At 37.7% G+C, this 72,089-nt stretch overlaps 1 long non-coding RNA gene across 1 annotated transcript; it reads right to left on the bottom strand.

The window, feature by feature from the left end:
• Window positions 1–49,372: 49,372 nt before the first annotated feature.
• LOC105881750 (uncharacterized) lies at window positions 49,373–54,363 on the bottom strand. The gene is made up of 3 exons (XR_001158908.2): window positions 54,313–54,363; window positions 52,923–53,021; window positions 49,373–50,019 (listed from the first exon to the last, which is right to left on the bottom strand). It is a non-coding gene; the product is annotated as an uncharacterized LOC105881750 (long non-coding RNA).
• Window positions 54,364–72,089: the final 17,726 nt, after the last annotated feature.

Below are 72,089 nucleotides of genomic sequence, written 5' to 3'. Positions count from 1 at the left end.
CTTCCCAGGTGTACATTCTCTCTATCTTTGCCTTCCTTCCTGCTTATCCAGTGATTCCTGTTTCCATTTCCCCAGTGATTTCTTACCCTGTTCCTGCATCGCACTTTGGCTTCTTTTTGTTCCATGTTTGCTAGGTTATACAGTCTGCAGCTGAAGATGTGGCCATCACATCCAGTGAAGCTTTTTGTCAGTAGGATGGGTAAGCCCAGCCTCCTTCCCCCCACCCTCTGGCCCACCACCATTTTAGCTCCTCTTTGACAACAGCAGCAGAAAGCTCTGGAAAACTGAACAGCTCTTCCACTGCCAAAGACAGGTCACACATCTATACCAGGGAAAAATTTTCAATGAAGCCAATTGTCACCACAAAGACTATGGACACTTCACTCTTGGAGATGGCCCCTGCCTTCTCTTAATTGGAATAGGGGGCAGTATTAACCCCAGATAGAGTGATCAATATCTCACCCAAGGGGTGATATATTCCAATCTTTGTCCAACCCCAGTTGGCATCTCCTAACTATCCAGTTTTTGCTAATCTGATTCTGCCTCAGTTTTCTTCCACGTGGCACTGACGAACATGGCAAAAAATTAAGTAAAAATTCTAAGTTGCACTTCAAACAAATATTTGGTTTAAATAAATAATGTAACTATTTACAAGGAATGAAAGAAAAGTATTCAAAGTCATTGATGTTTTCTGCCAGGAGTAAGTGCTACTACCCTTCTGAGAGAGAGAAGACCTCAGATGTTCACATGCGGAGGAAAGAGTGGGGAAGAAATTGCAATCTGAAGTGAGTCCTGGAGAGGGCTCAAGGAAACAGTGACATGAAAGTGTGAAAAGAACATTGTTCAATTTGTCTGAAAGGTGGGATACAATGAAAAGAAAATCCAAGTAAAAACGTGTGCAGGGCTCTGTTCAAAGGAGGCAGGAGATCTGTTCTTGCCCATGATCAGTAGTGATGGATGCGGAAGGGCCAGAGGATGAAGAACATCTGGGAACTTGGAGAGAGTTTGGAGTAGGATTTGGTATCAAGTTCAATGCTTTAGCACCTCTGGGCAAAAGGCCTGGAGAGTATTCTGAGTTAGTCATGAGGCAATTCTTTTTAGGCAACTGTTATCTGAAGCCAACCTAATATGAGGTTTCCATGTACAATGGGCTGAACTTGTTCCATAGTACAGCCATCAGTGATGAATGTGCTGTCATGATAAGATTTACTGCCTTCTTTGGAGTTTCCTCTATCAGCCCTTTAAATCACTCCTCTTAAGGTAGTTGATAATGTTTTTGAGTACACAGAAAAAAATACAGAAGGCAAGCATTGATTACATTTTTCAATAAAGAGAATTCAGTCTATTTGAAGTTGATGGAGTTACTTTTAAAAATAAAATTAAAGTTCTTTTAAGTGTAAAAGAAAAAGATATAGAGTAAAAATGAAAAACAAGATGAAATAATATGTCTTAGAAAATAAAGGCTTATGGTCATAAGTTAATTGTGTGTTACAGAGAAATAAATCTAATTGTAAACCATCAGAAAGAGCAAGGAGCGAAGGATGTTATAGAAGTAAAAAGAATTTTAGAAAATTAGCGGTCTAATAAAGCCATTTAGATTCTCCTTGATGCATAACTTTTCTTTCTCTGTCAACTGAAATGAACCTGACTTATTTCACTGTCAAACTAGCCTCTTCCTATTATCTTACATTTGTTGTTTTTTAGGCCTAGATAGCTGAATGTTAAAGCCTATTCCTAAAGAATTGGCGTATCTGCTTTGTAACATGCACAGCAGCAAATTAACTGGGCTAGGGCAAGAGACCGAAGGACCTGGTGCAAGTTAAAACCTAAAATAAACAGAATAGAGTCACTGGTGGATACTTAAAAAAGGAATTTATGGCCCGTTTCCTCATTTCCCTGAGGATTTCGCCTGTGAAAATAAATTCCATATATCCAGCATTAGAAAAATAGATTTTTCAAAAGGAAAACAGGCCAAAGTTTCACATGTCTAATTTACCATTCCAGCAAGACACCAAAATTGTGATAGCTTCAGTAGGTCCTTCCCATAGGGGCACTGGCTCTGAAGTCACCAGTCTGTGCAGCCACCCACACCTGAACACACTCTGACACTGCCCTGGACACACCTGGCCTGTTCGCTGGTATCAAATCACATTTTGAGACACCTTCTCCCTTGAGCAATAGAAAAAAAAAATACCAGCAATTTACATTAGGCTAATAGTCTTCCCCTTATTGTTAGGAATTTATTTCTTCTCAACATTTGTTTCCTCTTGGGGAATAGAAATGGTGATGTTAAGCAAGATAAATAATTGGTGTCATAAAATATATCTCATTTATTTAATAGTTTTCTATCCTAAAAAATGTTACAGACTTTAAAATTCTGTATAAGTGATATGCTTAGTATTTCTAAAATGATTTAAAAGCCCATCCAACTCACCCCAGCTGTTGAGAACAGGAAGTAAAGTAAATAAGTCTTTTTCTTGCTAATCCTCCTAGTAGAAATCAAGGGAGCCAGCAGAGCCATTTTAAAATTTTGTTGGGAAACAAGGATTAGGATTCCTGTGTGCCTAAGGGGCATCACCATATCGTTTCATTAGAATAGTGTTGCATAGCTATTAATAGATGGGATCCCAATACTAGCAGCTTGATGCTGTATTGTTCAGCTGAAAACTTGTGTCCAAGAAGCTATCCAATGCTAGTTGACCATTTCTCTTCCATCTATTCCCAAAGCCACTGGAAAAGGATTTGAGATTTAGAGTGCCATTACTCCATAAAAGGTATTTTTCTCAGTCTGTCAACCTTTACAAGCAGATTTTTTAATTTTCTGGGACTCCTTTAATACAACAGCAAGAAGATATAAATAGAAAATGCTAAATCCCTCAGAAGTTGGAGAAATTCTAGCTGGAGAAGATGAGGACAGTAAGTAAACTCACTGAGGACATATACAACTGTCTATTCAACTTAGTGCTTTGTGCATCTAGTATAATATGTGCACATCAAAGATGTTTAGGAAATAGACAAATGAATGCATTAATGGCACTTTAAGACATTTGTCTATTAGAAACTAAGAATGCATTGTGAGCATATATCATTGTTAATCCACAGGTTGCTAAAGTTAGGAGTTCCTCTTTACCTACCATTCATTGATTTTCTGATTTCTTTATGGAAGTTTATTGAATAATATTCCACACCATGGTTAAAATTAAGTGCTAGAAAATACTTTCCCATATAAAAAATATCATATGTCATATACATGGATTTCTAAAAACATGATTGAAAAATTATAGCTAACTTTAATTGCTTTAACTATTAATATATTCTAGAAGTTTTACTAAGTATAAAGTCAATATGATCATTAAATGGAAAATATAGGCATTTAAAGTTAAAAAAACTCTTTTCATATATAATGACTCTCCACTCATTTGCTGTGGTTTGTTTTCAATTACCTTTTGAACCTATCAGTTATCAATAAAATGCAATGATTCATCTACTTTTGTTAAGAGCACTTGAAACTTTTCCACTTCAGGATGCAAACTGCCATTTAATAGAAAACTATCTTCTTAATTTATGGTGTAACCCAATCCTTGGGGTGGATTTTTTAAATTTTCTTTCAGTCCAATCCATAATGCTTTGGGGAATCACAGTTCTTCTGGAAAACACTGGAATTGCAAATTGGATTTACATAGTATGACAGTGCTGTAAAACACCCCAGCACGTGCCAAACACAAGGAAGTCACGTGCTACACCTCAGTTCTCTAAACAGCCCTCCTACCTGACTCCATCACAACTGAGCCTTTAGAGATTCAAGAGGCTATTCCTTGCAGTGTTCTCCTGCCCCCCTTTCATTTCGTGACATTTTTTTCTCTGCATTTTTCTGTAGAGGTATTGGGGTGAAGGAAAAGGAGTGCGTGCTATTTGGTGGAGTCTTTGAGCAGGGAGACAGCCTACTGAAGATTGCAATCCCTGCTGAGAATATCTCTTTCTCCATTTTTTCTTTTTTCCTAAAGTACTTAGATAATTGTATCAGCTCTTCATTTCACTTCTGCTGACAGCCTGAAAGTGCAATGTGATTATCCCAGCTGGAATTCCTTAGTAATTTCTTGAACCAGCTTGCAACAGAAAAAAAATGGTGATCTTCACTCTGGATCAGGAACCGTGGTGGTGAATTCACAACCCCGGCCATTGGGCACAGCTGTACCGACTGGCTTCACAAGCTTTCCAAGACATCTAACAAACCAGAGATCATCCCAGCTAGTTCCCACTCTCTCTTTATCAGTAATAATCGAGAAAACAGAATTTTCCACTATGAAGCAGGTATTTTGGAAAGTTCTATAAGTGTTTGTTTGCACAGGATTGACATTTACACAATCATGAACAACACTTTATGTGGTACTTAGGATTTCTTTAGAGAGCCTTTCTCCAAGTGCTGACCTGGCTTAACCCTACTTAACTTGTAAAAGATGAAGGGATTATAGGAGAAGGTATATGGCCATGGGCCACTAATGGATTAGATTTTTCCTTGGTTGTGTTTCCTTAGCGCCTTTGAAGTGTGGATTGAGTGCAATCTTCCTTAATGTTCTCTCTTACGGATCTCATTGTGTTACAGTAGCTGATCTTCTGGTGTTAGGTAAGTGAAAAAAAAGTATGCATTGTGCTTATTTGCTTATAAATCTATGCAATGGTTGGGGAGGAGTTTCAAAACTCAGTTCTGGCTGCCTCCTCCCTGCAACTACTACATAAAGTATCTGGAGTCTTATTTTAACTGTAAAATGCAATGCTGCTGAAGGGAGGGGGAAATGGGCTCTCTCAAACATCAATTCCTGGTGGGAACTGTAAAAATGCACTTATTCTTTGACTTGTCACTTCCAATCCTAGAAATGAATCCCGAGGAAATAATGCGAGTGTGTGCAAGAATTTAGTCACTAGCATAGCCATTGAGGCGTTGTTTGTGGTATAGCAAACTTGAAAACACTAAAGGAAATACAGTCCTATGCCTGTAAAATGGAAAAGCAGTCAGCCATGGAAGTGTACATATCGTAGAAGTGTCTGTAATACCGACTTTGACAGATTTTTCTCAATATTGTAGGTGAATTTTTTTTTAAAAATAGTACCATTCTATACCAAATGATCTCATATTTTTACATAGAAAAAAAGTTAAAACTTCTTTAAATGTATGGTATCACACAATCAAAAAAGCAGCATAGTTTCCCAAATACGGGCAGTTTCTATGTGGTGAGATTATGGGTGATATCTTGATATCCATTCTCTTTTTTTTTCTTATTTGTATTTTCTAGCATTTTCTACTGAGAATATTTTACCTATCTGAAAAAAGAAAACTTTAAATGTAAAGGTTTCTTTTTCTTTCGTTCTTTTTTTTTTTTTGATGGGGATGTTTCTCTTTGGTTTCTGAAGTAGAGTCACTTGAAGCTTGGAGATGAGTGGCTGAGTAAGGCCTGCATGTGTAAGGGAGACGCATGGTAGAGAGAATTCTGGACTTGCTTCCAGGCCTGGAGTCCAGGCTCAGCTCTGCCCACACAGTCTCCCTCAGTGGGACTCAGCAAGTACTTTCACTTCTCTAGGTCTCAGTTTCCCCACCTTTTTAAATGAGGACGTCATTACTACACTATATATCTCATATTATTAGGGATATCAGGGAAGACTACATATTTAAAAGCTTGGAAAAGTTAAGCGTTTAGTGAATATAAAACCCAGGAATCAGCAGGCGATGTGAACAGCAAGTCATAGGCTAATCAAATGTGTCGAGGCACCATCCTAATCATACCCGTCCTTTACCTGCTTCCAGCTCTCTTCTTCTGTGCTAACCAGGAATTCTGCGTGTCAGTTTCGGAATGCAGCCGGCTTCTGTTTCCATCCATGAACTCAGCACTAGCAGACGTGCAAGGAGCCAAAACACCAGCTCTGTGTTTCACTCAACTCTTTTCCAGTAACCCAGTTAGCCTGCTGCTAACGACACACCTGCAGGGTGTATTGCCTCAGACAATCCCACTGCACTTTGAAGCCCTTACTTGTCAATGTTAAATATGCCGTGGTATACACAGCGTGCCATGTTTTCATTTTTCTGCAAGAATGTCACAATATCCACATGAAGGAGAGGTCTTACTTCACAAATCCACAATATTCCTAGTCGTCACTCAAGAAAATGACCTCCCACAGCCTCTACTTGGGAGAGTTTCTTTATCTCTGCGTTTTCCCCTGCTTATCTAGCTCCTGTCCCCAGACTGATAAAAAACGAAAGTCTAGTACAGAATTTGTTATGTCTGAAGATTTAGTTGCCCAAGCTGTGGGGGCCCACACTGTTAGTTTTTGAGTCCCGTTTCTTTAGCTTTCGAGCCTGCAGAAAAGAACTTGGACTCCTATGAGGGAAACGAGTTTTCTTAGGGAGCTCTGGGGCAGGACAGCCTCGTCTGATTGCCCAAAAAGAACCACTCCTTAGGGCGTGGGTGAACTCACAACTAATGGATGCAGAGTGCAGTGTATGGAGGAAGGGCATGCTTGTAGTCCTGGCTTGGGTGAGGCAAAGGCATTATATGTAACCAAAATGTTTGCATCTCCATAATATTCTGAAGTGAAGAAAAAAAAAGAAGAAGAAAAAGAAAACGACAAACTAAGCTACCAAGTGAGACATCTGCTTTATTGGAACATTCCATACTTCCTGCCTTCTGAATTAAGAATGATGAGGACAATGTCTCAGAATTTTTGCTTTATATTTGATATTTTCAAAAATATTCTAAAAGCACCTTTATAAAGTGCTTGAGTTCCAGGCTTTACTTATATGGGTACAGCCACTTCAATAAAACAGGCTCTTGCCCATGCCAAATGCCAAGCATTTACTGGGTTAGGTAAGAATACGGGATGTTGTTGGCAAGAGGAATAAAAGTGGTTTTAGGGTAACATATATATGTTCTCAACCCTTCTGGCGAGCATTAGGCCTCAATTCTGATAACCAGAAAGCTCTTTGTTTCTGGATGCCCATCTTGGTGCCCCACTGCATAACATTTTAAGTCATTTCAACCATGGTAAATGACAGCCAAAAGAACAGCTTCAGCCCAGAAGAGACAAAGGGACAGTGTTAGAGAAATTAAAGCAGTGGTATTCTTGCTTCATTTTAAAATTAATAGAGCTGGTTATAGTTTCTAAGTACACTTAGCATTCCAGCTGCCAGAGAATGGGTTTGAACACTGAAAGCCCTCTTTAATCCACAGACCCAGGACAGGTAGTGGTGTTCTCCAGCAAGCAGGCACAGGTAGTGGCACTGCAAAGCCAGCAAAGAGAGCCTGCCAGGAGGCTTCAACACTGTCCTCAGGGAGCTGCCTCCACACAGCGGACCAGCTTTGATCTCCGCTGAGACTGCCATGAGGATGCCAATCGTGTGGTAGGTGTCCACGAGTTCATTTTACAGAGATCATCAAAGCAGCTTTCAGATGGTAAAGACTAACAACCTGGCTTCTATTTGAACAGCTAGCAGCTCTTCAAACTGTCTAATTTTTAGAGCTTATTAAACACAGAGAGAGAGAGAGAGAGAGAGTGCGCTAAGAAATAGAGAGTATGGCAAGTGCTGGACAGAAGTGCAAGAGAAGAGATCTGGCCTGTGGGGGCTTCTGCCACTGACCAGCACACTCACACATCAGTTCTCCTACCTTTTAAGTAAACCATTTCTCAATACTAAACCACTAGAGTATGCAATTTCAGCAAATTACCATTTGGCCAATGATGCATATTAAGGTTGAAAAGCATCACCAGAGTATCAAGCAGAGATTTGTCAGAAGGTAGGGAGAAAGGATACCCCCTAAGAAAAATTTAAACAAAATAACACAAGCAAATAGGTTTGTAAATCAAATTTAAATCCACTTGAAATGAGCTCAAAGAAAGATAGCTTAGCAAATAGCCAGTCTTAATCTTTGTAATCCTGTTCTTCTGATTTAAGAAATCAATGATGTATTTTTAAAATATCATTTTTCATTAGAAACAAAAAAATTGGAAAATAAATAAAAACATTTGTCAATGTCTCTCCTACCCCCTTCCCACCTAAATTGTTTTATATAAAAATCATAATGTTTTTCATTAAGGCATTCAAACAATTAAGACAATAATGAGATGGGAATTGTTCAAAAGACTGATTCTATAATGGATCAGTAATTACCTTTGAGGAACAAAGGTAATGAATGATATGTCCTTCTTTGCACTGATATCTAAAGACTAAACATCAGTAAATGTCATTAGCCAGTAATTAATCTTTAAGTGGAAGATAAAATGCATCATCAAACAATACAAAAGAATAAAATAAATTATACTAGCACTTCACAGAAGAAATATACATAAGCAATAAGCATATGAAAAGATGCTCACCAATTGCCAGGGAAATACAAATTAAAACAACGAGATAGCATTTTTCTCTTATTAAATTAGCAAAAAAAAAAAATCTAAAAGATAGCATCTAATGTTGGCCAGAATCCAAGAAATAGGTACTCTGGTAGATTATTGGTGAGAGTATAAATTGGAATAACTTTTTCTGGGAAGAAAAAAAATTGCAGAAGCTATAAAACATTTTAAATGCACAAATCCTATGGAATAAGTAATAATCTCAGTACCCAATCTCAGATATTTTGCTGAATCACAAAAACTCAATCTCAATCAAGTCAGGGTTTCCCCTTTCCCCTGGAATATTTTCTAAGGCTGATGTTGTGTCAAGATTTTGGGGAAGAGGGGGAGGTACATGATCCTCAAAGTAGTCATCAGTCTACATGAGCAACTGGCTCACCCTGTCTTCAGTTGTTGTCCTAGGTGGGTTACTGATGAGATGTCCCTTGTTCCTGGTGACATGGCTCCTTTATGTCCAGCAACTTTCTCTGCTCCTTTCATGCCATTTTTGAGGGCCTGGGAATGATTATGCCACTTCCCCGCCAAGCTGGGACCTTGGAATCTTGGCCAGGCTGCCTGTGGGCAGATTTGACTCTATAAGACACACAGCATTTCTTCTCTGGCACCTGGCCAACTACCCAGGGCTTCCTCTCTGAGATTATAACCTGGGAAACACAGGGTATGGCCAGCTACTAGGATCTTACAAATGCCTTCATTGTTCTTGCTTCCCCTGAATCTCCCCATGCCAGAGAAACTTTTTCTAACCTAAAACAGAAGTTCTGCAGCCTTTTATGATATGTCTCCCACACATTTGGTCCTTGCCAGGAGTTTTCTGCATTCCCCTAAGGATTTAAGCTTTTGGGAACCAAAGCCCCGAAGACAAGTTATTTTTTTCCCTCTCCGATTTCAGAATTGGAACATTCTTCCTCAGTGCCAATGAATGTAGAAGATCCAACCTGCTTAAATCTGGCAGAGGCAGGAGGGAGACAGAAAAGACATTGGCAATATTTCCCAAATATCCAACGTATGACCCAGCCACCTGCTACTAAAAATGTATATACGGAAACAATCATATAAATGTGTAAAGAGATAGGTACAGAGATGATTATTGTAGCATTGTAGCATGGTAAAAAATTAGAGATAACTTAAATGTCCACCAAAGGAGGGGAAGATTAAATAAATCACAGTAAACCTATACAATGGAATTCTATGTAAACATTGAAAAGAATGTGTACATCTTTATGTGCTAACTTGGAAACATCCTATAAAGATTGTGAAATGAAAAAGGACAAATTGCAGAATGATAATAAATATGATATGATTTCATTTATTTAAAAAAAACCACCCTATTTCTGTGTATGTATATTAATATGAGCACAGAAAGGGAGGGAAAACTTTAATAGTAATAATTTCAGATGATCAAAATTAGAATGAGGAAGAACTCTTCCTTTTTTACTGATAACCTTTTTAAATATTTGATTTGATTTATTAATAGCAAACACTTACTACATTTAAAGAATTTTTAAAGATAAAAAAGATAAAATACATCGCAGCACATGCTAATTTAGCTGTAGATAGGACCTTACTATTTTCAAAGCATATATAATTTTCAGAGAAATCAGGAACTAACACACAAAATGAAGATAATTCATTTATTGAGGTTTACAGTTCTGTTGTGGAGATTAATCATTAATATCTGATGATAATTATAAAAATCATTTTGTAAAACTCTTGACTGGAAAGAAGATTCCTGCTGTGAAATATAAAAGGCCAAAATTTAAATATAATTGTAGAAATTTAAACATCTTATCTCTCACTCTGCCAGGCTCTATGACTCTAATAAATGCAGGAGACCTTATTTCAAACAAATGATGACAGTTGACAACAAAGTATAAACATGGTCCAAGCTAATATATGTGCTAATTGTTCTTTGTTTTAATCTCCAATACACATCTCCATTATCTGCAAAATTAACTGTTTTGTCCTGAGTCAAATCTTGGAACAACATCTCCTGCCAGAGATACTACTTCAGTATAAAAGTAGTCTGATTAGTTTGAAACCCAGGTTCAAATTGAACACATTTGGCCTGACTAGAGGTGTTACAATGATGTAGCAAGGATAAAATTATGAGTTCAGTGGATATGCTTGGCACAGTATTATAGAATGGATGGCAACTGATACCATAGTTCCTGAACAGGGTCTAATATACTGTATTTATAGATAATGCAACAACAAAAAAAAGACCATGCAGGAGAGCATCCTTTTTTTATGTATAAATACAGTGATTCACACAACCAAATAAGAAAATATGAATAGCTATAGTTTCAAACCAACTTCAAATGAACCTTCTCATTCCTATAAGCACTTGCCAGTGTAAAAACTTCCTATCACCTCAACAGTAAGAGATGCTTTTCCAAACATTTCTAATAATTATTCATTCAACCAAGATTTGTTGAATGAATGCTATGTGCCAGGAACAGCTAGCATTTAACATTTACTACATCCCAGGAACTATTCTAATTATGTAAATTAGCTCATTTAATCCTCATAATAACACTATGAGGTAGGTATATTGTCTTTTAAATTTTACAGAAGAGGAAACCGAGGTACAGAGATGAGTAACTCACCCAAGTTCACACAGGCTGCCATTGAAGAAGCTAAGATTTGAACCCAGGTAGTCTGGCTTCAGAGCCTTGCTTTTAACTCAACAAACTAGGCTAAAGAGATAAAGGACACATTCTAGCGGGGGAAACAGAAATGTTAAAAAAAAAAAAAAAAAGAAAATGGAAATTCAATGTAATGCTATGAGAGCTAAGTGTAGGGATGGATTGAGGGAAACCACAGGTATCAGGGTTGAGTTCATAAATATTATGGGATGCATGTGGAGTGGAGCTGGTTAGCAATTTCTCTGCTTCTAGAACCCCATACTGGCATGTATATGACTACATGGAAAACCTTCTTCATCAATCCAAATTAAAGATGTATTCTGATCATTAGAATGATGTATTCTAATTAGAAACTGATAAATACTAATCTCCCAAACCAGGTGGTACCTAATTTCAGGAGACTAACGTATCATTTGACTTCTTACTTCTGTAAGAAACACTCTGTGATTCTGGGAAAAAATATTGCAGCATTTTATTTGATGGAATGAGTTTTTACACTGGAACAAGATCTTTACTTTTAACCCCTAACATATGTAGTTCTGGAAGATTGATCAATTGATCTTTTAATCAGCCATTCCCTCTTTAGAAATCCTGCCAATAAATGGAATTTTCACTTTCTCCTAACAACCTGAGACACAAATACTTGCAAAGATGTTGATGTGTCATTGGCAAAATTCATTTGGTTGTGCTATTTCTATTTATTTGCGTTATACCAGACTTCATCCTAAAATAGTCATGCATGAGATGCCACATGTGTCCTCTAGCACTTCAGGAATTAAAAGCATATGACCAATAAAAATGGAATCCCCATGACTTCAGACTAAGTTACCCAGGGAAGATGTCCATCCTAAAGTGGTTATGAGTTCTTTCTCAGTGTCAGCTTTTGTTCTAACTTTGATTAGACATATCAAGGTAAAACTCAGCTTTGCAACCTAGAACATTAAAAGGCTCAGTACACAAACCCCATTCCAGAATGTCTAAAGAATGGTGACCCTCCAAAACAGTCAAAAGTTACAGAGACAGGTGAAACAATAAGCATTTCAATTGAAGTCAAAATATGATGAGTTTGAGCCAGCCAAAATACCTCAGGTGGGAGAGGGTTAGACCAAAAACACGATGAGTTTGTATAATATTATGGGCCAGGTACTGGGAGCACAGAGATGAATATGACATTAGCCCTGCCCACATCACAAAACCAAAGTTTAGAGAAGGCCAGTAGGTCTATTCATGTTTATTACTTTTTTGAATATATTTTTGAAGTATCTCTTTAATTCAAAAGTAAAAATCTTTGTCAAATAAAGACATCATTAGCATCTTCCCCAAGACTTAAGACCAAGGGCCAGATTCCTTCCCCTAGAATCCCCAGGGGACTTTTTTCATACTACTAGATTAAATGTGTTTAGCCAATATGTGGGTTTCAGCCAAGGTGGGATAAAAAGAAGAGTCCATTAAAGTAACATCAAATTAGTCACTTTTAAAGTAGTAGAATAATCATCTGCCAGACAATGACACTTTGGGGGGAACAACCATCTGCTAAAAAAAAAAAGAAAAGAAAGAAAGAAAATCTAAAGGTCATTTCACTTCCACTGAAAAGCTGAATTATAAAAATTATGGTTGGCAAAGTGATATCTCCTCAATCAAAATAAAACATAAAATGATCCCTACGAGGCCAACAGCAGCTGTCCAATCATAATAAACAAAATTCCTCAATTGATGTCTTTTTCTGGACCCATGTTTTCTTCACCTTTTATTTTTTTCCACAAAAAAATTAAAGGGAAAGACCCAGGGATGGGGTGAAGGAAAAAAGACACTTGAGGCCAGTTCTTATGCATGTGCTGGATTATCTGAGACACACAGATAAAACTGGGTGTAAGCCTTAAAATAGAGCAGAGTGTCAATTTCAAAATAAATAATGATAATGGTATTTTCAAGATCAGCTTTTTATGCATGTTCTGTGCCAAAGCATTTAAATACCCTGTGCTACTCATAACATAATGTGGGTGGTAAAAGAAAAAAAAAAGCCATCCCTACTTCAACATGTTATTCCTAAAGAGTCTATTCGTGTCAGTGCTGCAAAGATACAATTAATTTATATAACCCCAATATCCCAACACTTAAATACAAAGCACACGAAGCAAAACATTCTCTTATTTTGAAAAGAGAAGAATGAACATAAACTCCGCTTCATGTAATTGCCCACAGCTATCTTAGATAAATAATAAAATAATTTTAATTAACAAATGATTCTAGTAAACCGTTTTTATCAGACACTTAACTCTTTTTTTAAGTCCAAAGTTTCAGCCCACACATACTTTTTCCCCATGGGACTTAACAATTGCTGTGCTGGCAGTTTTGTAGAATTTGAGATGATCCAGGCTTGGCACTCCTTAATTCAGTCTAGATGATATTTATAATCATATAGTTAAATTATTAGTTTCAGATATATTTTTAGGCCACACCTCTCACCTATGTAGTTGTACGTTGCTTTGGGGATACTTTTTAAGGTAAAATTTTTACCTTTGGTTCATTTAAATCTAGCTACACACATCAAACACAAACTTTTTATCCAATCTGGTTGATATACAACTCCATATTTCTCTTGAAGAACCCTAAATAATAACGACCAAATTATTTATTTTCAAGAGCTCTTTTCAAAACAAAACTCTTTGAACAACAACAAAAAAAATTTCCCAAACTATTTCAACATCTAACTCTTCAGACAAAGAACACATTTGAAGTTGGGTCAGGAACATTTTAAAAATCAAGTTATATTTTCATTATACCTATAAGTAACAAGAAAAGATTTGAGTCTTAGAACTGGGTTACATTTTTAATTTTAGCGTTGACTCAATAATTTGAGTATACTGATTCAAAACTGAATCTTATCAACAATTTGCAAGATAGTCTTTAAGAAAAATTGTAAGGTTTTTCCAGAAAACAGATATTCTTTGTTATTTGTTTTTGAAAGAAGCCTTATGAATTTAAGAAGCACATGTGTTTATATGTGTGTGTGTCTATACTTGACAGAGAGAGAGAGAGAGAGAACACCCATGAGTGTCCAAAACATATATTTAAATATCACCAATTACAGAGGCATTCCCTACACTTAACATTCATGCATAACCTTGGCGTACATATTCAGGTGGGGCCTGCAGGGTATTTATGGAACACAGGGCAGTACTGCTGGGAACTGCTTCCCCCTGTGACAGGGTGGTCATGCTACTTGGGTGGACCATATCCAAGAGAAATAAGATAGGGACTATATGGGAGGCAGCATCATAAAGAAGTCAGAGCTGTAATTTCCTTAAGGCTCCAACCTATGGGGGTTAAGGAGTGAAAAACAGCTTTAATTCTACAAGCTACTACTATGAGTAAAGAGGTTTTATTTCTTGTAAATGTTTATTTTATTCTGAAGTTAATCCTTCTTTCTTGTTTCTGACAAAGTATACCTTGCCACTGCCACCAACTTAAGCAGAAGCACTTAAGTCACACCAAGTACTTACAACGGAGAAGTTGGCGTTGAAAGCAGCATGTGGGGCTGGTTTAGTTGCCACTTTTTTTTTTTTTTTTTTTGGTGAAACAGGGTCTCTCTTGCCTAGGCTAGAGTGCAGTAGCATCATCATAGCTCACTACAACCTCAAACTCCTTGGCCCAAGCAATCCCCCTACCTTAGCCTCCTAAGTAGCTGGGATTAAAGGAGCGTGTCACCACATCTGGCTAATTCTTTTTTTTTTTTTTTTTTTTTTTAGAGACAGGGTCTCCCTGTGTTGCCCAGGCTGGTCTCCAACTCCTGGACTCAAGCAGTTCTCCCACCTCGGCTTCCCAAAGTGCTGGGTTCACCAGTGCGAGATTCACTGTGCCCAGCCTTTGCCACCTGTCTTGATGATTAAAACAGAAAGAATTGGGGGAACGCTTCTAGTGCAAGCTCTAAGTAGCAGGATTATTTTCTTTCATGTATCCCACTCATTAAGCAGGTGTGTAGGGGGAGAAATTGTGGAGGTGGAGGTTGTACACACACTGAGCTGTCTGGCTAGAGAATGCTAAATGTTTCCTATCAATGAAATACCAGGAGAATAAATCCTAAAGACCAAGACTTGGACAAAGGGGACAGCAGTGGAGAAGGCAGGCATACTCAGGTTTGACTTTTACCACTCAATATCATGTTTCCCCCAAAATAAGACAGGGTCTTATATTTATTTTTCTCAAGAAGACACCCTAGGGCTTATTTTCAGGGGATGTGTTATTTTCCCCTCAAAGCCTCAGCTTGCAGCACGCACAGGATGGCCGGGACCTGACAGGGGGAGCCGACCTTGTTGGTGGGGCTGCCCACACCTTTCTGGTCACCTCTGGGATAGTCGCTGTCACGAGGGGGCAGATGAGAAGGGCTGCTCGTCTTCTCTACCACTCCACGACGAAATGCATGGGTTGTGCAGATATACTGCGTAGCCACGCCTATCACTAGGTCTTATTTTGGGGGTAGGGCTTATATTGCGCAAATGCTTAGAAATCCTGCTGGGACTTATTTTATAGGTAGGTCTTATTTTCGGTGAAACATGGTAGGTGTGGACTTGGGCAAGTCATTTCGTTGCACTTAGCCGGTATTTCTTCCTCCCCAATATAGAGAAGATGGTACCTGCTTCCTGGGGTCATTGTAGGGACTGAGTAGGGGTAGTGGCACTTAGTAGGCACTCAATTGATGTTGCCCTCCCCTCTTCTGCTTACTAAACAAAACTTACTAAGAAATCTAAAAATGATCACATCCTACCATGAGGCTGCTTTGTTCAATAGCCTTCCTAGGTATCTCTCACAGCAAATTTATCACTTCCATAAACGAATCTTCTAACTCCATAAGAATTTAGTTTATTATAACTTTACTAAGTTTGGTGGCTTCATATGAGTATGTTTGGTCATTCCCAAGTTTGTTGTACCAAAGCAGGAACAACGTCCCTCCTGTCCAATTTACATCCCAGCTCCAAGCTCAGAGCTTGGCACATAATAGGCTTTTATAAAATATTAGAGTGAATAAAATAAGTGAAATGAACGTATAAGCTACACTCACTCCAAACATGGAGAAGAGCCAACAGCAAGGCCTTCAAAAATTATGTTCATCCCTATTCCCTACTCTTCTTAATTCAAAAACAAAAGACTGAGCCAAACCTAAGCTACAATAAAGAAAGGAAACCGTGTCTCTGCCACATTTCTCAAAAGCACTGTTCCCAGTGCCCAGCGACTCTCTTGCAGGCAGATACCTGTGTAACCATGAATCCTCTACTTGTCAACCTTGTCTTAAAAATAAAGGTATGGTAGAAAGAGCATTGGAGCTAGAAATTTGAAGACGCAGTGTTAGTTCTAGTTCTAGGAACACTTGGGTAAATCACATTATCTCTGTCAATATCATTTCTCCCCATTTGTGAAATGGGGAGAAATCTTCCCTGCATTAAGCACATATCTTACTGGTTCACTGTGGGAGAGAATGAGACGAGATATGCAAAAGAGCTAGAACACTGTAAAGCTCTATACAAAGATAGTGAACTGTTAAGATTATCATGTGCTTAAGTGAGGGTGAGGGTGCTGCTACCAGAGCCAGCATGAACAGGATGTGAGGCACCATCATTAATCCGGCACTTACAATCTGCTAGAACCAGCCAACGTGAACATACTCTTATTTGCTGACTCTGTGCCCTGTCTGCAATTCCTCTTCAGTAAAACCTCAGGCCCAAATCATCCCAAGAAGCCAGCTAGAGTTAAGAACATGTTCTAAGTCTTCCAGGTTAGTGCATTCTAGTTGGATATGAAAAATAATACTTCTAACCTACATGAGGATTCTTGATGTTACTTTAAAAACAGATTGTTTTTAAAAGTATTTTTAGATATCCGCCCTCAAAAATCTTGTTTAGATTGTTGTTTTAGACTTTCTATGAAGAAAGGGAGTGCTAAGGGAACTTTTAAGCCTAACACTTGTCTCAAGAGAGAAAAAATTCTAAACCTGAAGTATGAATTACCAAAGTCTTGATTCTATTCATTTATTCTTCAACAGTACAGTTTTGTGGCATGCTTGATCCAGCTAGCACTGACTCACACATGCCAATTGTGTGCATATCTTCCCAATTCCACTTTCCTCGATGTTGGTGTGGGAGAATTTACACCATAGAAATTGGCAAGTTAAAAAATCAGGGTTTGTTTTTTTCCCTTCCCAAAGCCAGTCATTAAACATTTACCAGCACAACATTGTTTTGTGATTCTCCTCATGTCAAGTTGTTTAATTTCTCTAAATCACATTATCTCTGTCAATATCATTTCTCCCCATTTGTGAAATGGGGAGAAATCTTCCCTGCATTAAGCACATATCTTACTGGTTCACTGTGGGAGAGAATGAGACGAGATATGCAAAAGAGCTAGAACACTGTAAAGCTCTATACAAAGATAGTGAACTGTTAAGATTATCATGTGCTTAAGTGAGGGTGAGGGTGCTGCTACCAGAGCCAGTTGTTCCTCAATGTCTGAAATTCCTTCTTCCACAATCACATTTCCAAGTCTTGGCCTAATTAATTTAAGATTTCTATTTTCTAAATTGGTTAAGTTCAAAAAATTGGTCTAGAAAACAGATGGAACCATTTTTGGTTTCCATAAATTTTCTTTGTTCTTGCTTCTCCTCTTGTATTTTCCATTCTTGCTGAACTGTCATAATTATCTACCCGTCTTCATCCTATACATCATCCTTCACCCAGGTTTTTCTTCCTGAGCCTTTCCCCTCAAACTAGCACAGCAAAACTAAATACCCAAAATAGAAATAGATTTCAGATCCTTTTGTTTGTCATGCACATAGCCAGTGCTTATAAATTATTTGAGGAATTGCAAGTGAATGAAAGGATGCATTTTTATCTGCTTTATATTTTATATGCACTCATATTTTGCCATCTTTCTCATCTAGGAAATTTCTTGGAGGGAAGAGACCATCTTGTGGATTGCCTATAACATAGTAATAAACCTAATTGGTCACTTGCATCCAAGCCCTCCTCATTAACAATGATAGAGGTATTTGTGAAATTGATATCAGTTGAAGTCGCCTCATTGTAAGTATGATCTGGCCTTTTTACCAATTGGCAAATTTGATTCATATTCCCTAGCTATTACTTGGATAAGTCATATAGACTCCTTTGGCCTCAGTTTTCTATAAAATGGGGAGAATAACACGAGTAATATTCATTTTGCAGAACTATTCTGAAGGTTAGTGATAATAGTCATAGAGCCCCTGGTATAGTACCATAATAATAATAATTATTATTATTATTATTCATATGGAAAATGTTGTTACATTGACACTATGTTATCTTGTAGTCTAGTGAAGAATACATATACTTTCTTGATAAATTTTTCTCTTTCTTTGTTTATCACTACAACATACTTGGAAATAATCAAAAGTTGAGTTTATTTTACTTTATATTATTATAATTTTTTATCCCATAAAATGTGAATTAAAAATAGTTTTTAAAATAGTGTCCAAAAAAAGGCAAAACTAAGCCTATTTCCCAAAGATATTCCATGGTTATAATGTTAAATATGACTTCAGGCTTTTTTATGTACACACAGGGAATCCCAAAAGTCTCCATACAAAGGAAAAATTTTGCAAAATTTTGTAATGAATATTTTATGAATAAAGGTACATTTAGCTACAATTTCCCATTTTCCCTATGTATAGCAATGTTTGGGACACCCTGTATAGTTATAAAAATGCAATCAAGTTATATATTCTGTTTTGTAACCTACCTTTTCCACTTCACATAGCATGAAACTCTGTTACATCGATAAATGTAATCATACAGCAAGATGTTAATGTCTACAATGCACTCTGACTTATGGATTTCACACCACCTATCAGAGAGATAGTCCAAACATGGCTATGATAACCTATTACAGTTTTTAGGAAAATGTCAGGGATGTTTTTCCCAGGTGCCTGAGGGATAAAGGGGTGGCCAGACAGTGCTATAACTTCTGAAAAGTTAAGCAGAGACTGATGAGTGTTGGATACTTGTGAAATCTTACTTAGTAAGGCAAAGAATGAGGGTAACAAGGCAGAAGGGAGTAAGATGAACTAATAGCTTGTAGCTAGCTGGCTGGAACACAGGGTAGAAATTTCCTTAAGAGACTCCTGGAGAAGAGAACCAAATGGGACGCTTAGTTCCCCCTTCCTGTACCCCCGCCCCTATAATGTGTATAAGGGAGAATAAAGTGTTTAATAGCTCTGCCCTAAAACTAAGAGCATTGGCCATCTCCAGCAGATTAACAAAGGCTATTGTTATTGCCATCTGGCCTGTTCATCGTCTTTGTTTCTTTTGGGTTTCTGAAAAGAATGAGGAAGACTTCAGGTGATTACATTTTTAGTGTAAACTAAAATGGGGCTGGTTCAGGACAGGGATGAAATAGCACAAGGTAGCAAGAAATACAGCTGAGCTCTATCCACCCAATTCTTTAAACCATTTTCCCCTATGCTTTATTTCAAGCCATAAAGAAACCATTTGAAATCTTCAGTGCTGTTGAGAAGTAGGTAAAATACTTATTAATTTGAAAATTAGCATTAGAATGATCAAATGTTTCAAAACTGCTGTGGTTGAGCCTGTGTGTTTGAGTTTTAATGGATTTGATCTTTTATTCAATTCATTGCTGCCAGCAGCAAAACATGAGTTATAAGAACGAATTTTTTTTTTAAATCAGCACATCAAAAGATAGAAAGCTATTATTACTCAGAAAAGGAAAGGAAATGGGGCAACTGGCTTATTTCGTAGTTGTTTTTCACATCCTTTTGGATGCAAGCACAAAATAGCCAATGATGTCTCTTAGCAAAATTGAGTTGAGGCACTTAGTTGGAAAAACTAGCCATAATATTACCCTTTCTTAAATTCCCCCAAATCACTCATTGGCACCATCTTGGACAACTGCCTTGACTCCCGTTCCATGCCTTTGCTTACTAGTTCCCTTCTGCTATTTGGCTCAAGCGCACCCTCGGAATAAAGCAGAGAAAATACTTGTTACTCTGAGCATGATTCATTTCCACAGCAGAGTCCCGTTTTGAATTGCTCTTCCTCCTCCTGTGTGGTCATCCCTCCCCTCTGGGCTTTGCAGAACTGAGATCTACAGCAGAATAACTGCTTTAGGCCCAAAGGAGTTTCTATTCTTTCTTAAGAGTTACCATTTCCTCCCATCAAGAGTGGTTAATTAAAAAAACCTCTGATTGGTTGTATTTGTTGTGCTTCCATGTTGAGCTGCTATTTAAAGGGTTTAAAATGAGGTTGGTTTCTGTTGCTGCCTTTCCTGTAGCCAGTTAATCACAGGATTCTTTGCCACATTGAGGCCAGAATGGGGATGGCACATGCAACAAGTAAGGAAACCACTGATTATAGGCCAACGGGCTAATGTGCTTACACAACATGAATTGTTTAAAACACTTTGAACATTGTTTTATTTGTTTTCAACCATCCTTTACTCAAGAGTTGTTTCTCTAGGACCTAGCACTGGGCCTGGCGTATTTATTAATGAATGAATAGGTTTCTAGCTTTCCCTTGAAAGGCTGACCAAAGTAATAACAAGCTTTTGCTCCGAAAAATCAAAACTGGAGTTTGGTTTGGGGAAGTTCTATACTGATCACTCAAAATGTGAGACCTTTCTGTCTTCCTTCCTGGCTGGGCTACTGTGACCTATTGATGATAATATCAAAATTCAGAGGAAACGTCATGCACATTTAAAAAATCAATGAAACGTCTCAAAATCATGTTTTAAGGAAACATTTATAGATTGCATTTGCCTTAAAGTATAGTCAGATTTAAAATTCAAGTGTAAATATGCAATTTAGGTTTTGTTGAACCCCAAATGTAGACAGGATGGAAAAAAATTATTAATGTCTACCTCAACTTCAGTTCTGTTGATCTCTTCCCTTTATGTTTGTACATTATAGACACATCACCACCACCAGCCACTGCTGCCCACTCAAATCCAACTTACTTTCCTGACTATCATCTCTACCTGCTCTCAACTTTCTGGCATTGCTCTGGTGTTGCATTAGTAAGAAATTCCTTTTGTTTCAGGATCTTAAAATGCATATAAAATATTTAGTGTCAGACATGGAACTAAGAACTTATGAGTTCTGACTTGCTCATCTGTTCTGGCTTGCTGTATACCTTTAGACATGTCTCTAAATCTCAGAGTTTCAGTTTGCATGTCTATAAAGTGGAGATAATTCAGCTGACCTATTTCATAGGGGTGCTGTGTTGAATAGTTAATTAGTGATTATAAGGTACACTGAAAGCACAGTGTACTAATGTACTAGATAAATGCTCATAAATAATGACATGTTACAGAGTAGAAGGGCTCCATTAAACCAGTTTTATGTATAAAGAAATTAAAATGCAGTGAAGTTTTCATATCTTATCCAGTGTTAAAGATGACAAGAAGCATATTCTAGATTACTTCCTTAATGTTTTCATCATTCTGCCTTATTGACAACCAAAGGGGTAAAAAGCATAATATGACACTAAATAATTTGAAAGAATTATCCTAGATGGTGTCAACTTGAAATCATGAGATCTATAAATTTGGGGAGGAGAGCTTCATTTCTTATAAAGGGTTGCAGCCTACAGGTTGGCCATCTCACAGGCTGGGATGGCCTCTGGCAGAAACTGAAAGCAAATATTTCAAAGAAGGAAGGGTGAGATGGGGATTTATGCTGAATGGGTATACATATTTAATAGATTATAGGAAGAGCTATGAATATTCACAAAGAGGAGATGTGCGCACCCATAGTGAGCAACAATTACATAGTCCTCCATTCACTTTGTGGTGGAGACTTAACATTGAAATGCATTAAAACTAGGCTCTATTCATCAAAAGGTGAAACAGAGACCACAGAGTCATCCTGTGTGCAGCCTCTGTAAACCAGCCAGAATCAGTCCATGGTCGGTGGTCTCTTAACAGGAAGGAACGCTGGTCAGTTGTATCAAAACCACAAAAAGGGAGGGGAGTCTGGGTGCAGTGTCAAGCAGTCAGTTGAAATCAGTGGTGAAGCAAATCTTTTGAAAGGGCTAGTTTCTGTTTAACCCTTAGGAAAGAGAGTCTAATGGTGGTTAGTAAGGGAGGGGTATAATGAGGCATGTCCTACCTCCTGTCCCATCATGGTCAGGACTTTAGTTTTTAAGGTTTCTCTGGGACCCCTTGGCCAAGAAGGGGTCCATTCAGTTGGTTGAGGGGCTTAGGATTTTATTTTTATTTCTCAATAGTTAATTTCTGTTTGAATCTGCCTGCAGCTTCTATATGCTACTGAATACTACCTGATAGTATAGCAACAAAACCAACTGAGAGCAGGAATAATATTAATCATTGAACTCTGTTTTGTTTTGTGTTTTGTGGTTGAAGGAAAAAGAGTCAATAAAGGCATCAGGCCCATCAAGAACCTTCTATGACCATGGCAAACCAGTCACAAAACCAAAAGATAATTTACATAGTTAGTACACCAAGAAGATGCTAATACCGTGTAAATAATGGCATTGGGTTCTGTTCTCTTGAATTCTAGGTTTCATCATGTCCCATAAGACAAGAGCGTGGCCCACTCCTATTCCCACAAACTGTGTCCAGTGCTGCAGTCATTTCAATGTGTATGAAGAATGTTTACCCCTGAAAAATGAATAGAACCAGACATACCTGATTCTTTCATTTGCCAATTTTGCTGAGGATTACCAGGCAGAAAACAATGTCATAACAACTGTGACACATGACCCACCATTTGGGGTGGGGACTACATCATGGCAGATACAATCCTAACACTATAGTAAGAAACAAAAAAAGAAAAGAGAACATTTAAGGGAGCAAGACAGTTTCAAATTATGCAAAAGTTAAGCAAGGGTACAAAAGTGACCCATAAAAATATGAGATATAAGCAGAATTAGATGTTCTTATCTAACAAAGATTAACAAAAATTAGGACCAATAGACCAGAAAGTTGAATACTATACGCCAGTTACAATGATAACTAGCATAAATTAAATATATTGATAAATGTTATGCTACATAAATTACATAATAGCATTTCATTCTCACAACCACCTTTGGAGAAATTTATCCATTCATTTAAACACATATGTGTTAGTCTTCTGTTTCCAAGTAGGAAAAAGTAGATGATGAGGACCACTATTTCTGCTTCAATGACTGTAAAAGCCCAAGTGCATTGGAAAAAAATGTATTTTAAAAGACCTTGTGGAGGGGAAGGGCATACCTCTAATCCTTCTTAGGGAGAGGCAAAGATATAAAATGTAACCAAAATGTCCAAAAAACCCCACAAACTTTTATCAGGTGGCGGGTAGGTGGGAGGCGGGAGGAGGGGATGGGAGTATACCTACATAATGAATGCGATGTGCACCACCTGGAGGATGGACAGGCTTGAAGCTGTGACTCAGCAGGGTGGGGGTGGGGGTGAGGGGGTGGCAAGGGCCATATATGTAACCTTAACAATATTTGCAACCCCATAATATGATGAAATAAAAAGAAAAAAAAAAGACCTTGGAAAGTCAAAGAATCAAGAATAATTAAAGAAACCATAGAAAGAAGAGCCCTTCTGAGATGAGCAGTCTGTGACTGACCATTTTCTTCTGTGGAAGATCTGCCAATTCTAGACATGGGCTGATGACTGGGCTTGGCCCTCACAGAGGGATTCCACTAGGAGAATAAGAAATCAGCAAAGCTTTTAGTGGTCATGTGGGGTTGGCGGGACAATTGGAAACTTCAGGCATCCTAAACACATGGTTAGTTTTTCCCACAGTAAATTTGCTGAATTCTAAAACTAGGAAGCTTTTGTAATGCAGACTGAACTCTCCTGTAGCATTCTGGTATTTAAAAGACAAAGTCCCACTTGAGGACTGGACCTGCTTCAAACACATGGCTGGACTCTTCCTCAAGACATTTGGCAAAGTTGGAAGCATGGGAAGTAGGAGGCCAAAGACCAAAGTCCCAAACCTCTCAGAGGTTATAACCTTTATAACCTCTCCCAGGTTATAAAGCTAAGGTGATGGAGACATTCAATAAAAAGACTTGGAAGAACATGCTTGGGAAACAGAGGTGAACTGATTCAACCTGAGTCATGCATATCTGCAGTCTTAATGCAGGTTGAAAAGAGATGACAAGCCCCTAATACTTCCTAATCTTCCTAATATAGCACCATTAGAACTGGTAGAACAAATTACATGGAGCTTCTAAAGATCCTATGCACAGTGTTTGATGTACAATTAAAAATTACTAGATTTGTGAAGAGCCTGGAAAATGTGGCTGATAATCAAGGAAATAAAACATAATGGTAGGATATCTTAGATGATTTGCATGTTGGAATACATATACAATTGACATTCTAGAACTACAAAACATAATATCTGATAAGAACTCCTTGAATAACCTAAATAACCGCAGTGACCTGCAAAAGATAGCACAATTGAACTAAAAGACTGATAAATAGAAAATGTCCAAACTGAAAGACAAAAAGAAAAAATTTTGAAACAAACAGAGCTGAATATAAAAAGATATGTGGTATCCAGTGAAAATGTTGAAATTACATGTAATTGAAATCCTAAAATAAGACAAAAAGGGAAATGAAGAAGCAATATCTGAAAGGATAGTACCCAAGAATTTTCCCAAGCTGGTAAGAAACATCAATCCATAGACTCAAGAGGCTTAGCAAACTCCAAGCAGGATAAATACAAAGAAAATCACACCTGGGTACACCATGGTCCAACAGCTACAAACCAATAGTAAGAAAATATTAAAAACAGCCAGAGGGAAAAAACATGCAACTTTTAAAAGAAAAACAAGACCGACAACTGACTTTTCAACAGAAACCAGGAAATCCATAAGAAAAGAGAATGATATCTTGCAACTTCTCAAAATTAAAGAAAAAAAGCTACCTAGAATTCTATACCTAGTGAAAATATCCTTCAAAAATGAAGGTGAAATAAAGATGTTTAGACAAACAAAAGCTGAGAGAAGGTATTACCAATAGACATTCACTAGAAAAAATGCTAAAAGAAGGTTTTCAAAATGGAAAAATGATTACTGCTGGAAGTAATCAAGAGCACTTTTCTTTGTTAAAAGAAAAAAAATAGTTTAAAGTAAAAGTAATAATGTCATGATCAGGCTATAACATAATGTCTTAGTTTGTTTTCTCTTCGTACAACTGAATACCAAAGACTGGGTAATTAAAAAAGAAAATAAATTTATTTCTTATAGTGCAAGGTCAAGGGGCCACATCTGGTGAGGACCTTCCTGGTGGGGACTCTGTAGAACCTAGAGGCAGCACAGGGCATATATGAGAGAGACGGCCAAGTTGGCTTTTAAAACAGGATCACTCTTGTGATAACTAACCCACTTCCTCCATTAATCCATTAAGTCTATCTGTGATAGACTTTAGTCTTGAACTTCCTAATTTTGATGTCCATTTTTGTGTCAACTTCAAATTCTATTAACTTCTATAACTATGTAATATATTTTTAAATCCCTCTCTCATAGTGATATTCTCTTCTAAATTTCCTTTGAAATACTCATGCATTCATTATTCTGTTGGGTTTTGGGTTTCTTACTAGAACTGCCATTAGGTTTTAAAAAGTAATTCATAAAATCTTAGCAATGTTCTTCATGAAAACTTTTGTTATAAGTGCAGAAATTTATTTTTATTAATTTTTCCTGTAGATATCTTATTATTTTTGTAAAAAGATAAACACATAACATTGAACTAAAATTCCATGATGATAATCCTGCTATGGGCCAGGCTAAAATAATTTAAATACAGACGTTTGCTGCCCTGTCCCCAGTGACTTAAGGCTTTTGTTCCCTTAGAGAGAAGGGTCCAAACTGAGGTGAGGGGCTTCAGTCTTTTCTCACAGTGAGGCCTGATCCACTCCTACAAAATCTGCACCACAAAAGAGGCTCTCTCTGATACCCTGCCCTGACCTTAATCCTTCTCATGAGCATCCAGAGTTCAAGGAAAAGAGCATGCTGATCAATGTGAACTCCCACACTTGACCTTTAGAAGTTCATTAATATTTCAGCTGATTTCTCCCCACTCACTTGCATCTTCCTTCATGCTTTGCCAACCACAGGTAAGTCAATTTTGTCATACTTCCTGTCCTAGGGGGTTTGGCAAAGTGTCCCTCTTTCAATTTGTCTACCTGACTAGGCACAACCTCAGCTCTCTGAGGGCTTCAAGAGAAGTTGTAATGTGGTAGTTTATCTGGTCTTTTCTCATTGTGAGGCTACAGGTGGTATTCCTTCCAGCTTTCTACATCCTAGGCAAAAGCAGACCTCTGCCTCATTCTGTCATTGTCTTGTAGGTAACAAAAGACATTTATATTTAGGCTATACTTGCTGATATGGTCGGTCGTCCCTCTGTATCCTCAGGGGATTGGTTCTAGGACCCCCACAGATACCAAAATCCATGGACACTCAAGTCCCTTAGTAGTATAGTTGGCCCTCCACATCTGTAAGTTCTGCATGCATGGACTCAACCAACAGAGGATTAAAAATATTTTGAAAAAAGGAAATTTCACAAAGTTCCAAAAAGTAAAACTTGAATTTGCTGCATTCTGAGTATTCTTAATACATTGAATCCATGTGAATGAAGTGATATTTAGGCATTGTATTGGGTATTATAAGTAATCTATAGATGATTTAAAGTATCTAGTAGAGGGAGTGAGAGGGGGAGAGATGATGAGAAATTAGTTAATGGGTACAATGCACATTATTCAGGTGATGGGTACCTTAAAAACCCTGACTTGACCACTATGCATGTAGCAAAACTGTACCACATGTACCCCATACATTTATACAATAAAAAGAGGAAAAAAATTAAGTATACAGAAGGATATGCATAGGTTATATGCAAATACTATACCATTTCATATAAGGACTTGAGCACCTGTGGATTTTAGCATCCACAGTATTCTTGGGACCATTCCCCCAGAGATATTGAGAAATGACTGTGTTTATATAAAAGTAACCTACACGCATCCCCAGTATACTTTAAATCATCTCTTAGATTACTTATACTGTCTAATACTATGTAAATAACTATTATGCTATATTGTTTTTAGTTGTGTTTTTATCACTGTGTTGTTATTTTTATGATCATTTTTTAATAGTTTTGATCCAGAATTAGTTGAATCTGCCGATGTGGAGCTCATGCATTCGGAGGACTGACTGTCATTAACACACTATCCTGTTTAATGCACTAAATAACCTTATCTTTAAATCAATGTCACTCATCTATTAAAATAAATCTTACATAGAACCCCCACAATATGCAAAAGAAACCAAAGAGAAGCTGTCTAACTGGACAAGGATGAGTGACCAGACTCATCTGCTCTCATTGTGATCCCAGCAGTCCTAGGACTCAAAGAAACACGGTGTAGGAATTCTGCTTCACTGAACTATCCCTTAGAAACTGGTTAAGAGGAACTGAGAACTGAGCTTGAGCGTAGCCATTTCCAAACTTTTCTTGATTACATTGTTATGTACCCCTAATATATATATATATATATATATATATATATATATATATAAACACATACACACACATACACACACGAAGTCAGAAATATTTTTAAAGATAAGATACTTTTAAAAAATAACATAGAAGTTCTTATGCTTTCTTCTCACATCTCACTGAATTATCTTTCACATTCTCTGCAGGACAGACACCGCCAACTTGCAGATCTTGTTTTATCAAATGGTTATGTAATTTGCTCTCCACAACGGGAGTAGGCTACTTCCTCTTTCTCCAGGCTCTTTTCCCCTCTTTCTTACAATACTGGGCCTACTGATTCCTCCCAATTGAAGCACAGTCCAATCTAAGGATCTGGCCCAATACAGTGCTGGGTGCAAGGAAAGACGAACAGCCTTGATTCCCCCATCGGTGGAATGTGGAACTGCCCTACCTACACTGCGTGGTCTTCAGTATTGTGCCCTGGGAAAGTCCTGCTCTCAGGCTGATTGGTGCTGATCACTACTGCCATGCCTCTGAAACTGTATGCAGTTCCTCACCGGTAGCCAATTCTGGTAACAGGGAGTTTGAGGAGGAATTCCTGAACATAATTCAAGGATGAAGGAAGGAGCAGATAAAAGGCACAGCAGATAGGCCTGGAAATTCTGCCTGGCACCCAGTTAAGTCACCAGGTTTTATAAAAGAGACATCTATAAGTGGACTATGTAAGTCTGAAACTGCTTACATTAGGATTTTATATCTACTCAGATAATTATTGCTTATTTTACCAAGGGAAAAGCCATGGTTAAAATAATATGGAGACACCTTCCACTATAGTTAAAGACACATTACAGGTCAATCAGGCAGGTCCTGCAGAAAGGATGTACCCAAATTATGACTGAACCATCAAATAGAGTACTGTACTAAGTTATCATCAGGGACACCCTAAATAATAGCTGCTATGATTTGTCAAAACATTAAAATATAAAGTTACCACAGTTAAAATGAATATTTGTCAGTGATAATCAGACAATATTTTGGAGTTCAATGTCTTTTAGGAAATGGGAAGTACTTTTCAGATTAGTCCTCATTCTGGAAGTTCCTCATTTCATCTGGAAGATAAAGAGAGAGATCACCATTTCCACCGTAGCAGCCTGGGAAAATCAAAGGCCATATGTATTAGTAGTCAGAACTGCCATGTATAGTTATGCATCCTGTGCACTGAACAACTGTCAGGGAACTCATTCCCACTAAAATGATAGAACACTATATGACCACTTAGTGGTTCTTATATGTGCTATTGACTCAAACTAGCTTGGTCTGTTAGTTTTGTAAACTTGGAGGTTTATAAAACTTGTTAGTTTTATAAACTCTCCATACTTCTATTTTATCATCTATCAAATAATAATAATAATAATTTCCCTTATAGGTTAGTTGTAAATCTTAAATAGTAAAAAGTTCTTAATCCAGTGTGGTAGGCAGAATAATGATCCCCAATGATGACTATGTCCTAATCCCTAGAACCTGTGATATGTTATGTTACATGACAAAGGGCAATTATGGTTGCAGATGGAATGAAGGTAATTAAGCAGCTGGCCTTAAAATTAGACTATTATTCAGGACTATCAAGATGGACCCCATGTAATCACATGTTCCCTTAAAAGCAGATGAAAGAGTAGTTCGGAGAGAGATGCAAGGACAGAAAGCAGATGAGAGATTCGAAGCATGGGAGTGACTCAACCTGCCATTGCTGGCTGAAGATGGAGGAAGAGCTATGGGCCAAAATATGCGGGTAGCCTCCAGAAGCTGGGAACTTTCCCCAGCTTAAAGCCAGCAAGGAAGCAGGGAGCTCAATCCTATAACCGCAAAGAAGGGAATTCTGCCAAAAACCTAATTGAGCCACGAAACGCATTCTTCTCTGGAGCCTGCACAAGAGAATGCAGTCTGCTGGCATTTCGACTCTAGCCCAGTGAGACCTTGTGGATTTCTGATTGAAAGAACTTTAACATAATAAATTTATATTGCTTTAAGCCATCAAGTTTGTGGCAATTTGTTACAATAAGAGTAGAAAACTAAAACTAATATATCCATTCAAAAAATTGCTATCATGATCAGTGTTTATTCATTTACTCAATCTTTAAAAATATTGACTGAGGGTATACCATGTGCCAGGCACTGTGTTAAGTACTGGGATATCAAAAGAAACAAAGTGGTAAGGACCTTGCTTTCACAACCTTACCTCTTAGTAGAATATAACCAGAACTAGAACAAGGGGCAGGAAAGCACAGAAAGTAACTGTAGGGAGTTTGCTGAGTATATAGTTGGCCCTCCATATCTGCATGTTTTGCATCTGTAGATTCAACCAACCATGGATAAAAAAATGGGTGGTTGCATCTGTACTTATCACCTGCAGACTTTTTGTTCTTGTCATTATTCCTTAAACAATACAGTATAGCAAGTTATGTAGCATTTGCATTGCAGTGGTCTCTTGATATCCATGGGGGATAGGATCCAGGTCCCCCTGTGGACATCAAAGTCTGCAGATGCTCAAGTCCCTCATATAAAATAGCACAGTATTTATATATAACCTATGCACATCCTCCCGTAGGGGTTCCTGAAACCAATCCCCCATGGATATCAAAGGATGACTGTATTATCTAAGAAAGTAACCTCTAGAAATATAAGTGATGAATGCTGAGCAATCGTAGACTAAGAAGTTGAGAATTCTCTAAATTGATTTTTTTTAAAAAGTCACTAATACAACTGAGTGAAAATATTGTAACAAAAAAATTAGTCTGTACAAAGAGGATTATTATATCGGCTCCCTACCTCTGGAGCTAACGTCTAAGGTAAAAAGCGAGAATATGCAGCACAGATGAGCACCTTCACCTCTACTAAAAGCTGTGGTGCTGCTTGCCAAAATAAAGAAACCCACCCCATTCAGTGTTGCAAATCTTTCAGTTCAAACTTCTGGTTGCAAAGGAAACAGCACCAATTTGCAACATTCCAGTGCTTTGAGTTGGTTTCTGGAGTCTTCTATGTCTGCTCTGCAAGGAGAATGAATTGATGCCATGGTCCTTTGTTACTTTCAATAAACTGCCTCTGGAATTAATAAAGGATCTAGGGAAATGAATGGTTAGAGTGTAGAAAGAGGAAGTCACCAACCTTGAAGTTATAAGTAATCACAGGCTTGCTGTTGTCTTATATTTATGGAAGACCTACTATGTATTAACACTGGAAGGAAATACAAGACGAATGTTTTCACCAGATATGTGTACTTTTCTCCCTTTTAAATAAGAAATCATTTTCTTTGGATGACTTGGCGAAGACTAATAGTCTGTCAGTGATACTGTAATGGGTGGTTTTGAGCCATGTTTTTAAGGTCAGGCTTCTTGAAGAAAGTGGCACTTGCTGAAAATGTTAAGCAAACGAGGGAGCATTACTTGATGGATAGAACATGATAGATTTATCTTAGGCCTACAAAAAGAGCATAGGGCTCATAAAAGAAGAAGGAAACCAAAAGAAGGCCGTTTTGGATACATGAACCATATAAAATTGTAAGCAGAGATTGAGGAAATTGACACAAATATTTTGAAAGCCTGTGGGCCTACCTAAACATATGACAGTTGGAAATACTTCAATAAAAGATGGCACATTCATTTTGCACAATATTATACCCCTGTAAAATTGTGATTTTGAGGATTCTTTAATGGCACCCAAAACCATTCATGATTTAATATTCCTTGAAAGAGAAGCAGGATGTAAACTTAATATTCAGGATAATAGAAGTTTTGCTATACAAATCCCCTCACCACACACACACACACACAAATACTTCTTATCAGAAGATGTTATAAGTATAGAAATGAAACATTAATCTATCTTGAGCAGGATAGAGAATATATCAATAATATCACTGAACAATTCAGGTACAGAATTGACTTCAAAGTGAGACTTGATCCAAGATTCTATGAAAGCAAAGTGTATGTCATTGAGATGAAGGATACCTATGAAATTCAAACAAAAGTCTAGGAGTAATTTGGAAAATGTAAGAAAAGTACGAGAAGATTTGTTTTCCTAATTTCAGAACAGTCCTTGAAAAAAACAGAGAATACCACTGTGGTGGAGTCAGCAAGATTCACATTTTAATTTTGGCCCTACCTTCTCCATCAACATTACAAATGTCAGTTTGGAAGCAACATGTGACATAGGTGTTTACATGCTGGATGGCACTGAAATACTTAATGTCCTTTGTAGAGTCAACATGTATCAGCATGGTGGCACATGGAAATTAGGTTTGTTTTCTTTAATGGGTGTTAGGAAAATCACAGTGTTGTCCACTGGATGGCATAAAAGTCACTAAAAATGGGGATTTTTCTTTTGATTTTTGGAGTAATCTAAGAGAGTAAACTTTTATGACTCAAAAAGGAAGACACAATAGGATTGCAGTAGTTGCTTTTGGTTATTGGTTCTTATCCAGTATTAATTCAAACTTTTATATATATTTAAATTCACTAGTAATTCAAGTACTGAATTATATCTTTACGAAGAGATTTAGATATCAACACTATTAAAAACACAATGCCTATGCCCCCACAAAAAGTAATCTAAAAGAGTAGACTTTTATGACTCAAAAAGAAAACACAATAGGATTGCAGTACTTGCTTTTGGTTATTGGTTCTTATCCAGTATTAATTCAAACTTTTATATATATTTAAATTCACTAGTAATTCAAGTACTGAATTATATCTTTATGAAGAGATTTAAATATCAACACTATTAAAAACAAATTTAGATAGAGATTTAGATATCAACGAAAGAGAGGTTTAAATATCAACACTATTAAAAACACAATGCTGGCCGGGCGCAGTGGCTCACGCCTGTAATCCTAGTACTCTGGGAGGCCGAGGCGGCCGGATTGCTCGAGGTCAGGAGTTTGAGACCAGCCTGAGCAAGAGCAAGACCCCGTCTCTACTATAAATAGAAAGAAATTAATTGGCCAACTAATATATATAGAAAAAAAAACTAGCCGGGCATGGTGGCGCATGCCTGTAGTCCCAGCTACTCGGGAGGCTGAGGCAAGAGGATTGCTTGAGCGCAGGAGTTTGAGGTTGCTGTGAGGGAGGCTGACGCCACGGCACTCACTCTAGCCTGGGCAACAAAGCGAGACTCTGTCTCAAAAAAAAAAACACAATGCCTATGCCACCACAACAAAAGTAGACCAGAAACTTGTAGAGAAAACCAATTAAAATATTAAAATAATAACCAATTAAAATATGCTATAAAAATGTGAATTTAAATCAACATAGGCAATATGGCTCCTGCTGACAGAACAGCATCCCACCTATCAATTCTATCAATTAACATGAATGGTTTGAATGCCCCACTCAAGAACCATAGGCGTTATAAATGGATAAATAAAATACAAGCCAAGTATCTGCTATCTTCAGGAAACACATCAAATCCACAAAGACTCAAGGTGAAGAGATGGAAAAAAATATTCTATACAAATAGAAACCAAAAGAAAGTAGGTGTAGCCATTCTCATATCAGATAAAATTGACATTCAATCAATAATAGTAAGGAAAGACAAAGATGATCACTATATAATGGTAAAGAGAGCAATTCAACAAGAAGACATAATAACCCTAAATATTTATGCACCTAACACAGGATTCATGAGGCAAACCCTAAGAGATCTAAGTAAAGAGATAAACAGCAGTATTGTAATTACCAAAGACATCAACACCCCACTGACAGGATTGGACATGTCATTCTAGCAAAAGTAAATAAACACTGGACTTAAATGGGAATCTAGAACAAATGGGCCTAACAAATATTCACAAAACATTTTACCCAAAAACTACTGAATGTACATTCTTTTCACCAGCACATGGAACATTCCCCAAGATTGATCATACCTTAGGCCACAAAACATGTCTCAACAAACTCAAAAAAACAGAAATCATACCATGTATCCTCTCAGACCACAATGGAATAAAACTAGAAATCAGCTCCAACAGAAACACTCAATTCTACACAAAGTCATGGAAATTAAACAACCTGCTCAGTTGAATAAATACTAGGTCAATAATGAAATTAAGATGGCAATCAAAATATTCCTTGAACTGAACAACATAGGGGACGCAAGCTAAGAAAATCTATGCTATTCAGAAAAAGCAGTTCTAAGGAGATAATTCAAAATCTTAAATGCCTACATCCAAAAGACAGAAAGATCACAAATCAACACTCTAATGACATCTCAAGGAACTAGAAAAGGAAGAGCAAACCAAACCCAAAGCCAGCAGAAGAAAAAAAAATAACTAAGATCAGAGCAGAACTAAAAAAAATCAAAAACAAAAATAACAATACAAATGATCAATGAAACAAAAAGTTGATTTTCTGAAAAAATAAATAAAATTGATAGATCTGTTGCTAGATTAACCAGGAATAGAAGAGAAAGGACCCAAAATAAACTCAATCAGAAATGAAAAAGAAGATATTACAACTGATACCACAAAAATACAAATATTCTCTGTGAATACTACAAAAATCTCTACACACATAAACTTGAAAATGTAGAGGAAATGGATAAATTCCTGGAAATACACACTTCCCAATACTCAATCAGAAAGAATACAACCCCTGAACAGACCAATAATGAGCAATAAGAATGAAGCAGTAATAAAAAAGCTTCCCACCAAAAACAACAACAACAAAAAAACCCCCTCAATCACATGGATTCACAGCCAAATTTTATCAGACCTACAAAGAAGAGCTGGTACATATACTGCAGAAATTATTCCATAACATTAAGAAGGAGGGACTCCTCCCCAACTCATTCTATGAAGAATGAGTCTATTGATATCACCTTGATATCAATGCCAGGAAAGGAAACAAAAAAAAAAAAAACCAGACCAATATCCCTCATGAATAAAGATGCAAAAATCCTCAGTAAAATACTAGCAAAATAGAATTCAACAGCATGTAAAAAAATAATCCACTATGACCAAGTGGGATTTATCCCAGGGATGCAAGGATGGTTCAACATACAGAAATCAATAAATGCAATTCACCACATAAACAGAAGCAAAAACAAAGACCATATGATCATCTCAATAGATGCAGAAAACACATTCAACAAAATTCAGCACCCTTTCATAATAAAAAATCCGCAACAAACTAGGCATACAAAAAAGGAACATATCTAAAAATTATAAAAGCCATATATAATAAACCAACACTAAACATCACATGGAATGGGGAAAAGTTGAAAGCATTCCCACTAAGAACTAGAACAAGACAAGGGTGCCCACTGTCACCACTTCTATTCAACATAGGGCTGGAAGTCATAGCCAGAGCAATCAGGCCAGAAAAAGAAATAAAGGGTATCCAAATCAGGAAAGAGGAGGTCAAACTATCACTTTATTGCTGATAATATGATCTTATATCTAAAGAACCCCCAAAGACTCCACCAAGAGACTCGTGGAATTTATAAATAAATTCAGCAAAGTCTCAGGTTACAAAATCAATGTACACAAATCTGTGGCATTCCTATACACCAATGACAGTCAGGCTGAGAGTCAAATTCAAGACTCAATACCATTCACAATAGCCACAAAGAAAATAAAATAGCTAGGAATGTATTTAACCAAAGAGGTAAGATCTCTACAAAAGAACTACAAAACATCGAGGAAAGAAATCACAGGTAACACAAACAAATGGAAAAATATATCATGCTCATGGATCAGTAGAATCAACATTGATAAAATGTCCATAGTACCCAAAGTGATTTACAGATTCATTGCAATTCTCATCAAAATACTAACGTCCTATTTCACAGATCTAAAAAATTAATTCTATGCTTTGTATGGAACCAGAAAAACCCTGAATAGCCAAAGCAATCTTAAGCAAAAAAAAAAAAAAAATCTTAAGCAAAATAATATCTAGAAGCATCACATTCCCAGACTTCAAACTACGTTATAAGGCTATAGGAACCAAAAGAGCATGGTATTGGCACAAAAATAGAGCCATAGACCAATGGAATAAAACAGAGAACCCATAAAACCATAAACCCATAAAACTATCCACATACAGCCAGCTGATCTTCAAAAAAGCAACAACAATATGCATTGGGGAAAAGAAGCCGTATTTAATAAATGGTGCTTGGAAAATTGGATAGCCACATGCAGAAGAATGTAACAGGATCCATAACTCTCTCCACTCACAAAGATTAATTCAAGATGGACAAGAGACTTAAATGTAAGGCAGAAATCAAATAAATGCTAGAAGAAAATGTTGGAAAAACTCTTGTAGATGTTGTCCTAGGCAAAGAATTTATGAAGAAGCCCCCTGTGGCAATCACAGCAACAAAAATAATTAAATGGGACTTGATTAAATTAAAAATCTTCTGCACAGCTAAGAAAATAATCAATAAAGCAAAAATAGACAACCTACAGAACGGGAGAAAATATTCACAAGCTATACATCCAATAAAGGGCTAATATACCAAATCTACAAAGAACTCACATAAATAAGCAAATAATAATAATAATAACCTATTGAAAAGTGGGCAAAAGATATGAACAGAAGCTTTTCAAAAGAAGATAGACAAATAGCCAAAATAGCCAATAAACATATGAAAAAATGCTTAATGTCACTAATCATCAGGAAAATGCAAATTAAAACCACAATGAGATATTGTTTACCTCCCAGTTATAATGGCTTTTATTAAAAAGTCTAAAAACAATAGATGCTATCATGGATACAGAGGGAAAAGAATGCTTATACACTGTTGGTGTGACCACAAATTAGTACAACCTCTATGGAAAACAGTATGGAGATTACTCAAAGAACTAAAAGTATACCTACTATGCAATCCAGTGATCCCACTACTGGGCATTTACCCAAATGAAAAGAAGTCATTTTATCAAAAAGATACCTGCACTCAAATGTTTATTGGAGCACAGTTTACAAATGCAAAGCTGTGATCAACCCAAATGTCCATCAATTCATGAGTGGATTAACAAAATGTGGAACATGTATACTATAGAATACTACTCAGCCATGAAGAGGGATGAATTAAGGCCTTTTTCAACAATTTGTAGGGAACTGGAGACCATTATCCTAAGTGAAATATCTAAAGAATGGAAAAACAAACACCGCATATACTCACTATTAATTGGAACTAAAGGATGAGTACACATGTGCACAGAAGGAAGTAAAACTCATTGCAAATAAAGCAGGGGGAGGGAAGAGGTAGGGATGGGTGAAAACCTACTTAACGCATACAATGAACACTATCTGCAGGATGGGCACACTTATAATCCTGACCCAAGCATAACAAAGGTGATCCATGTAACCAAAAACATTTGTATCCCTATAATATTTTGAAATAATAATTAAAAAAAAAAGAAATCAACATAGATGGTTTTGACTCACAGAATTAGTAGATTCATTTATGTATAAGACCTAGAAGAACTTTTGGCTTGGATTATGTGGAACTTTACCCTTTGCATTTTTTTACCTTGTACTCAAATTTGTTTCTGTGCATTAGATCCCAAACTTCATCAGTGAATCCCAGAGCCTAAATCTAGGCTCAGATCCCACTTCTGCCAGTAACATACCATTGGACCTTGGCAATTCACTCGACTTCTCAGCTTTAAATTTTCTCCTCAGTTAACTTTCATGAAGATTAAATATGATGATAGATGGAAAAGAATTTAGAAGTTTACAGGTTCCATTCAAGGGCTAACTTTTGAATTCCTCACCTTACATGCGCCACAGTATCTAACAATTGCTCAGGTTCATATTCAATAAATACCCTACAACTGATGGAGCTTTTTTTTCTTTTTAGATGAGAATATCCAGCAAGAAACTATCATTCTCTAATTTGTTTCTAATGAAAAATATAAATCTACACTAGAGAGAAGGGGGCAAGCTTCAAGCTCCACTGGCACATGATAGGATAAGGCTTGAGAGCTTGAGTTTACAGTTTGTCTATCTAAGTTCAAATACAGGCTCCATGGTTTCCTGTGAAATCTGGATGAATTACTCACCCTCTCTGTGCCTCATTCTTCCCACCTATAAAATGGAGAAAATAACACCATCTAACTCAAGGAATCGTTGCCAGGCTTTAATGAAATGTACCTGTAAGGTGCTTTGGAATAGTTCCTGGCAAATAGTAGTGTGCACCGTTGTTAACTATTATTGTCATTTTTATTCTTATTCCCAAAGTTTGAGGAAGCCAGTGAAGGGGTAAAAGCAGAATGGAATGGAAAAGACTATGGAAGAGGCATGAACTTGAGAGATACATCAATGTTCTGAGAATGTTGTAGCAACACTACAGTATTCAAAGTCTCACAGAATAACAGATTAAGTCACTTAATCTCTTCCTTTCCAAAATGACCCAGCTCTCTACTCATACCAGTTGTTCATGGGAACACATATTTGCGTGTATATTTAAGAAATTCCCTGGTTTCATAAATAAAACTGCAAGAATAGATTTCTAAGAGAGTTGCTAAATTGGGGAAGACAGACAACACCAAGTATTGGTGAGGGTGCGGAGGAACAGAACTCACATACACAGACAGTGGTCACATAAACTGCTAAAAAACACATTGGAAAATTGGCTGGCAGTAACTATGAAATACTGAGAGAGTTCAGCATATACATTCATTATGATCCAGAAATTTCATTCCTAGGCATAAAACCAACAGAGATGAATACATATATTCACCAAAATACAGGTGTAGGAATGTTCATAGAAGACAATATTTATAATGGTCCAAACAGGAAACAACCCAAATTCTATTACAGGAGAAAGGATAAATAAATTATGATATATTCATATATAGAATGTTATATATCATAAAGAATCAGCAAATCATTGGTAAACAACATGGATGAATCTCACAAATGTAATATTTAAGAAAATCAACCAGATATAGAAGAGTGGATACAGGTGGCCCTTGAACAACACAACAGTAAGGGTATGTCAAGCCCTCTGTGCAGTTAAAAATCCATGTGTAACTTTTGACTCCCCAAAATATAACTACAAAGCCTACTGTTGACTGGAACCCTTACCAATAACATAGTCAATTAATACATATTTTGTGCATTATATGCATTATATACTGTATTCTTGTGATAAAGTAAGCTAGAGAAAAAATATGTTAATAACAAAATCATAAAGAAGACAAAATGTATTTACTGTTCATTAAGTGAAAGTGGATCATCATAAAGATCTTCATCCTTGTCATCTCCATGTTGAGCAGGCTGAGGAGAAGGAGGAAGAGGAGGGGTTGGTCTTGCTGCCTCGTGAGGCAGAGATAGAAGAGGTGGAGAAGTGGAAGGGGAGACAGGAGAGACAGGCACATTGAGTGGAACTTTATTTTTTAAAATGTCCACATTTAGGTGGACCTCTGTAGTTCAAACCCCTATTCAACTGTACTTTTATGATTTTACTTTATTTATATGAAGTTTAAAAGCTGGCAAAACTAAACTGATACATGGCATTGAAATTCCTTGTTTATATGTCTGTGTCCCCTACTCAGTCATAATCTGATTAAGCTGGGGACTGTGTCTTATTTATTATTATGCCTCCAGTGTTCAATACAGAGCCTTGCACATAGTAGGCTTCTAATAAATCTTTCCTGAATGAATGCAAAATAAAACTAATAGACACATTTTATTTTATATTTTACAGAAATAGGCTTTGATGCCAAGTTTGCTGAAACATCAGTTTTGTCAAGTAGGCTACCCAGTAATTGATGTCAACTGTCTTCTGAGTTCTCCCCTCAAATTTCACCCAAACCATTCATCACCTTTCCCTGTCTTTGGAATATTATTAACAAAGCTCTTCTAATCAGAGGAAGTAGAAGACATCATAAGTTGTGTTTTCCTTACTAAGTTGTCCTAATAGATTCTGTGACTGAAGGATGAAAAAAGAAAAGCTTTTGCATACATCCTAACTCTATAATTTATCAGAGAAATCTTATAACCTAACAAATATATTGATCATGTACTTATGTAGCTTGCTAAGTTTGCAGAGACAGAGTAAGGATGGAGGAAGCCTTCTAGCTTTGTTATACCCTAAACAATTTTCTGAGATTCACAGTTTATTACTTTAATAGGATATCAAAAATAATGAAGTAATTATCTGAGATGCAGGATGCTATTGATCTGAGAGCATGGGCACTTGTGCTTCCTACCCTGAGGAGCAAGTTCTTATTTTTCTCATGAGTCAAATCTGTTTAATTCCCATGGTCTTTCTGATTGTGAGAGTATACTTACAGACAGCAGCAAAAATGGCACCTTGGCTATTATCACACTTTAGTCACAGCTGTTTGCATTTGAGACTTACATTACAAAGTAGAATTAGAAATGTCAATTTCTTGAGCTTCAGAAATTAGTTTCATATTTGCTGTCTTGGCAGCAGCCAAAAAGGACAAATTAATAAAACATTAGGTACAGTACTAAAAAAAAGGGAGGTGGGGGTGGATAGAGATTTACGTCATCCATTAATCAGTGACCTAACCAGAAAAACATTAGTGAATGATTAAAGAAAGATGACCCTAAGGGACTGCAGGGGGATTTGAGACAGGCTTTTGTCAAAGCCCCCAAATCTAATGTAATTTCAGGCTGGCCTCAAAATTCAATTTGTGTGGAACCTCTAAGTCATCTATTCCACAACGACATACAGCATAATTGCATTTGAACAGCTTCCAGCACAGCACTGAGAAAATGTCTTGTTCCGGGCCCTCCGTGCCACGAGGAAGGAGGTCCAGATGACCACACAGGAGGACGGGCTCAGTAACGGAGTCTGCCGATCCCACCTGCTGACCGTTGCCCTCCACAGGAAGCACATGTTTCTGCTTAATTCCTGCCAGCTTTTGGCTGTCAGGTAGGGCATCTGCAGCAGGCAGCTCCCGAGGGCTGCCACCTGGTGCTGTCAGTCGGCCTCAGACCAACAAGGAAAAGGGGAGGCATTCATCTATGTGCTTATTTTTCTGTGTTTAGGGTATTTCTTGGGACTTAGAATTTTCACTTGGCAAGTTAACTGGTCTCTTTCGTTAGGAGGGGGAAAAAGAATTTTGCTTGCTTTCCTTTAACTCAGAGTTCCCTTCTTTGGAAAAGCTATTTTGTAATACCTGGTTCACCCTCATTAAGTCTCTGCAGCTTCTTCACAGTACTGCATACTTACTCGAAAATCTACTTAAAAAGTACATCCTAATCATCATAATTAGAGACATAGTCATTAAGTCCCATTATTTTTTATAGTGTGTAGTTATAAACAATTACAAATAGGCAAATACAAACTTAGCATTTTAATCCCGTTAGAAAGACTAGACAAAAATAAAACAAAAATAAATGTCCCAGGAGAAAGATGGACCGTTCCTTAGAGAAGGCCATTTTTGGCTCCTGTCTCAATAGTTTACAGCATGCAAAAGAATCAAAGATTCACAGTGAATGTCAAGAGTTAGATACTATTTCAACCTCAAAAAGACTGCTTATTTTGATCTAAAATCAATATTTAATATTTAATTTTAACTCATAACTTGCATTTTGCATCTACAAATGCAGTATAACTTTCCATAAAACCAATTAGATATAATGAAGTTGACTGATGAAAAAGCATGATTTGCTTTTACTAGATTGCTTTAAGTAATAGCACAGTTGTGAATGGCAGCTCCTGGGTAAGAAGAAAGCTGTTGCCCTAATGTCTTAGTCCATTTGGGCTAATATAACAAAATACTTTAGATTGGGTCATTTATAAAAAACAGAAATTTATTGTTTACAGTTCTGGATACTGGGAAGTCCAAGATTAACGCGTCAGAGATTCAGTCTTTAGTGAGGGCCCACTCTCTACTTCAAAGATGGTTCCCTCTACTTGCATCCTCACAAGGCAGAAAGGCAAAAAGGATCCCTTATATAACAAGCCTGTTATATAAGGGCTCTAATCCCATTCATGAGGAAAAAATCCTCATGACCTAATCACCTCCCACAGGCCCTACCCCTTAACACCATCATCTGAGGGGTTAGGTTTCAACATACGAATTTTGGAGATACACTAACATTCAGACTATAGCACCTAGTGACATAGATATTTGGGTTAGTGGCTGTTTGACTGGTTGATCCCACTGATGAATGACAAAAGTGATAATGGTGATAAAATATATAAAAACTCTGGGTTAAGAATAATAGTAGTAGTAATAGGAAAATTTAGGTGTACTTAAATGTTGAATTTGATCAATAAATTTTAGGCTTTATATCTAAGCACTTACAGGTATCTTTTAAAAGTGTACACCCAAACACTTATTTACATTACTGCCAGAAAGATTAATTAACTTTATCTCTCTAGGTTCTAACCATATCTTTCCCATTGAAGCAATTCTTTCCATCTTGTGATTTTTTTTTTTTCTGATAGCAGGGAATATTTGAGGAGCATACCCATCACATTATGGCAGAATAGACTGTTTTGAACTTCAAAAACATATTACTATGGAAATTGGTGTTCAAAAAGTCAAGTGGAAATTGCCATGAGTGTATGTCTGTTTTAATGGTATTTTTAACACTGGAAAGAATCACAGTGGAGACAGAATCAAAGAATCCTACAACAGCATATCTGTGCATATTTTCTAGTAAACATAAGCACTCTACTCCCTTTATTTACATGGCCATATTTTTATTCTACCTGTATTTTTAGGAAGTTCAATAAAATATTTGCTCAGAAAGTATTCCGGACATGTGAAGGTGCAAGGTGCCAAGTCATACAAAGAACTGGATGCAAGACAGAAATAGGAAGTTGAATGGGTGAAAAGTGGTTGGGCAGAGAAGCACAAAAGGAATTAAAAAAACGTAGAATGACCCTTAAGACTCAGAGGAATCAGACCATAAAGTTAAAAGCTGAAACTGTTTTCATAACTTCTTGTTCCTACAAATGGTGTCTTGATTATCTTAGGCCTCTGGCTTGCTGCCTGTGCTCGCTCACACTTAGAACAAGCCATGACAATGAGCAAAGGGGGTCTTATACCCTTGGGAGGTTTCAGAAACATCCTCTCTGTTCACTGTCTGATTTTCCATCTGTGCACTTACCATCAACCCCCAGGCAACAACTGCATTGTGCTGTGAGTTCCTCCAAGTATGTTTAAAATGGGCAACCTGGTCTCCCTTGGGGATGCTGGGGGGAGACAGAGAGCGGTGGCCACAAGAAGATGCAGTCAGTCTCCACGTTCCTAAGCAGGGGACTATAGTTCAGCAACTCTGTTATGCCCAAGGAACGCTCAAGGAACTCTTTCAAGGGAATTCTGCAGCCACACGTGTCTGTTAAGCCAAAGGGAAAGCATCTGCCAGCCTTACAGATGAGGAAAAAGTCCAACCTGTGCCTTGATATGTCCTCCTCATTTTTCAGGTTGACTGAGCTTTTGAGAACAACCCTTGAACACACAGGACAGTGTGCTGCGTATGTACAGCATTTTAAAAGGGGACTCTGACCACAAAGATTTCCTAAGTGTCTAGGCATATTCTGTATTCATGTTCATAGAAACAATATTCCACATTACTTGTTTATCATTCAGCTGGCTCTGAATTGGAAACACCCATCCTTCTGCGTGCACTGTGAGAAATTCCTAGGTTTTGTTTCATGAAATTTTCATGGAAAACAAAAAAAAATTTTAACAGATTTTTTAAAATGCCTCGAACTTGCTTTGGGTGTTTAATCAGATCCGTTTTCTGTAATGTTGCTTCCCACCCTCTTGTTATTCTCTCATCCAAACCCCAAATCCTCCAGCGACTAGCCTGCTCAGGGTTCTGATGTGATAACCCTGCAATTGGAGGCTGGAGTGGGAGGAGAGGGCACATACCTTTATTTTTCTGGTTCTCCCCAACACTCTGGTGGCCTACTTGGGTGTCCCACAAGCTCTCCGTGGAAAATAGCACATCCCATTTAGCAACAACCAACAACTCCACCTAGCATGAGCTCCTGAACTATACTTAAACAAGGGTGAAAGAGAGCAAGAATGACTGAGGCCCGCACTGTCCTATGAAAGAAGAACCATTTTCTCCTCATGGTGGTGGGCCACAAGGTAATTTCTGCTTCTACTTTAGCAACCCATGGCGTGGAGGGAGTAGAATCATGTTATTTTCCAGTGTGACAAAAATGCAATAGGTGTTCAAAGGTATATTTTCAGGGGAAATTTTCAACAAAATCAAAAGGATTCTTGTTTCTTTTACCTAATAAACAAAATCCAAGAGAAAAATTTTCTGTTTTCCAGGACTTCTCATAATGTTGGATTTTGTTTATGTGAGGAAAGGGAAATATATTCTACATAGCTCAGTGTATTCACACCCCCATAAGTTGTACAAAATGACATTTTTTACTATTTCTTTTCCAAAATAGCTACTGTCTACTGTGTTTTGTAATATTTATAGAAAAATATGGATTAACTTCATAGCCCAGCTTTTTAAGAATCTCAACTATTTACAATGTTCCCCTTATTACTAAAAACAAGCTGAGGGAGGAGGCATGAGTCTGTCAACATTTGCATATAGAGTACTGTGAGTTGAGTATACTGTGTTCTTCAATAATCAGTATAAAAAATGTTCAAGCAATTTTTTCTAAGTATGGAACCACTAAAATCTAACACACCCATCCAACAGAGTACTGTGGTATGAAAACCTACTTATGAGGTCTGCATTCTCTTAAAACCTTTCAAAATCATCTCTATATCTGCTCTAAGACATTGACCATCTTATTTTTCTGTCTCATGGTACTCAATATCTATGTCTATCATTTGATTCTATTTCTTACAATATTTTACTGTGCAGATTACTGTACTGATTTGTAACATGTTCGTTTTCAATTTAAAATTGTAAAGCCCTCAAGTTCCATAATGGTATCTCAATCATCTTTAAACTTCCAAGGCCAAGGACATACCTAGAACTAACAGATGACTGACAAATGGCTGATGAAGGAAAGATTGAATGAATAATTGGAAATTGGAATGACATAAAGCTATCTACTTGAAAAGACTTAAAAGAATAAAGCCATTTTTGTACAAAATTTGAAGAGAAAAATAATTTCTTGGTCTCATATGTATACTTTCTAAATAAATTATTTGGAGAAGCAACAATACTCATATCTTTTAATAAGATGACACCCATGAGATGTAGTGCTGTCAGGGGAACATAGCTGAGTCTGGCAAAGCTAGAGTCTGTGCTTGGAATAAGAAAGGACCTCCTCTCTAGGGTCATCCTTTTTCATTTTAGACTTCCTACTCTGGGCTACAGTTTCCCCCTTTATTCTGTTGCTAAAAGGAAACCTTGATTTTTTTTTTCTTTTTTTTTTGCAAAGGACTAAAAACTGTGTGTACCAAATTTTACCTAGTTTGAATACTACTGGCTGAAAGAAATTTACCTTCCCTCATTTTCATACACTCAGATGAATGGGCACAGGAATGAACTATACAATTGTTACGTGCTATGGTCTAAATGTTTGTGTCCCTCCAAAGTTCATATGTTAAAACCTAATCACCAATGCAACAGTATTAAGATGTCAGCTTCCTGGGAGGTAACTAGGTCATGAGGGCAGAGGTCTCATGAATGGGATTAGGGCCCTTATAAAAGAGTCCTGAGGGAGCTTGTTTGCCCCTTTCACCATGTAAGGACCCAGCAAGAAGGTGTATCGATAAAGCAGAGAGCCCTTACCAGACACTGAGTCTGCTGGCACCTTGATCTTGGACTTCCCAGCCTCCAAAACTGTGATACATAAATTTCTGTTGTTTATAAAAGACTCAGTCTAAGATATTTTGTTATAGCAACATGAATGGACTAAGATAGTAGGATTCACAGACATTACCACAAAATCCTAATGGCATAGATGACTTCTCTGACATCAAATTTCAAAAGACATACAGGAGTAAATTTATTTTAAACATAACTAAAATAAAAATAAAAAGTTGTGCATAATATGTATATATTGTGCATCACTGCAGATTTGGTATTCCTTTAGGAGAGCAATCATACTTGTAATTAAAAATTTCCAAAATTAGGCATCCAAAGCTAGAAGAGGCCTATGAATTGCAGAAGCACTCTGTTATTCCAAAGAGAGATTTTATAAATAGAAGATTTTGTATATAAGCCTATTTATCTACAGCCTAGTAAAGAGTTGAACACTGTCTAGAGAATGTGATCTAAGTAGGCAAACAATTCAGATAATGTAAATTGCAGTTTGGGGCCTAAAAAAATACAGAAAACATGTTTAGTCTAAAAAAATATAGAGACCTAAAATGGCATGCAAATTCTGATGAAAGTTTTTTTGTGATGGGGCAATAGGGAAATACTAAGATATAAATTAAAATCAAAGAGACTTTTTAGTTTAAAATTATGTGTCAAGGAAGTGGCTTCTAACATAATTGTTCCAAGTTCCCATTCAATATCTACAAAGACATGCAACACAAAAATAAAGGTCAACAATCTACTGCTAGACCTAGTAAAAAATTTTCATAAATGGAACTAAACTGAAAAAAAAAGCAGAGCTTCCCTGTGCTTCACCTCTTAGAACACAGCAGCCCCTATTTACCCAGAAGAAGGGAAGAAGGCCCTTCTACTTACACCTACCTCAGTGACCCAGAGCCCTTTACCAAAAAATAAAAAAGACACTTCTCCTTCTCTGAGACAGATGGTATTTTTTGAGGCAGACAGAGTACTATATCCCTGACCTCATTTTTCATATCCATGCTGAGGCTGTACATCCCAGAAAATAAAGGTGAAATAATTTAGAGATATCCTGGTAATTGCACATTGTTTCCTGTGTGCGCAGAGGTGGGGAGAAGCTGATGGCAGTATGTGCTCGGGGTCTGAACTCATAGCTGCCATTGGTTTGGTTCTGTGTGAAAGAATAGTCTGCATAAATAAGAATCTCATGGTTTTTTTCTTGCTCTGCTGCCCTTCAAGCCCCCTATGTGGATTGAGACAAAATTAACAAAAGAAGAGGCACACAGAGACATATACTAATAAAATGGTGAGATACACAGGTAAAGAAAAAAAATCCTGTCCAATATCTATCCAGAAAATGCAGGTTAGTTACAAGCAGATGAAATCAGGTTAGATTTCTTTTAAACTAGAAAGGCCAGAAGTCAACAGAACCAAAATTACACACAGTTTTGCAGGAAAAAGTTTGTGAACTAAAAGTATGATAGGAATCATATATTCTCTGGTGTATCAGACCTGAAAATAAATAGATAGATAGATCATAGCTAGCTAGATAGATTAGTCACATGACCACCTAGAGAAAAGTATAGGAGGCAGTAGTCATGATTTATTTCAAAAATAAAAGCTTAACAGTTGGAGAGCTTTCTAGAAAAGGATGGTGACAGAATACCCTGAAATCTTTTCAACATAGTTGTCTTAGTAATAATCATAAATAAGTTGAAAACTGAATGCAAATTTCCCAAACAAATTTCAAAATTCAAACATGCAAGTTAATAATAATAATAGCTTATGTGGCTATTATGTGCTAGATCAGGCGTCCTCAAACTACGGCCCTCGGGCCACATGCAGGTGTTTTTGCCCATTTGTTTTTTTACTTCAAAATAAGATATGTGCAGTGTGCATAGGAATTTGTTCATAGTTTTTCTTTTTAACTATAGTCCAGCCCTCCAATGGTCTGAGAGACAGTGAACTGGCCCCCTGTTTAAAAAGTTTGAGGACCCCTGTGCTAGATGCTCTTTTACTGTGCTAACTCATTTAATCTCAAAAAAAGTACAAAAATAGGTACTATTATTATCCCTATTTTCCAGATGAGAAACTGAGGCACAGAGGGGTTTAGTAAATTGTAGTAGGCTACATAACTAGATACTGGTTATAACAGCCTGAATTTACAAATCTGAGGATTTTTTTTTAACTTGGAAATTGGGAAAGGTGGGTAGTAAAATCCTTTGGATGTATCATACAAAGCTCAAATGAATGTGTCTAAAGTCTCACTCTTTCTTAGCCCCCCAAAACTTATTTTCCCAGCTCTCACCATTTCCATAAATAATCTCACCTTCCACCCAGTGCTCAAGATAAAAATACTAGAAATTATCTTTAATTGTTCTCTTGCCTGCATAATCCATAATTAAACAGAAGTCTTAATTCTACTTTCAAAATACCTCTTCTTCATTCAATTTGCTCATTTCCACTGTCACACTTCTAACCCCAGTGACCACTGGTCTCTCCACCTTTGACGGCTTCTATCGCTTCCTAATGGACCCCCTCACTTCTATCTTAAACCCCTTTAATCTACTCTTCCCCCAGCAACAATACAACTTGGCACAGTTCTTATAATTCTCCAATAGCTTCTCAGTGAATGGAATAGAATATGGACTCCCTCAAGTGCCCTAAGAAGCCCTGCATGTTCTGACCCTGCCTCCTGCCTCCACCTTATCCAGAGTTTAGCAAGCTCCTCTCAGCCTCTGGCATCTTAAGTTTTCAAAAATTATATTTCATGGAGTTTTAGAATAATATGCACTTGAATTAATATGCATATCTCTCTGTCTTTCAATCACTGTACTCTAGCCAAACTGCTGGTGGTCCTCACTAAATGTTGAGTCTAATTGGAAATAAAATTATAGGATAATTAAAATATTATTAAAACAGGAGCAAAATGTATCAATTGTCATCAAAACTGTGTGGAGATAAGGTCATCATTATAAACGCCTTTATTGAAAAATAAAGACTAAGAATAAATTCAAAACCTTGCGCACAAAATTAGAAATGACAGAAAAGATATAATGATATTTTTAAAAGAGTAAATTCTTAGATCTAGAAATGATATTGTTTTCCCTCCTGTTTATTTAAAAATATTTTTAAAACTATAAAACTTAATCAAGAAAAAATTAAAACAAATAGCAAATATGAGAAAAGAGATGCAGGAATAAATAGGAATAGATTTTTTTAAAATTTTCAAATTGTAGAAAATACTATGTACTAAAAATTTAAATCCCAATATTCAGTGCTGATTCTACAGCAACTAGAACAGTGCCTTGGACATGGAGGTTTTCAGTAAATATTTGGTAAATGCATATATTTTATAGGAAAATATAACCTGTCTCAAGAAATAGAAAACCTGAAAAAAGCAACAACCTCAGAGAGGGGGTAGGATCCCTTCTATCATCAAACAGTCATCACAAATAAATTCCCCAACCTTCTCATTCAGTAAATATTTATGAACACGTACTCTATGCCAAACACTATTCTAGACTCTGAGAATACCTATACACCTCCCCCCCCAAAACCTAAAACTGTCCTCTCTTCTTTCCATTCTTTTTTAACTTTAATATTGTTATTTTTATTTCAGAATATTACAGGAGTACAAGCATTTAGATTCCATATATTGCCTTTGCCCTCCCTAAGTCAGAGCTACAAGCATGACCGTTCCCCAGACAGTGCGTACCACACCCATTAGGTATGAATTTACCCATTCCCTTCTCCTCGCCCCACCTGCCCAACACCCAATGAATGTTACTTCCATATGTGCACATAGCGTTGATCAACTAGTACCAATTTGATGGTGAGTATATGTGGTGCTTGTTTTTCCATTCTTGTGATACTTCACTTAGAAGAATGGGCTCCAACTCCATCCAGAATATAAGAGGTATTATTAGATCATCATTTTTTGTAGCTGAGTAGTACTCCATGGTGTGCATTATACCACATTTTATTAATCCACTCGTGTATTGATTGGCACTTGGGTTGTTTCCACATCTTTGTAATTGTGAATTGTGCTGTTATAAACATTCCAGTGCAGATGTATTTATTTTTAAATGTCTTTTTTTCCTTTGGGTAATGTCCAGTAGTGGAATTGCTGGATCTAGTACAACCTCTATGGAAAGTGATATGGAGATACCTCAAAGAACTAAAAGTAGAAAACTGTCCTCTTAAAGTTTCATTCTTCTGCAAATATCATAAAAGCAGTGATATGTACTATGATGAAAACTACAACAGTGAGGAGGATGAGGAATATGGAAGGGGTACATTGGGGGTTAGGGAAGGACTCTTTGCTACTATCTGAGCAGCTAAGGAGTAAACCATGTAGATAATGAGGAGAGCTGGTTCCAGACAAGGAAAGAGAAAGTGAAAGGGCCCTGAGTAAAAGTAGTGCCTGGAGATGAGTGAGTGAGGCAAGCCTGGAGGGACCCAGGTCACGTGGGACCTCAGGAGCACTGCATCCTGAGGACAAGGGAGCTACTGCAGAGTTGCAATCTGACATGTTCTAACCTACACTGTGGTACACACTGTGACTGCAGTGTAGACAATAGGTTTTGAGGTGCAAGAGGAGAGCTGGAGGAGCAATGAGGACATTGCTATAATCCCAGCAAGAGGTGATGGTGGCTGAAACCAGGATAGTCACAGCAGAAGTGACAAAGCAGTAGGACTCTGGGTACATTCGTGGCCAGATTCTGGATTCATGTTGAGGATGGAGCTGACAGGATTTCCTGGTGAATGGAAGAAATTTATACTTTAAAATACTTCAAACATCTTATAAATTAATAATAATAGCAATCAGTAGTTAGACCTGGAGATTACCTATTAACAGATGCTGAAATATATTTTTTAAACTAAGTAAATGATAAGCTTGGCTTTACAAACCAAATCTGTGGAGAAAGAAATAATCATTCAATAAATAGTGCTAAGATAATTAGTTATCTATTTTTAAGTCACATTCTTAGCTACTGTATATGCCAAAGCAATGGTAGATGGATTGATAAATTTAATGCAACAGATTTTTTAATAACAACCATTAATAAATGCCTAGATGAAACTGTTAGTGAATTTTCTAATCTGTACTCAGAACTAACAGAAATTGTAAATTTAACAGCAATGAAAGAAATCACAAAGAGGGAGAAAACACTGCAGGGTTAATGACATGAAAGCATAGAACTTCCATATGTCAAAAATCCATAAACAAAATTAAAATCAAGAAAACTAAAAAATTTTGTGATAAATATGATGACAGATGGTCAATGTTCTTATCGCATACAAATTTACTAAAAAAACAAAAATATAAACCCTAACCACCATGATGAACAGTTTTAAAGACCAAAACAAAAAGTGGAGCTCTTTGGAGTTGTGCTAACATGGTTCTTCCAGGAACTAATGGTAGTGTTGGTTAAAATTTACATTTTCATAAAATTCTCAGCATTGAAAATACTATTTAGTTTTTCCAGATAGAAAGGAGATTTGAAATGTAAAATTGAAATCGTTCTTTAAAGGAGGATACATTCAAATAGACAGGTAAACTAATATCTTGGACATATGAAAAGAATTACATTTTGGAGGAAGTATACAAATAATACTTATAATATGAAGAACCCTGAACCATTAATTAGAACTAAGAAAGACTTCTAGGATCGTTGTACACTGCTCCCTGAATGCAAGATCCCAGTGTATTGCTGTGGACAAAAGGAGCTATAAAATACCAGATATTAATTCTGAAAATGTCTTCCAAAACAATAGTGGACAGTCCCTGGAATAGTATATGCTGTACTGATGGTCACTGCCTCTCTAGAGAGAAAGGGAAATAGGAAGATCTCGGGGATTGAGAGGTTTGTGAAAATAAACTTTAGAAAACAGGATTCTTTCTCACAGGTGCAAAATTAAAATAATAATAATAAATGTACTACGTGTTTACTGTGAGCCAGGCGATATGTTAAATTCCTTAAATATGTTATCCCATCCAGTCTTCCCAACCACCCTAGCAGGGAGGTATTCTCACCCCCTGGTTACAAATGAGGAAATGGTCTCAGAGCTTGAGATCACACAGCTGGTGAGAGCAAAGCAGGGAATCCAAGGTGGGCCTGACTTCAAGGCACATTCTCTTTGTTGTTAGGATCTTTATTCTTACAAACATGGGCTTTTCTACTACATATTAGACTTAGGGGACGCTCCTTGAAATGTCAAAGAAGAAAGCCCAAGGCCAAATAGCCTAATCCATGGCAATGTCACTGGAATTCCCTTCCTCATGAGGCACAGCAGGAGCAAGAACCTCATATTCCAAAAGGGAGTCATTAATTCATTTAAGCATCTTACCAACAAATACTTACTGAGGCCCTACTCTGTATCAAACACTGTGCTAGTACACACTGAATGTTAAATTGAGAATGAATTTCCACGGGCAGAAAGGAATGCTTGGGGTGGGCATTACCAGCTGTTTTTATATTGAACTCATGAAGCACAAGCATGCTTCACAAAGAGGAACCTTTTATTGCTCTGGCCTAGTGAACACAATAAACCACAAATCTGACCCCTGTCCTTCGGTCTAAATATAACCCATGCACATTTTGAAAGATGCAACACTGGACTATGGGTATGGTTTGTTGAACACTTGAAGAAAATAACACTAGGTCATAATTTTGGAATGGGGCTCTACAGCCTACTTTTTAAATGTGAAATCTGCTGAGATTCCTTGTACATTTATTCCTATATTCCTAGTGACTAATAAAATAATTTTAGAGTTGTTTATTTTCTACTATTTTCTACTATGATTTATGTTTGCATTACTTGCTAATCTTTATCTTCAACTTTCTCCATCATCTCTCTCACAATGTCATCTTTGGAAGGTTTGTTTTATGCCCCTTATATAGTCTGAGAAGAGAGATGGGTTTTCTTTTAAGAACATGTGCAAGAGAAGGATTATATGGGGTAGAAAGATGTCCCTAAAAGTATTATATTCTATATTAGCAAATAAAGACACCAGGATACTTTCCAAAATTAAATGTTCTTTTAGAAATTATAGAGAAATGAATGCAGTCTATTGAACTTGATTCCGACTAACAAAATTTTCCAACTTGGAAATTTCATGTTTGGATAACCAGCTTACTTGGAAAATAATGGTTTTGTGTTTACCAGCTGCCAAAAGCCTAAGTGCAGAACAACAGACCCCCGAGGGACGGCTCCCTCTCCAGTCATTATGAAGGTAAGGCTGGAGCCCAGGAGGGAGGAACAGATTGCATTGCACATGAGCATGACCTAGTGGCTGGTTCACTGAGTGGCATTTATGGCAGCAATAGAAAAGGCTACTTGTCTGTTTTCCAAGTGTCAGGGTAAGTGATGTGTATACAGCTGTTGTCCATGGAGAGGTAAAGAGCAGGAAAGAATAGCATCCTAGAAAGAAAGCATAAGTGAGAAAGAACATTCCCAACTTCCCAATATTAAGCAGTTGGGACTCCCCACTGCCTTCAGGACCCTGGGCCCATCAAAAGCACTTCTTTGCAGAAGTAAACAGAATGTTCTTACTGATTCTTCACAAGGAACCAAAAATGATAAACTTTGCTTCATACTGGCTCCCAAATCATTGCAGGGAGTTTATTTAGACAGTGAGGCGCTTAACAGAGCTTACCATGGTAAGCATGACTTGCCATGCATGCTTCTTCAGGGGAACACCAGCAAGCCTGTAGTTGTATTGCTAAATAATGTATTGTAAGTGGGAGGCATCAACCTGAGAGAGAATTTGAAAATGCTGGGTTATATTTTGCATCCAAACATGTATTATATATGCCTGAGCATTTCTATATCCCTTGGTTAACACAGCTTTGTGTGCACATCAATAGTTTGATTAAAGTTGACTATAATAAAAATTATCTGAAGCACTTTTTGTAAACTCTCAACCATAAGTGTTCTATCTTAATCACATGGCTACTGATATGACAGTTAGTGCATAGTTCTCATCGTGTTTTATAGAACTAGATACTCTCCACCTAGAATTATGAATTTATTACATTTTCCTATAATCTGGTCTCAGCAATTTTCAGGGGAAAAAAATAAAACCATAGATGCTAAAGTTACAACCCTGCTTAAATAAGCAAACAGATTTCAAATGCCCAATTCAAATACTATGCTCCATACATTTGTATATTATCTTCACAAGGCTCATCTATATAAATTTAAATAATTTGGGGGCCATAATGCAGATAAAGTCAAATTCAGTATCAAGTAGTAAACCCATGAACTGCAAAGATTTTCTTTGAATATATTTTTAAATGATCACATCACATTATCAGTACTGAAAATGCTCACAATAAGGTCTGATTTAACAACAAAAAGTTTGGGCTAAGAGTGCAGAGACTCTCAAGCAGCAGATTGTGAAGTTTGCTGCTTGACCCAGAGCCTTTGGGGCCTGTTTTCAGACAATTATGGGAAGGGAGAGATGCTTAATATTTTGTATTTATTAGAACTACTTATATTGCAAAGACAGAAACACCCAGCTCAAAAGAACTTAAAGAATACAGGATTTTCTGACACGTGGAGTATGGAGTCCAGAGTAGGGCAGGTCCAGAGTGGGGCAGGTTTTAGGGTGGGCTCTTTCTCTGCCTCAGTGATCCCACTAGGGACAGGACTCTCTGCATCTCCCCATCCAGGGGGGCAGCTCCATCCTCAACCTGTCCACACTCACAGTAACCAGATGCTGCCATCATCTGAGGATACACATTCAGAGACAATGCGCCTGCCCTACATTTTCAGGCAAGTGCTTGCATTTTTACTCTGATTGGACTGATGGGCCTGCTACCCCAGGAGCACCTCAGCTGTGTGGGAAAAGTGGCTGCCCCTAAAAATCAGCCATTTGTTAGAGGAGAATAGGGAAAAGTGGATTCTAAGTAGACAACCAACAAATATTTATCTGATTTGTAAAGACTGGATTTTTTTGGTTTTCTTTTACCAATTTTGATCTTCTACTATTCTGAGTTCCTTGGGCCTCACCAAGTTTATACATTTATTCAACAAGTACTTACTCAGAATCTAAATCATGGCTCCTGGCCCACCTCCAAGGAGATTTTTTAACTGGTTAGAGAGAAAGACAAGAGAAATGGTTATTTCGATAACTAAAGGAGGGTACCATGATTTGAACATTTGCTCCCTCCAAAACTTCCCTTGAGACTTAATCCAAAACTTCCCTTGAGACTTAATCCCCTGTGAGGCAGTATTGAGAAGTGGGGCCTTTAAGAGGGGATTGGGTCATGAGGGCTCTGCTCTCATATATGGATTAATATATTGATAGTTTAATGGATTCATGAGTTAATGGGCTAGTGGGCTATCAGTGAGTGGGATTGGTGGCTTTACAAGAAGAGGAGAGAGACCTGAGCTAGCACACTCTGCCCCCTCACATGTGATGCCCCGTGTCACCTCAAGACTCTGGAGAGAAGTCCCCACCAGTGACAAGGCCCTCACCAGATGTGGCCTTGAACCCTTGACTTCCCAGCCTCCAGAACTGTAAGAAATAAATTTTGTTTCTTTATAAAGTACCCAATTTCAAGTATTCTGCTATCGGCAACAGAAAATGGACTAAGACAGAAAGACTATGAAAATAAATAAGAAACAAATGTGTGTGGGCATTTGTGTAAGAAATGGGGGGAGAGGCATAAGGCAATGATCTGAAAATAAGGAGAAATGAAATGGTTAGACAACAGGAGGAATGGGGAAAAGGTGGTTGGAGTCAGATTGTGAAGAGCCTTGTGTACTAGTCTGGGAAGTTTGAAATTGGTCTGCTAAAGTCAGGTATAAATGTGCTCAGATTTGTTGGGGAAAGTGAACCCCATGGTTGTAGTTTTTAAAAGCCTGAAAGTATAATTTAGGTGTGTTAATATAGGTGGCCTAATTCAGTGACCCCAAATCCCCACACCACTGCAGAATCTCAGTCCTTTCTGTTGTCTACATATGCACATCCTTCCAAGCCTTCCCAGTTTTTGGGTTTTTTTTTTTTTTTGAGGTCTCAACATTTAAAATAAGACTATCAACTACAGTCGTGTTCTCCTCCCCTGTTCTGCTTCTGCTCCTGCTCGTCCATGCCCACTGCCCAGAAAGCTACTTAAGGAAACCTCAATATCAGTGATGCCAGCTCACCTATCAACAAAGGGAGCCACTGGTCTGCAGAGCTCTAGAGACGTGCTGGTTTCCATGCAGAGAGACTTAGGGAGGCTCTCACCCTAACTCTTATCACTGGGGCACCAAAACAATTATTTGTGCCCAAAAACGCACAAAGTGAGACTGTCATAAAAATAATTTCTTCAGTCCTTACTTGTTTAATCATGGGCGTTCAAATTTATTTCAAGGTACATGGTAGGATCCAAACACTATAACTTCCATCTTTCTTACCCTCCTCAAAGGTCCATATACACACAAAATCTGCCCCTTCTACCTCAAGCAACAAAGCCATAGCAAGATGCAAGTGGAGACTGAAGGAGAAAGAAGTTGGCCCGTATGCCAGCATACGGACCCCAGCTTCTGACATTCCTAAAGACTGATTTACCACATATGTTAAGTTCAGTGCCTGACACATCAAAGGACTTAGGTGTTACTCATTGGATGAGTGCATGGCTAAACAGTGCAAAGAATAGATTGGAGATGGAAGAGGATAGTCATTCAGAGACTGATAGGCTATTGGAATAGCCTAGGAGCACTAAACTAAGACACCAGCAGATGAAGCCAAATTTGAGAAACATTTCTGAGATGGAATCACCAGATATCAGCAAATGGATTCTCCTTTCATACATTTTAGGAAGAGAGTGAGTAAAAAACATGGGTGCCAACCAGACAACCAACAAACATCGGGTATAGGTTTTCTTTTACCAATTCTGACCTTCTACTATCCTAAATTCCTTGTCCTCATTAAATATTATTTATGCAAAACTTAAATTTTCATTAGTTTAGAAAAATAAATAAGTACTAAATGCCACAACTGCTATATTAACTATCCCTTGTCAACCAACTCAAAGTAATTTACTAGGTATAATCTATATCTGAGCCAAATAAAATGAAAATATCAGTTTTATACATACTTTCTTCTTTCCCATACATTCTTCCTTCATAAATGCTTTATTAAAAAGACCACATGGAATATCATAAGTGGTTTCATTACACTTGTCCCTAATTCAGGAAGATATGACTTGCTCACCTGTTGACACTGAGTTTTCAAACTCACTGGCAAAGGGGTAAATACATGGATTTGATTACAAATTATTTCTTCTCCCACAACCAAATCTTGTGCAGCGTTTAAAAATTTCCTACACTGTTCAAATATTCCTTGGACATATAAAAGGCTATTTAATAGAGAAATTCAAAACTAGTCAGAGAAATGCACTAGTAGCAGTAATAGTCTTGATAGTCAATGATAAATCAAAGAAATAAGAGTTTCTCATTTCAGACATCAGATCTCACTTCAGATGTCAGGTCTGCGTCATGACTACAAATTGAGTAAACTTACAGGTTATAATCAACAAGGGAAATATAAGCAGTGTAGACTCATACACAATTTGATTTGACTACAAGATTGAGATTGCTAATTCCTTGCTAATTACAGGCTGAAACAAAAATCTACTAACAATCCACTTCTGGGAGTGTAAAAAGTGAATGGTTCATTATTTTTAGGAAAAGGTACTTTGGTGATCCACCCTTTTCTTCTCAAGCACAAATCTCCTTTAGCTTTCTGAGTCACCATTGTTTCCAAGTTAAAATTCTAGAGCTGGTGAAGAGGAGGGAAGGCACCAAGCACTCTTAAATGTAGGCCAAAACCCAGGCACAAATGGGTGTGAACCAAATAAATACTCGGCTTCTTTATACCCAGGTGAACTAAGACTCAGGAAATTTGGGGGAACACTGGAGAATGTGATTGTGGATTAGAGAAGTTCCCCAAAATTCATTCTGATTTTGAATCACCACCAAAAGAAGAATTCATGAAGACACAGAAACCCATTTGAGCAGGGTGAGCACTTACAGAATTACATAAAACTGAATTTGCATCAGTGTCCTGTGTGGGACTCTCAGAAATATTGCAATCCTCTGGACTCCTTCATTTTTCTCCTGTGCATTTCAAAACACCTGAAGTAGGTATTCTTCAGGAAGAAGGCCAAGGTTGAAACAAAGCCCCCAAAGCATCTGTGCATTCTTGGAATCTCCCCGAATTCAGCATGATCCTGATGTGTTCTGGAGATTCCTTGAGTGTCATAGATCTGGACAACCTGGACCCCCTACAAAGAACCCAGTGGTCCAGCCCTCTGACCCTCAGACCCTGGGGCAGTCCCATGGATTAGCTCAGGATCAAAATGTCCACTCTATATCCTGGATGTCATTCTTATGCTTCAGCTTGATGTATTAGTACAATGAAAGGCACTTAGTTTTGGCTCTACTCCAAGGAGGAAGCCCTATTAACCCACTGCCTAATTTGAAGTCACAAATGTACATATCTACTTTCAAATGGGAAGATGTGTGTAGCCTTGGAACAAAGAGCAACTCTGAGAGAAGCAAAGCCAAGGGCCAATGACTTCTAACTTCATCTTCTAGAAAACTATTCCACCATGTACCTCATGAGCTGGAGTTTGAAAGCCAAACAAACACTAAAGAAAAATGGAAGAATTTTAAAGGAGAATGAAACAACCACAACAGGACAAATAATCCTGAAACGCAAATGAGAACACTCCCATTGGCAGAGACACAAAGGTAATATTTTCACTAGAATGAATAGTCCTAGAAAAATTTGTTCTCCAATATCAGACACAACCAGGCCTTTCCTTCCATATGAGACATGAACGTCTCCTTTTTCCACTTCATCTTTTTCAGTTATCCAAACAAAATTTTAGCAGCAAAAGAAATAATGAATGTAGTCTGCTTAAGTCCAGCGTTTCCTTGCTGATGTATTAACTCCCTGGCAGTAGTCAAAGAGGGCACTCACTCTCCTGAATATTTCCTTGTCTTTTATCACCTTTAGGATTCCAGTGTCACTGAGTAACTTCTTTTTAATTTTGTACCAGTGCTAGAAGCAAACACCTTAAGAGCACATTAATTTCATCCTGCCTGAAACTTTGGGAGGCTTTGGCTGTTTAAAATGTTCTTTTTTTAATGTGTGTCAGAACACTTTAACTTCAACCACTCTGCTAAGAGGCTGTTGTTTTAGTTCAAAGTGTACACAAAGGAGAGGATCACCATGTATGAACTAATATTTGCTTAACTGTCTTCATTTCCCCAGTGCCCTGCAATTCAAGTGCTCTGTATTCCTTTCTGTAGCAGTCATGAGAGTAAGTGAAGAAAAATTGTGTTGTTCCTAAGTACAACACATGCCAAAGAGTCTAGTATTTGGCCTACTGTTTCTCATAACCATGTATTAAATGATACCTTTACTTTCACAGTGAATTGAGGCAACATTAAGGAGCAAGTGGCAAAGCATAGAGTGTGGCCCAGGAGGTTAGCTGGGGTAAATTCTCTGCCACTGAGTGGTTGCTCCATTGTCCAGAAGCTAGAGTGTACATTTCTCCTACCTTATGGAACAATTTTGAAATTAATGACCACCATCCTGGGCCGTGAGATTAAAGTTAATTTAAGTAGAAAACCAACATCAATGGAAGAAAGAGAGAGAAAGAAACAGGGAGGGACAGAAAGAAAGAAAAGTAGGGAGAGGAAGAAGAGGATGGGAGGGGAGGGGAGAGAAGAAAGAGAGAAAAACTGTCCCTTTCATAAGAAGACATGGAAATCCACCCAAGACAGGCAATGCACAGCTCACTGCTCTCTGCTGTGGGCAGTAGTTGGGTACAATCCAATGTCGTCAATCATTCACTCTCAAAGCTGTCATAAGACTTGAGGTTGCAACACAGAACAACAGTATCAAAGCTTTAAGTGGTGTGAAGAGAGGAAGAATAACATCCCAGGTCCTTGGATATTACTCCATCTCTGCCTTTGGGAAGATTGCAAAGTGCCCTCCATCACTCTTAGGATCCTTCCTCCACCTGACCCTCATTTCCCTTCTCCCGTCTACTCCTCTCTGCCTCCATAGACCCACACACATCGCCTGTCTGGCAGGTTACTGTCTAAATTGTGGAGGGTGATGGAGGGAAAAAGAGGCCAATCGTCTGATCTCAACTTCTCACCAGCTCCCTTCCCATCCCTCTCACCAGACCTCCCAGACACCCTGGCTTGCAGCCAGCAGCTTCCTCAATGCTGGCTCCACTGGTAGCCCCCGTTATTCCAAAACCAAGATTCCCAATGTCACTTTGTCCGTTAGCCCATTTCAGACATGACTTTTGGCTGCCTAGAGTTCCAAAGATCCAAATGCTGTATCTCCTTCAGCTACCTCTTCATTGTCATTGCTGCTTTGATCCATCTAATTAACTGTGCCAAGAGCAAAGCTGTTTACCCTCTCAGTGCTTAATAACAGCATTGGGTACAGGTCTGTCAAAATAATGTCCATCTATCCTTGATCCCCAGAGACTCCCAAACCATACTTGGTGTTATTATACAATAAAGCTCTCTTTATAAGATTGTTTTTCAATTGAGTATTTGAAATCAAGAGGGGTAAAGCAAGTGGTATTTGCCTTCACAGTTTTACACTATTCATCTCTAGAGGGAGCATGTGTCTCTCTTGGACCACTGGGCATTGTAGAGCAGAGCCAGGAGGCACAAAACTGTGTTCTTCTCCTGCCCATCCAAAAACCATGCTCCGTGTCCAGAGCCAAGCAAAGGAGCAGAGGGCACCGTTCCCACAGCAGCTAAGCCTGTGGTCTCTCCTCCAGGCCAGATTTCTGGAGGCACCAGGTCTCCCCAGGGAATAGAGCCTAGAACTATAGCTGAGCCACCTCTGAACATAAGTGTTTTACTGTCCTGCTAAGGCCAACACCTCTCTGCCCCCCTCCCAAATCCTTTTGGATGTTTTCCCTTGCAGGCCCCACTGAGAAGTCTCCCCACTCAGTCAACATTGCAGTTGTCTCTGGCTGAGCTCTCTGTGTAGTAAATAGGTCAATTGTGACAAAAAGGTTTCAGTTGTTGCTATTGCTTCTTGCTGCAGGTGGCAAGCAGGTTCCTGTGTGAGGTTCACATCAGGTTCTATGTATTATCACAGCATATCTTACCTATTGATTTGGGTTTTTTTCTTTTTATTCTTCTTTTCCTCTGGCTCCTGGCCCATTTCTGCAAACGTACGAGTGTCACTTCTTCAACAAACAAAGGATTTCCTCTACACTCTCATAGGTTTGGTAAAACTCTATTGCTTTAATATTTCTTTTCTCCACTTAGCAACTCTTTCCAAAAAAGCACTACACCACAAGTGCTATTGGATGTCACGCAATGTCAGGCTACTTTTTATTTTTTTTAATTTCATTTTGAGTTCAAGCACTTGCAAAACCTCAAGCACATAAGCCCCATCCCCTGCCCATGCCTGAGCTTTCACCAGGCAGTTATGCAGAGATTGCACATCTAAGTTCTTTTCTTTTATCTACTTTTTCATGAAGAAAGGAATGGATAAAGAGTTAAAATAATAGCTTTAGATTTTGCTATTGGCTGGTTAGTTCTCTTCTTAGAGGAAAGAATGTTGTAGAAATAGATTGAAAGATGGGCTTTTAAAGTTTTGAAATAATTTATAACTATAATAGCCATTTACCAAGTGCTTATTCCAGGCACTGGGCTTTGTCTATACTGCTTTATTAATCAATGCAATAATTAAATTGAAGGTATTATTACTATCCCTATTTTATAGATGTATAGGTAAACTCAGACTAAGTAATCTGCCGAAGGTCTCAGACAAGAAAAGACCGAAGCAGAAATATCAGTATAGATTATACTGGATCCAAAATCTGTGCTACTAGCTGCCCTGGGAAAGAGCCTCCCTTAGTGACAAATTTACATTATCTGAGTTGTTCGAACTTTCATAAGAATATATAAAGTTCAAGGTACCATGGCTGTCATCGTTCTCTTTTCTTACTAGCTTCTCTCTCGCCATTTAAAAATCTGGACTACTGATGTTTTTTAACAAAGTAAAACAAAGCTCCAGGATAACTGAACATGCTTCTGACCCTCCTTAACTGTGTAAGGTCTCCATGCTAAACACACATGTCTCACGTTGACTCCTGTGGCCTGCCACGTATCAGTGTTGCAGCTTCTCCCATCACATCAGACCAACAGCATGACAGTTGCCAAATTTTCTAAAAAACATCACTAAAATATTTCAAAGATGTTATAATACCTGAAATGGTAAGTGTTCATCATAGTATTGCTCTAAGGGTTTTTTCCTGAGACACTTTAGAATTTGCTCAAATTCCTTATAATTCAACTGTACTTCTTATGACACAACTTTCATAAAACTGAACAAATGAGATTAGAAATCACCCCAGAGAGCCCACTTAGTCAATTTCCACACTGAAATCATCCAAACAAATCTGAATTTACTCTTATATTTAAACTAAAAAGTCTTAAAGACTTTTAGAGTTTTCCTATTCCATCAGTATGAATTATTAATAACAGAAGACATTTTCATAATTCTTTCAATGCTCATTTCATTAGATAATGTAAATTTAATTCTCACAACATCCCTATAAAGTAGATATATTATCTCATTTTGCAAGTAGGAAAACTGAGGCTGAGAGGGAATAGATGATTTTCCAAAAGCTCATAGCCAAGGAGTGACAGAGTTGGCAATCAAGCCTAGGTCTTCTGACTCTAGTACTAATGCCACTACTATTACACACAGTGCTGACGTCAAATTACAGATATTTTCTTTCTAAATCTTTATAAGGACTTCTAGCAGAAGTCAATATATGCCCTTTCTTTTTTCCCTGAAAGAAGCGTTCTCAAAGTTAGCAAAGAGAAACAAAGAAAAACTCCTCAAGCTATGTGTTCAAATGCCTTAAAACACATAACAGAGATGAGTCATTATCAATTTGTGTGTGTGGTTTTGTTTTGTTCTTCTGTTTTGGGCAGGAGTGATATTACTGAGCAATCACTTATGAAGGTTCCAGGCTAGGCCTTTGTTGGAGCTGGTAGTCCATGAAATATGCTACTGTTCACTGAAGATGATTTGAGAAAGTTAAGTTGGTAGCAATAGGAGGCATAATAAACTATGATGAATATATATGATTTAGCCATTTCGCATTTTGGAATAACACATTTCCAAGCTCACATGAGGTACGGTTAGAACAGCATGTGATTCTTCAGCTTATTAGGCAGAGTGTAAAGGCTAATGGATTCTGATAAAAAAAATGATGAAGGAATATAAAGGTATGGATATGATTTTTAAATTCCTCTAACAGTGCTCATGTCTTATCCACTTCCCAGTTACCTACCACCTCCAGGAGTGACCAACAAGTGTCCCATACCTTTCATAATACCTAAGCACCATAGCTAATAATGGGCAGTCCTCTATGCACATGAACAATGCTGCTTACACAAAACAGTCTGGCCCTCGGGGCTGTTTTTCTAATGCGGTGGTGCTTGATCTGTGTGCATCTGCTCGGTCTCACCCAGCCATCCCTTGTGCAACTAAGGCATTTGCGATCATTAGAAAGACTGCTGATGGAGGTAGAAGCACAGGCTCTGTTGGTGGAACTGATCAAATCTAATTAGCACACATCCCCATGATGCTGGAATCATCAGCTCAGTGTTTCAGCCAGCCAAGACACTTAGGAGGTTATTTCATGCCGCTGGGGGTGACTTTCCATCATCAAAGGTTTTCTGCTTCCTATAAGGTGTTTTCACCATTCTCCTAAAAGGAAGCAAGGAGGGCAGAGCCAGACCACCACAGACCACCGCCAGACTGTGATTACTGTCACAGCTCTGCCACAAATTAAATGTGCTACACTGGGCAAGTCACTTAAACTTGCATGACTTTGAAACTTCTTAACTGCAAAATGGAATAACAGTACCAGGTTAACAGTACCAGTAATAACAGTACCAGCTTTGCAGGTTGCTGGAAGAATTAAATGAGTTGATACCTTTACAATATCATCACTCCCCTTTGCCCAAGGGATAAAATCCAAATCCTTTAGCATGATTTAAAAACCCTACACTTGCTCTCCAGTTGCATCCCTTGCCATACCCTTCTTAAATTTTCTGCTTCAGCCACACTGGATTTCCTTTCCTTCCTTCACCATACAAATCTCCTTTGCACACACTGTTTCTCTTCCCCCACCCCATCTTTAGCTTAGCTTAGGTAATTATTCAAGTCACATTTGACATCAGCTCTCCAAGATTTCCCTGACATTGTTTCTCCCTTCCCCCTAGCCAAATCTACACTAGAACACCAGGCACTTTACATATGAAAGCATCTGTTTATTCATTAATAAATATTTTCTAAGCACCCAGTTACTGTTCTGGATTCTAGATAGAATGAACAAGAGGGACACGGTCTCTGCTATCATTTTTGGTTCGGAAGCAAGAAAATAAATAAGTTAGCCAAATAGAAAGCGAGTGAAATTTAGATAGAACAGGATCACAATCCTTTATCAAAAACCACTAGGACTAGAAGTGTGAGAAATAAAAATAAAATGCTAACCCCCCGCCCCACCCAGACCAGACCGAACGAACGGACCCCCTTTTTAGCCACAGGGACTCCAGAGAAACCTTAAAACTGAGTTCCATGGTGGGATGGGAGGTCAGACACACTCCCCCTTAAGCACCATTATTAGGCTGTCTTCCCTAAAGGCTGAACAGAACCTGAACAGAACCAGCCTTTGGAAAGACTTGCTTCACCCCTGATTTCAACCACCTAAAGCTGCCGCTCCCTTTTGCAGTTTCCGAACAAACTGACTGAAGTTCCTTCCCACTAAGAGGCCGCTGACTACAAATGGAGTGGTTCTAGCCAGTCTAAGAAGGATATGTTGAGAGGATTTTTGTGTCCCTTGCTTCACCTTTTGCCGTCAGAGGCCCGATAACGCCATCCTTGGATTATGTTCATGCCGCCATTTTTTGGTACCAACTTGAAGGTGCGTGAAGGTCAACTGCGCACGCGCATGTTTTTTCTTTCATAAATATTCATGACTCCTCCCATAGCTTGTTAAATATGTATATTTGGCCATCCTGCTCAGCATAAATTCCTGTTGTTTGTCCCCTCCGGGGAAGTACATGCTCTAGGCTTCTGCCTTGGGCTATTGCTTCCCAGTCTGTCAGTGTGGCCACCAAGCAGGCTGCAACCCTTTATGAGAAATAAAGCTTGCCTTTCCAAATTTATGAACCATGTCATTTCTTTAGTTAACAAGTGCTTCTAAATTCGGAACTTTTGAATTTTAGAAAACAAATCCAATGTTTACACTGTTTGTTGAACCAACAGGAATGGAGGCAGCATCCCATAATCAAACCCTTGAAACTGTCCACAGTAAAATGTATAGGTGTTCGTAATAAATTAAGTAAATAAAGATCATAGCCTCATACCACTGGTACTAATTAGTTTGCACCAAAATTATGGATTATGGGTGGGCTGGGGGGAGTTTAGTTTTCAGAGAAATTTGGATTTGGGAATCAAAGGTGAGAATGACAGAATAGAGAAAGGTTTGTGAGGAGAGAAGGGTCCCGAAATGGAGGGATCCAGAGAGGTCTCTCTGGGGAACAGCACTGGAGCAGAGACATGAAAAGTGCAAAGAGGCCTGATGGGTAAAAGTCTAGAGAAAGGGCACTCCAGGCTGCAGGAGCTGCTCGGGCAATGATTAATTATTTGATTTCCTGCCCCTTGCTTTTCTGATCAGCAATTTAGTAGCTGTGGGGATCGTGTTTTCCTAGACCACTGCTGTCTTGTGTCCCCAGTGAGGACAAAGGTGCCTGGCACAGAGAAGATGCTCAAAAAACATTTGTTAGGAATGAAAATAATTGATTTAACAAAATCAATTGTTAAAATGAGGTGGCTAATTATTAAAATTTTAAAACAATGGAGACTAATATATAACAACAAAGATCAAGACCTTCTCAAAGACAACCAAGGAAGCTAGTAAAATTGACACTCAGCAGTGTCCAAGTCCAGCATTTGCTTTGTTCACTAAACTTGGGGGCCATTAGTTGCTTACCACGGATCACCAGCAGCACCTCTCCACCAGCAGACACTGGGGAAAGAAAGCCCTCGCTCTGGGATCCTGCCAGTGAGGCAGAGAGAAGTGTTTGCTAAGCAGCCAAAGCAGCTGCTGAGATGCCGTGATAACTAACAGTCATGCCCAGTTATAAGTGCGCCCGCTCCCCCAACCCAGGCCCACACCCTCCCTCTCTTTCCCAGCCTGATGGGCCCTTCCTTTGGACAACAGCACTGAGAACTGCCCAGCCTGCCTGACACTGGGAAGACACTGCTTAGCACCTTCAAAGGATAATTATATGTGCCAAACCTTACTTACATAGGGGAAATAGTCTACGTAAGTAAACCCATCTCCTTAAAGCCACCTCAGGCCTTCTCATCACTCCCTCCTTCATGGTCCATTTTGAGGTTTCCTAATACTCTAATTCCTTCGAGTCTCTCCTGGTAACCCTGTGGTGTGACAAATACGTAAATCATAAAATCAGAGGCCTTAAAGAGACGTTGAGAGGTAATTTGAGTCAAATCTCTGTTTTCAGGCACAGACATCTTTAAACAAACTGTAGAAGATGAGAATCTACCACCTATATATTATTTTAAGCCTTGGAGATATTCCATGACCTTTCATAAGAACCCAAGATACTGATAGTAGCAGGGGATTTACTTATCATGTCAATAAAGACCATCATGCAACTTTTGATTAGAAGTAATAACATTAAAAGTTTAAAAAGTTAACAAAGGCTTATATTAAAGAATTAATGATTCATGGCAATAAAGTCAGAGTATTTAAATATTTTGTGTTCCTGAATGTGAGTGTCTTTTAGGTGATCAGTATTTGGAGTCTTAAAATGAAATAAGAAAGAGATGGCTCACGTTGAAGAAAGTATAAAGTTTATTGATTGTTTTGGTTTCAGAAGTATACTTTCTATCCTCCTGCCCTTGTAAATAATATTAGCAAAAGGACAGCCATTCACCTTCATCACAAATGAAGTCATCAGTACATCTGGAAAACATTAGTGCCACCTCCACAGGTCTGCTGACTGATGTCCATTGGCATTGCTAATAGGTTCCATTAAACAGAGCACCTAGATTTCATCCATCTCCCCCTCCTACACGCTTAACCTCTTGGGTTCTCTTCTATCAGAGAACCACTGGTTATAGCATGCTTGGATGTCCACTCTAAAGAGTTGATTTTAAAAAAATACTCATACAAGAAAATTTGGAAGGGAACCTACCCATCTGTATATCAGCACCAATATCCTTTTTTACAAAAATCACTGAATTTTATCCAAAATATAAAAATCAACATACAAAAGCCTAACAAATAACAAATGACCTATTTGAACAAGTGTTATCGAGCAAATCACCATTCAAGGCACCGCGGTACATCCTACCAATCAATAAGAGTATTATGTGCTAATTGAGCAATGTTATTATATACTTATTTTTATTTTGTATTACTGCGCATGCATATTGGCTTTCCATGGCTGAGTAACAAATTACCACAAGCTTAGCAGTTTAAAACAACACCCATCGATTGGTTCATAGTTCTGTAAGTCACAGTCCCACATGGCATAACTGGGTTCCCTTCTCAGGACATCATAAGGCTAAAATCAAATAATTGGCTAGCTGAGTTTGGCAGTTATGGGGAAAATGCACTTCCAAACTCATATTTGTTGTTGGCAAAATTCAGTTCCTTGCAGTTATAAGACTGAAGTCTTATTTTCTTTGCTACTTACTGGCCAGCTCTTACAGGCCATTCTCAGATACTTTCCATGTGGCCCCCATAGGCACATCAGAATATGATGTTTGCTTTCTTCCAGCCCAGCAAGAGAGCATCTTTAAGATACCCTCTTTTACCATCAGCCAAGGAAGGCCTTTGCTTTTAAAGAACTCATATAATTGGGTTAGGTATACTCAGATAATCTCCATATTTTAACATCAACTGATTAATAACCTTAATTAAGTCTCCAAAATCCTTTGCCATATAAAATAACATAATCACAGGAACACCCCTAGGAGGCAGACATAATGGGGCCATCTTAGAATTCTGCCCACCACACATGCTAATAGCTATGGTATAGGTGCTAATAGCTCATTTTTGTCATTATTTCTGTTGTTTATAATAGCTATTATAGCTATTACAAACTCCTAATAAATTCTGAACAACTTTCTCCATTTGACTTTTAAGAATTGTTTACCTTTTGCCTCACTCCATTCTGTTCTACCTCTTTGTTGTTTTTTTTCACTTTATTCCTCCTTCCTTATTCACTCTATCCATCTCCATATTCTTCCTTCTCTGTCTTCAGGTAAAGATATTGTCATTTTGAGTGTATTTTACACACAGGTGCTCTGTAATTAGTTATAATAATATGTTACACTTCCATAGTGTCTCTCATCAAAACCTCAAAGCTTTTTAAACATTAATTATGCCTCACAATGTATTTGTGAGGATGAGGAGGGTGATTATTCCATTTTACAGATGGGAAAACTAAGACTCAAAGAGGTCGTATGTGTTCCCTAAATCATCCAGTTAACAGAAAAAATAGAGGGGTCAAACCTAGCAGTGTGTCTTCTCTGCCTCTGAGAATTCTCAGGGAATTTTTAAATATCTCTCCCAGTGATCTTCACTTCGGAGTATATCTTCCTTCATTAATGGTGTCTCTGCTTCCGGCTGGAATCCATGCCGGAATGATACACTTAGGAAGGAGCCTCTGGTGATGTCAGGGCTCAACTGTGTGCAGGGAAGTTGTTTAGGTGAAAGAACTGGCGCCAAACCCTGACAGTGGTGAGACTTAATTGAGGAGTGAAGAGCCAGACGTGGAGTCACCAAACTTCTGAAATGAAAGGGGCCATGGACACCATCTAGTTCTCACTTGACAAGTGATAAAAATGAAGTCAGAGAAGTGAAGTGGCTTGAACTTTATACTAGAATGAGCTCAGAGCTGAGCTGGCATCAGGGTCTAGGAGTTGGGGCTTGTAGAGCAATAGCCTTCCCGCTGCCATGTCTACACTGCCTGTGTTGTTCCTCTCTGCTCTCCACTACCCCCTAGTGGCAGGGGGAGAAAAGAGACCCCACCCCACCCCCCAGGACCAGGGTATTGGCATGAGTTGAGAGTATGTGGCTTTGAGTTTGGGGTGGGGAAAGAAGGAATGACCTTGAAGTGTATTTCAAATTTATACACACCTAATACACTTCCTAGAGATATATGAGGAAATTCTATTTCCTTACCATCAATGCTTGAAGGGGAAGCAAGCCCTTCATTCTTCGTCTGTGGCATACTTCCAGTTTCTGCTTTTTGCAGGGAGCTGGTCTGACTTTTCTGTTGCCGACGTTCTGTTTATATTAAAATATTTTTCTAATTTCCAAACTCTCCACAATCCTAACCACCATACCTTTGCCCAAAAACAGAATATTTGGGGGCAAGAAAAAAATAACCAGACTTATTCAGGGGAAACACAATTAGAATTTGTGAGTTTCCCAATCCCTTTAGTCTTCTACTAGTCTACAGAAGGCTGTTACGGTAATTCTGGCCAAAAACAGTTTAAGTCTAGACTAAAGTGGGAGTATGGGGAAGTGGGTGGATTGAAGAGCTATCTAGCATGTAGAATTGACAGGATATGATGACTAACATATCCTCACATGATGAATGTAACAGGTGAGAGGAATGGAGTAGCAAGGATGACTGCATGTTCTGGCCTGTGCAACTGGTATCATTAATCAAGTAGTTACAGTCACTCCTTTGAAATATATTCTACATGCACTCCTCCTACTTCTAGAAGACATGTTAACTGGTATCCAAGACTACAGTTTCCTCTTCAGTCTTTTAATTCATTGTACATATCACCACCACGATCTTTAAAATATTACTCAAATGAAGGGAAAACCGTCAAAAGCTTGCCATTGCTTACAGCAATACCATGTTAACTCGTTAGCATGGCGTCCAAATCCTCATCAGTCCAATCACAAAATCTACCTTCAGTAACATTTTTCATGCATCCTAATCATAAAGGAAAATATTGATACATTAGACCGCATTCACATTAAGAATTCTTCTTCATTGAAATATATCATTGAGATAATGTACTGAAGGTTCATCCATGTTGTCATATATTACAGAATTTTCCTCTTTTTAAGGCCGAATAACATTCCATCGTATATATATGCCACATCATCTTTATTAATTGATTTGTGGATGGGCATTTATGTTGTTTCCACATACTGGCTATTGTGAATAGCATTACAGTGAAGATAGGAGTGCCAGTATCTCCTCAAGATCCTGACTCTAATCCTTGTGGATAAATACCCAAAAGTAGGATTGCTGAATCATATAATAGTTAGACTTTTCATTTTTTGAGGACCCTCAATACTGTTTTCCACAGCAACTTCACCATTTATCATTCCCACCAACAGTGTAAAATGGTCCCTACATTCTCATCAACACATCAACACTTCTTGTCTTTTATTGTTTTGATAATAGCCATCCTAACAGGTATGAGGTAATAATTGTGGTTTTGTTTTGCATTTCCCTGATGATTAATGGCATTGTTTTTTTAAAAAAGACACCAGTAAAATGTGAAAAAATAACCCACATAGTACAAAATACTTAGAACACACAAATGGCTCATGTCTAGAATATATTAAAAATACTCCAAATAACTCTGAAAGACACAGATAACTCAATAGAAAAATTACAAATAGTTTAAACAGGAAATTCACACAAAAATACATAAATGGCTAATAACTCTGAAAAGATACTTAACCTCAATAGTCATTAGTAGCAAATTAAAGCCTCAGAATAAAACCAAAAGTTGGTAAAAAGGAATAGCAACTTAAATTTGTATACACTGAGTGTGTAATTATGTATAATCACTTTAGAAAACTATTAGCAATATTTCCAACATAGAACATACCCCTACCCTATAACTCAGGAGTTCAAGTTTAGTTATACACTCAACAGAAGAGTTGCAAAAAGACATGTACAAGAATATTCATAGTAGCATGATTTAGAATAGCTAAAGCTCAAAATAACCTAAATCAAGAGAACCAATAAATAAATTATTATAAGTTCATATACTGGAATGCTATATAATAATGGAAATTAGTAAACTACTACTATGAAAAGTAGCATGAGTGAATCTGGGAAACATAATGCTGTTATAGTCTAACACCAAAAATAATTGCTGTGTGAAACCTTGTATGTAAGGTTCTAAAATAAGTAAAACTAATTTATGATGTTAGAAATCAGGATGGTGATTACCCTTAGGAAGGATAGAGAATTAATAATTGAGAAATGGCACAAGAAGAGTTTCTGATATTTTGTTTCTTGATCAGAGTGGTAATTTCATAGATGTGTTCACATTTTGTGATTCATGAATCTGTACCCTAGAGATCGCTACATACATATTATATTAATACCTCAGTAAAAAGTTTCTTTAAATATATATTGTCATTTGGTGACATTTAATGAAAAGAGACAAATCAATTTTCACAATAGCATGTGCATGATATAAAGAGGAAATAATGGCATGTCCTTCCAACATGGCACAAGGATGAGATTTTTCTCTTTTGATCTGGCCATTTCAGTTCAGAAACAGTTGCTAATAATGCAACTTCTCCTGAACACAGGATGGATTTTAAATAATTCTTGAAAATAAATATAAGCCCAAACTCTGTAAAAAAAAATTCAAGTAGCATGGTAGTAGCCAGCTAGCTGAATCCTGATAGTCGTCATCCCTTCCTGTGGATTGATGTGCCTATAACTTTTATGAGACATTGTTATTTTTAGGGAGAGCTGCCGTATGCTGTGTGTTTCACAAAGTGGTTCTGACAAATTCGTGGAATGGCATGCCATCCAGCAGAGGTTTTGATGACGTCAGGACATGACTATGCTATACATACACTCCCAGATCTCACTATACTCTGGACAAATTCAAAAAATATGCACTATTGCACACATGCATATGTAGACCAGCAGACAGGCCCCAGGCAAATGTCATTCTCCTTCTGGTATCATGTGATACTCCAAGTGAAATATGAACGGCACTGGAGGGAGAATCTTTGAAATTTTTGCAGCTGACTTGCCTGTGAAATGTGATGGGTTTGAAATCAAAGTCCTTAAGAGGAGAGATCTTTTAGAATTTATCTTACTTAAAAGTGCTATTGCCAAAATAAGTGTGGTTTATTCCATGGCCAGCTTCATGCCCTGCTTAATGATTATTGTCCCTGTTACAATTAAAAATCAGCAAGAATTTGAGCAGCAGTTTCCCCCAACATCCTGAGTTTAAGCTATTATATTTAAAATTCAATTAAAAATACATACATTGTAGATAAAATAATTTTACAATATCATAAAGATGCAGACCATAATGATCAGACTTGCTGAACTTATGCATAAATGTCTTATATTGTACATACATAGAAAAGCCTAAAGAAGAATTATCTGTCATAAATTATAGCACAGCTTCTTGCACATACATCCTGAAGATATCTGGTAAAGAAAAACAATTAAAAGTCATGTAACTGGATAACTAAAAGAAACCAGCAGATGTACAGCTATATCGAATAACTTTCTAGGATAAACACATAATTTATCCAAAAGACATATGTTTTAAAAAACACTTATAATTCCTTTTCTTGTATCTTCAAAGAGGCCTCTAAACTGAAAAAAAGAAGCAATTCTTTCAAAATGAGTTCAAATATTAAGAGTAGAAGTAGTTAAAACATTTAACATATACAAAGGATTTTTTTCAAATGTCAGAAGAGTT

This window comes from Microcebus murinus, chromosome 15 (assembly GCF_040939455.1).
Source record: "Microcebus murinus isolate Inina chromosome 15, M.murinus_Inina_mat1.0, whole genome shotgun sequence".
Lineage (NCBI taxonomy): Eukaryota > Metazoa > Chordata > Mammalia > Primates > Cheirogaleidae > Microcebus > Microcebus murinus.
Note: the sequence above shows the minus strand (reverse complement) of the source record. Positions and strands in the feature narration are given on the sequence as shown.